This window comes from Gavia stellata, chromosome 7, assembly GCF_030936135.1.
Source record: "Gavia stellata isolate bGavSte3 chromosome 7, bGavSte3.hap2, whole genome shotgun sequence".
NCBI lineage: Eukaryota > Metazoa > Chordata > Aves > Gaviiformes > Gaviidae > Gavia > Gavia stellata.
Window position 1 is genome coordinate 50,025,298 of NC_082600.1, and position 72,089 is coordinate 50,097,386.

At 40.0% G+C, this 72,089-nt stretch overlaps 1 protein-coding gene across 1 annotated transcript; it reads right to left on the reverse strand.

Moving 5' to 3' along the window:
• Window positions 1-15,834: 15,834 nt before the first annotated feature.
• Window positions 15,835-55,235, reverse strand: CD44 (CD44 molecule (Indian blood group)). Its single transcript, XM_059819929.1, is given in 21 exon segments — window positions 15,835-17,085; window positions 20,623-20,701; window positions 22,130-22,252; window positions 25,619-25,804; window positions 26,700-26,960; window positions 28,688-28,873; window positions 29,365-29,550; window positions 30,446-30,631; window positions 32,149-32,310; window positions 34,140-34,319; window positions 36,383-36,487; window positions 38,230-38,349; window positions 39,032-39,187; window positions 40,309-40,431; window positions 41,111-41,236; window positions 44,688-44,783; window positions 46,375-46,614; window positions 47,600-47,671; window positions 49,019-49,155; window positions 52,295-52,460; window positions 55,208-55,235. Coding segments are annotated over 21 exon segments (3,135 nt in total). The 3' UTR covers window positions 15,835-16,868.
• Between the last annotated feature and the right edge of the window lie 16,854 nt (window positions 55,236-72,089).

Consider the following 72,089-nt stretch of genomic DNA (forward strand, 5'->3'; position numbering starts at 1 on the left):
CAGAGTATCCCTCATTTAAGCATTTGTTGTCGTGGAATATTTTTCTTGCCATTGTATTTTTGTCCTCACTTGCATGCCATGGCTACAATCCTAAGCAAAATGGCCAATATAATTTAACAAATATTGAACCACTGTGAATTCTGTAGGCCTCTAACATGTATTAGAGGTGGAGACCTTTTCCAGAGGCCTCCTGAAGCATCCTAAGGGTTTTTTTTTTTTTGTGAGGGATGGAATTGTAGGATATTCAGAGAAGCGGTAGGCAGGTTGTCTTCTCTTCTCTTCAGTCATTGGTATTAGCATATCCAGAGTTAACCTATAGCTAGCTGCTGCTTCTCCCAGTTTGCATTCAAAGACATTTTTACCACTGGGTTACGTGCCAGAAATGCGCCTGGGACGGTGTGTAGGTACTCGAAAATGTTCCCTGCTCTGAGGGTGCTGGCTCACATCCAGTGAAATTTGCTGTGACTTGCGTGGTAGTTGTATCCAAGCATAACAGGCAGTGTTTACCCCAGTTTATATCCAGCATTCTCGAGCTGTTCCGTGGCACAGCTCGCCCATTAATAGATGCCTTTCCATCCTCTGCACTGTAGCAGTTTCTTAAGAGCAGCCACACTGATTGCTTGCCTTGAAAGTAGCTTTAGAAAACTGGTCCATACACTTTCAGCTGTCGTTTGAAACTGTTTAGCAGTTGGAAACAAATAGGAATGCCAGCAACATGTGACTAGGCAGCTCCACAAAATTACATATTGAGAAACGCTTAGAATGTGCTTACGCTTATCCACTTGGGACGTATTGTCCTTTGAAGAGTGCTTCTTTGGATGGAGACTAGGGGAGGAAGGAATGAGATGCTAGAGAAACCCCACCCACACAAGGGAGAATAAATTTGGGTCTTTTCATAGGACTAGAATAGCAGACTGTGATTTTAAAATAGTAATTCTGTAGGTACAGTAACTCAGGGACGTTTCACAAGATAATTACGATGGTATTTCTCTATTTAAATGTGGATGTGGGAGAAGGAGATATGTTGGTTTTGGTATACTCCTCTGCTTTTAGCCTGACTGAGTGTTTAATATAGCGTTACTCCAGCGCAGCGCTTTATTTAACCATCAAAAAGCTTTCCATTTCTCCGGGAAAATGTAACTCACTCCTGGCTTGCGTTTCTCGGTTTGCTCATTCCACATGAGGCTGGGTTGCTACTTAACTAAATAAACAGAAAATCACCCAGGGACCGGCCACTTCAGCTAATACCAGGTTCACGCTTCAGCAGGCAGTGCTGGTTTCTGGCCAGTCTTTTTTAGTTTCACTGAGAGTGTTGATGCATTAATTTGCATCTGGCAAACCTCTTGTATTTGTTCGCAGTGCAGGGGTGGCAAAGTTAAAGGAAAAGCACAGTGGAAAGTGATTTGTTTCTGTGTAGTTCCTAAACAAATTAACATTTCTTTCTACATTCATCTCGTTTGCTGCTCTGTCAGCGCCCCCCCCCCCCCCCAGGCCCTTGTCTGTGCAACTGTGATATCCTTTGCTCTTGAGATTGCTGACAGCACACTGGCACATGGAGAAGTCTAGAGCAGGCAAAGACTCAGTTGATTGCATGCTTGATGAAGTACACGCTTGTGCATTTGCTTTATGCATTTACTGCTGAAGCTAGGTCGGCATTCTCTTAATATCTGTTCATTGAAACTAAAGCACGCTCCACATTAAAGCTACAGAAGAGGTGGAGCACTTTGCTACTGAATTTGTTTCTTCATTGCTTCCCTTAGAAGACAAAGGCTGCACCAGCACTGTAAGAAACACGCGTGGGTCTTACACAGGGTAGGGAATAAGCCATTCAAACCATATTATGGGATGTGCTCCTTCCATTTGAATCGGTGAGAAACTCAGTAAGTCTTTGAAAAACTGTGTTTGCTGTAGTAAAACCTGTGCCTGCAATGCTCTGGCTACAGGAAAGCCCCACTGAAATCTGTGGGAGTCACGGGCTTCCAGGAGAGGTCAAGTCCCTTCCTGTCTCCGTTAAATTACAAGACATTTCACAATCCCATCCTAGGGAATAGTCTTTGCTATTTATAATGACGTTGATTCTCACATCCAGAAGATTTCTGCCAAGATGCTTCTTTTTTGCCTAATTGTTTCTATGCTACAAGTCCAGCAATGAATTTAAAACTCAGCACAACAATAAGGATCGCTATCATTACAGTTTTTTCCATTTCTTCCCTGAGATACAGCTGATCTCCATTTCTTTCTCAAAGCACAGGGAATTCCAAACTTTGTGCCGCTTTAAAACATATGAGTAATAGAGATTTCTGACTTGTTTTCCATCACTCCCAGTGTCATTAGTTTTCCGGCAGTGGATACGCAGAAGAGCAGACTGTTCATCTGAGAAGCTGCAGCAACAGTGTTTGAACAAATTTATTCTGGAAACTGCCTGGATTTTCTTTCTTCCTCGCCTTCACTTGTGTTGTTGCAGTCTTGTTGTAGCAACGCAGCAGCAATCGCACAAAGCCCCCAAACCATAGGCAGTATTAAACCTCACCTTTGACGTTCACTTCTGTAATTATCTTTAAAAAGGCTCTGAGCTTTAGTACCGGGCTCGGAAGGATCCTTCTGTGGAGATGTAAAGGTATAACTGTTTCTCACTTCATTAAGTTCCATTTGTCTATTTTTATTGCTGCATTTGAATTAATTTACAGAAGGATAAATAAGGGCACTTTATAAAAATGTACTGTAATATTATTCTGTTATGAGCCAGAAGACTATCCTTGATTTCATTACTGTGACTTGGAAGGCCACAGTTAAGATATTTTTCGTATTAGTTATTATGATAGGTGTATAGTCCGCTGGGACAATTCACCTCAGCTATAATTCACCATATAAGACTATGTAGAAGCCCCTGCTCCCAGCAGAAAGCACTCTCGGGTAGATGAGTTATTTTCTTCTCTCCAGTTGCATTGATGACTTTGAAGGAAAAATATTTACGCAATTTCCTTTGTCCGAATAATGATATATGGAGTGTAGCTTCAAATACTGGGGGGAAAAAAAAAAGGAACTGCAATAGTGAAGCGTCAAAGAAGGCAGTCCAGCTGTAAACAAATTGTTCAGCTTCGCCATGTTATTTTTGAAAGTGTTACGTTCTTGCTCACAATTTACCTGAAACAATGTGTTTAGTGCATATTCTTTCCAAAGTCATTGATCTTTCTTCCCACGTAGACACCAAGGCTGTTTCTCTCCGTGGTCCTCAGGCAAGGACTCTGCAGTTCTGCACAGCTCAGGCAGGACTCCCGGTAAAGTCCCCAGCAGCCGTACCTGGGTACAGACTGAACAACGGGTGCCTCCCTCGTTTTTTCCTCCTGCTCATGTTTGATGTTCAGTTGAAATCCGCTGCTATGAATGAGTCAAACCATTGCTGATGCCAGGGTGCTGGTAATTCTTTTATTTCTTGTACGAGTGCGCTCCCTGGCACAAGGCTCTGAGGAACCATCCCTCACATGTGCCTGCCGTCCTGGAGACATCTCCCCCTGCTCGGGGGAAACCTGTTGACTTCCCGCTACCGGGTTGATACAAATCCTAACGGATAAGGTGGTTGTGCAGTTGTAACTATGAGTCTTATGGAAAACCAACAGTCCAAACATTGAAAAAACCTGGAGCGTATGACTGAGCCACTGAGTAGGTGTCTGCTAGTCTAGGATGGAAATAACCAACAGGCTAATGCAAGATTTGGGGAGGCAAGAAGACTTGGGAGGTTTCTCACTTCACCCAACCTTTGATCTCCTTTCAGTTCTAACTGCATGCTGCTGCAGAGCCAATGCTGATCGATGCCAGAGTGTCCAACCCTTCTAGTCTCATTTTTTTCAAAATTCGGGAGTCCTGCAGCTGTTTTTAATGATGCTCTGTGGCACACACCATCACCTGAAGGGAAGCTGTCATAGGCAGCATCCCACAACCTGGGTTGTCTGGTACCTGTATATTGCTTTGTACATAAATAGTATAGTTCGCAGGGATTTTTGTATCATTCTTTTCTATTTTTTTTTTTTACAGTTTTTCAAAGGCTGTATGCAAACTGTGTTTACAAATTGATTTTGCAGTCAGTATTGTAGATTATAGCATTTCCAGTTTGGTGTTTTGTATGGGCTTGTGAGTTCTTGTGTACTACAGGTTGTCCTTCCTTCTTAAAGATAATTGCACACGCTTCCATCCAACACATCCTGATCCTTTCTTAAATACATCGCATTCCCTATGATCTGGTGTGAACTCTAGCTTGTAGAATGCATGAGAAAAAGCTGCATATGTATTTATATTGTTAAATATTATATGCTTAATACTGATTTAGTTATTAATACAGGTTTTAGGGGTTTGTACTTGTTCTCTGGAAACTACAGTGTAGACTGAACTAAATTACCTAGTATCTGTAATTTACAGACACGCTAATATTTTCTTATAATGTTTTCTATAGACCGTATAGGGTAGGGGGATAATTCTTTAAAGGTGATCTGTACCTTAGAACAAAACCAGTTTTCTTATAATGTTTAGGATCGATGAAATATTTTTGTGTTATGTTTAGTGATCAATTATAAACAAAGCACAAAATGCAAGAAGCAAAAAGGGATTTCAAGATGTCCTTAAATGCTGCAGTTCATTATGGAACAATGTTGTAATAAGCTGAACAATCTTCTAGATTGACTGTCTTGGGGAATCGTCCCTCATTTTTGTCATTTTTCCTGGTGTTACCTTTGCCAAATCCTGCAGTTCTTTCTTAGGATCTGATCACATATAACTGACTGACTCGGAATACAGTTTATAGGAAACTGGAGATCTGGGTAGGCAGAAAAATACGTTATCAGGTACCCAGTCCACCTTGCTACAATACAGTGTATATGAGTTCAGCTGGGGAAAGAGTTCATGATTTGGCCACCTACCTTTGCCTTCTTGAAAAGGGACCAACAGAACCACCATGGGACCAACGTAATTGGGTAGCATCTGTACAAATACCTCCTGCTTTCTTATGTATTTTAAAGAGAACAACCACTATATTTTTTGACCAGGACATGTGAGAGTTGCTTCTCTATTATGGTCATCTGTTTCCATTAGGCAAATACCTGTTGACATTAAGGCTGTGGCTATAATAATTTCTGTTTAATTAACAAGGAACTGTTTTTAGAGGAATCAAAATAAATTAATATAAATATTCATATAAATTACATCACAAAAAATATTTTATGGCCTACTAGCTCTTTGACTGTGATTCAAAACAAAGAAAACATTGAATAGCAAGTACTGCTGTCCCAGTGTGACCGATACTGGGTATCTCTTCAACTATTCAGAAATCTATGGGGCCATGTTACTCTGCTGAGGTTTTGGAGACTATATTTCTAGTAGATATACATGTAGAAAGTGTGTTGATATACCCTTGTGTTTTAATCTCTTTCTTGTCTTTTAAATCAGATGTACCAGGTATTATCTTAATAGGAACCGCAGGTAGAATAGTGCTGAGTTACTAATAGCTGTAAAACCTTATTGATACCAGTTTTGACGTTTTGTTGAAGCATGATGTCCAGTGCCTCTCTGCACTTAGTGTAGATAATGTAGCTATCAACATGTAATTTCAGTGAAATGGTGTATACAGTACGCGTAGCAGTGCTTTAATTTAATTTAATTGGTTTCTGTGTTTTGAGCCGCAGTAGAAAATTAGACTGTCTTTTAAAATTTTGTTCTACTTTCTGTTTTTCATTTCTATCTGGGTTTGTTTCCTTTTGGCCATTCAACTGATTAGGTTCCACAGTTTAGTAACTGCTTTATCTGTCTATTATGGAGTATCCTGTTCTGATAACATTCAGAATCATGTATGCAGCCAACTTACTGTAAATATGTTATTTTTAGTTTTCAGCTATCTAACCAGTGTGGTATGTGTTAGTACCTGCATGTGTGTAGTTCCCCGGCAGTGAGTTAAAGTGATCTCAGCATAGATTTGCTGCCTTGTGAATGCAGTTGTTATGACATTAAGAATTAATGTTCACCTAGAATGATTAGCTTCTGTTTTGTTTTCTTCTTGTTTGCTTGAAATGTTGGGACTCTTTATCACCAGAAGTTTAGTAAGTCACTGTTTAAATGGGCACAATGAATAAGGGGAAATCCATCTAACTGCATTCCCGCTGGATGCCCTGGCTGCTTTTGATTCTGTGCACTGTGCATCATTCAGCCCTTAGTCACGTCATAGCGTCGCAGGATCCCTCTGAGTCACTTCCAGTTCCTCCTTGACCACAGATGCCGACAAACCAAGTGTGGGCACACGGCTGTGACCAGGCAAGGCTGCAGGCAGCAGCGGGCTGCCAGTTCTCTCCAGAACACCCGAGAAGTCAAAGCAGGAACCTCTGCTTCATCCCCTTGGCAGGAGCAGGCTCTGAGAAAGATGAACACACTCGTGGGCGAAGGTGCACTGTTTCTTTCATTGTTAAAAAAGGCTATTGTAGTTATTGGAAATGAAACACAAAGCGAAATGCTTCTCGAGCTACTGTGGTTGTTGTACAGACCTGTTATTTGCAAAAAGTATGTCTGATCATAAAACAGACATATGAACTATGTAGTCGGTGGCAAAAATCTTCTGAAATTAGGGCTACAGTTCAGATCTGTAAGAAAATAAGACCTTTCTGGGGCAAAACCTGAAGGTGGTTCTGAAGGAGCTTGGGACGGCAAGAAGCAGCTGGTTCCTTCCTAGATACCCTGGGCCTGGATCTCATAAATATAATCACCCCCTGTAAGCGGAAGGAGATCAAAATCAGGCCCCAAAGCACGGGAAGTATCCTGCTTGGTGAGTCCCATTACGATGCTTCGGTATGAATTGCACCCTACAGTCCCGTGCGCTGCCTATTCATCATCCCTCGCCCCCTCTTAAAAGTGACCATGCACACGCTGGAATGTTTTGGGATGTTTCATGTTAAAAGGATAAAAAGGAAGAGGGATAAGGTTGGTCTTTCCCTTACACTCAAAAAGTTCCCCAGATTTTGAAGTGACATACTGTGCAGTATCTATAGCACGGGTTGTTTAAAAACTAATGAATGCAGATGATAAAATTTCTCCCAACTCTGGGCTCTGTTCTTGTATATTGTAGTTGGAATGCCTCGTAGACTGAGTCTATTTTTGTAGTTCAGATCCTTTCCTCCTTACAACGAACGGTAGTCATTTGCTTTTAATGCTTTCTTACGGTGTGAACTGATTTCTGTAACTTTCATGTATAAAACAAACTAGACGTTCTTTCTATACTGGAAATAGTCGTGAATATAATATTTCACTAAGTGTTGTACCTCTTATGTACATATCATCAATAAATGTTGATTCATAATTTTCATGGCTTGTATCTGTGAGTTTTAATGCCAGCCTGGGCTCGATACGGGAATGCTTTGGGTAGGAGTTCAGATAAAGCAGTCTTATGTGAGAGGCTGCCTGTTGTGAACACTGCAGGCAGGGTAGAAGATGGACCTGACTTTGCCAAAATGCTAGAAATCTCACCCCTCACTGCGTCCTCCAAATATTCCAGGGTGCCGGCTGCAACTGAGCTCGTTTGCCACAAAGACCAGGACGCACTAACTACAGTTCTTCACCGTGAAGTCTAGAGAAGTGGGAGGAGATGTTAGAAGAGGAGGAGGATACAATGCGATGGTTGCAGTTGCTTTAGAAACCTACTTCCCTCCCCCAGCTGCTAGAAAATAAATCCCTTCCTCATAGCCTTTCTAAAAAAATTATAAATAAAGCCTGTGCTGAACTCCTGGAGCACTTTGTAAAGAAATCAGCTCTATTTATTACATGAATTAAGAGATGCTTATGGAGTGAACCGTGGCCCAGAGGACTGGCAGTTGCTAAGTATAGAGAGAAAGCTCTGGCATTCGTGCTCAGATCAGCACACATTACGGAAACAGCGTAACTACCGTTGTGTGATCAAGATGCATAACCGAAACCCAGGTTGTGAGGTTTAACAGTCTGCACAACCCTGGACTTACTTCTTACTAATCTAACCGAGGCCAGCATCCACTTGAGAAGTTTCCAAAGAAAATCCGGGCACGGCAGGAAGTGGCTTTGGCAGCACTTCAGTTGGCGATCTGCCCGCTGAGTCAGTAACGAACCAAGTCCTGATGCGGCGCTAGGAAGATCTTTGGGCAAGAGATAAATCTGAGGCCTCGGCTATCTGCTGCCATTTCTGTACCACGTTACCGCTTTCTGCCAGAGGCAGAAACGTCCTCATCTGGCCTCATCAACAAGCGTTGTTAGTAAATGCATGCTACTGACATAAAATTTCCCCCTGAAGTTTGTTGTGCTCAGGATTCCCCATCACTCACATATTTTATGTGCACTCTGTACGTTCAAACTCCTTCCATAAAAGGTGGTTATTCTCTTTTTACACATCATGCCAAAAAGTTTGTAATGAACGGCTCAACACCATGACCAGTGTGTGTTGTTTTTTATAAAGCAATGTTTCTGTGAGAATGACCTAAAAAAAAAACCAAGCCACTCACGAGCAAATTCTGCAGTTATATGAAGTTGTCCCTTTTGAAAATACATACCCCAAAGGCTGATTCTCTAAGCCCTTGCAAGCCCCTTGCATGCCCCTCTTTGCCATGTCCTCAGCCTTAGAGAAAAAGATGATTTCAGGAGTGTCTTTGTATCTGGAGTGTGTCCCTCTCTACAGGAAAGCATCTGCTGGAAGGTGCTGTAAAAGACAGTGAGTCATGAATCATTGACCCGTATTAAGAGATATTTCTATATCCCCTCTCAGGCATGAAAGAAAAACCGAGAGAACACTTCAGGGCTGCTAAACGTTAAACGGTCTTCTCCTTTGAATTAGATAGTAGATGTAAACAGGACAAGGATATGAAAGAAGCAGGTGGCCCCACTTCACAGTGGTTTAGAAGGAAAACATTAAAAATGACACTCAGTTGGGCTAGCAAGAATAATTTGCAGCAAGCACTTATACGATAGGACTTACATGATAGGACAAGAGGAAATGGCCTCAAGTTGCACCAGGGGAGGTTTAGATTGGATATTAGGAAAAAAATCTTCATGGAAAGGGTTATCAGACACTGAAACAGGCTGCCCAGGGAGGTGGTGGAGTCACCATCCCTGGAGGTATTTAAAAGACCTGTGGATGAGGCACTTCGGAACATGGTTTAGTGGTGGATTTAGCAGGGTTAGGTGTACGGTTGGGTTCATGATCTTAAAGGTCTTTGCCAACCTAAACGATTCTATACTGCAAGAATGTACAAACACCCCAGCAGGGTTTAGTGCCACTGCTCTGCTGCTGGAGCTCCCCGAGCTGTGCAGACCTCTGTGCGGGCGCACAAAGCTGAGGCGGTTTCACAGCCTCGGCAGGCGTCTGTCTGCTGTCGTGCATGGACAGCGCGCAACGGAAGCCCTCTTCTGCTACAGGCGCAGGAAGGAAGCTAGATTGCATTCAAGATCAGGTCTTGCGGTTGTGGCGGCGTTAGCAAGGCAGGCAGGTTCTGCGGCGATAAGCGAAATGTGTCTGCGTAGACAGATAAATTACAAAGCTGACTGCCACCCACTGAAACTTGCAGGGGTGGGATCCAGAGGAACGAGGCCTCACACTGTTTATGGCGCTTCTGTAGTACAAGGATGAGTATGTAGACAAGCAGCCTAGAGTCTGTCTTTCATAGCGTTGTGCTATTCATTCTCACTCGTGACGGAACTAAAAATATGTTTGCCTTTCCCGTAGTCCTTTGTAAGGCTGTTCCACCTCCATTTGGCTGTTTTCTTACTGGGGTGCCCGAAGGTGCTCCATGGATCGCTCTCCCGTGGTCCACGGACACCACTTGCGAAATGCTGCTGTGAAGGCATGCTAGCGAGAAAAGACAGCTGACTCCCAAGTCTGTGAAAGGGAAAGAAGAGGGCCCGGGCTAGGAAGTTCACTCAAAATTCATTCCACTGTTTCACCTAGGCTACCAGTATTACCTAAATTGCCAGGATCAAATAAGCTTTGTCAGCTTACTTTTTAGCAACGATTTTCGAAGGCACTACTCCATGTGAATGAAGATTGCCCTAAAAAAGGCTCCCTGAGGAAGACCCGCACCTTTGCAGTTAATCAGCAGCCCGCTGACCCTCTGAGCTGTCTCTGAACCTGGTTTCTCCCATTTTTGACTGGCACGTAACCATCAGGTAGGCTTTATACCTGTCTTCTACACAGGGAGGGGAAGTCACTTTTCTTGAACAAAGGGTAAGTTTGGTTTTTAAGTCACTAGCTGAACAAACAAGCACCCTTATCTAGAGTTCATTTCAGACTTTCTTTTGATGAATGAAAGAAACATTAACTAGAAAATGAACCACAAAAGAACTGCAGGGAAGTACCCGGTAACTATAAACTTGTCTCCACTCGTGAATTGCATGACCTACTGCAGCAAAACAAAACAAGATTAATTGAGTGTGTGATTGTAAAACAGTTTTACAGTAAACCAAACCCCGAGTACTTGCATGCTAGGGTCCAGATAGACAGGCAGCATTTAGACATACGTTGCCAGTGCTTGAACAAAGCCAAAGCAGTGAATAATTTGTAGATTGGAAAAGTAAAATGAACCCGACATACTTTTTCTAGAGATTTGCTGTGAGGCTTGTGTCACTGCCGGCCGTACTCCAGAGCACTCGCAGGAAGACTTTTCTCTCCCTTGTTGTGCTGTTGTCAGCTGAGATCACTGTGTCTTCGACAAGGGGCTCAGCTGTGACGGGCTCATCTTAGAAAAACTCATCCTGCAGGCTCAGGCTGAAAGCTGCTGAAAACGGTGTCTCCGAGCTCACTACGGTAAGGGTGCTGCTAGCAATCTGCAGCAGCAGCCCTGAACCAGATGCTTGTTATTAAGAGGACTAGGCTGGTAAAAAGTGGTGAATGTTAACTCAGGCTTAACATCCATCACAAGGCAAAACATACCCTGTTTAGTACTGTCTGTTCTAGGTAAAATGAAAGCGTGGAGTCTCGATTCATGCGACGAAAATGTGGTCACTGCAAATGATCTAAGCTTTTTTTTTCAGATTAAGCCGGGGGGGGTGTGGGGTGTGGAAAAAAGCCTTTTGGGTGTGTGGTGCCAGAAACTAGATGTACACCAATGACTGCAAGTAAATTTAGATTTAAAGCGAAAACTCTGCTGTAACCAAACCGTTTATACACTGCAACGTGGGACTGGCATATGGGTGTCAAAGCTGACCCCACCCTACCACGATTGCCTGAGGCAAGGCTTTCAGATGTTGGGTACAGCCTCTGGAGAAGAGGTGGAAAATGCCTTATCGCATCCTCCTCTGTCCTGGATTGCTCTGGGAGTTTGAAGGACTTCAGGACTAACTCAGCAGACCTGGAACCTGTTTGATGTGCAGAGGCTCCACTGCCTATGAGCCGTATGCTGACTTCCCACTGCCAGCCTGCACGCCCCTAACTTCGGCTGTGCCTTTGGCATCACGTACAAGGCAGCCTCTTGCCTCAGCTTCAGCACCAGAAGAAAGCTGCTGTTGAGCTAAAGTCTGAATTAGGTGGGTGTTTCAGAGTGAGGCTTTCCCCTAATATTCTAAAGAACTCTTGAGGGTTTCCCAATAGATGCACTTAAAGCTTATGTCAGATCCTATTTGACTTGACAAATCCTATTTTACTGTAAATTTACACGGACATTTTTTCCAATGGCAAATAAATTACTTGTAAGGATTTAATTTTAGTATAAAGGGAAACCTATATTATGTATTAGGCATGGTGAATCTTCCAAAAAAAAAAAGGTAATTTTGCACAGCTAGATCTTCTATCTGGGTTATCAAAACTAGCTAAAACTATGTCTAGTTCTAAAACCAAGAAATACTCATCTTCTCATTTGACAGTCTTTGTGGACTTGTTTTGATTCAAAACGTCATCATTTTAATAGTTTTCTTTTTTTCTGAAAGAAAACACAAAACTAATGACATTCGCATGAATGTTCAATGCACGGATTTGTGTGGCAGCGAATGTATGAAAATGGCTTTCATCCATCCACTTGTCCACCCAAAACCCTTTTCCCTATAGAGTAACAAGTTTTAATAAAAAGTTTGCGACTCTTTGAAGCTGTTGCTCAGGCAAAACCTTTCTAAAGCTTGGCTGGAGCCAAGCCTTATTGAAAGAAGGCTGTGTTTAAAGCCTATGTAAAGCTTTCACTGCTTCTGCTTTACCTGCGCTTTAACAATAATCAGCTCCCCTGAGGTCAGGAAGGCTTCTTTGATGATGGCTTCGCTTCTTCGGTTTAAACTTTTCAAAAAAACTGTGCAGCAGCACATTTGACCTATGTGAAGATCCATGCAAGTCTCGTACTTTAAAAACAGGAAGATGAGCAAGAAGAGAAATGTTCTCGAAATCTTGCCATTGCTAACCTTACTCCAAATGGGTGAGACAGGGAAGACAGACAGTACAGTCCGTGTGCTGTACAAGAGACACCGTTACTCATCTTTGCTAAATTTGCGCCTTGCCTCTCATTTCTCATCGTCACAGCTGCTTGCTCTCAGCACGGTGTTGGGGGATGCCGCATGCAGCGTGGTAGAGTAATAACGAGAAATAAGCTACTGGGGGAAAATTATTCAAAATCAGTTTGCAAATGAGGTGGTGAATGTAGAGGGTGACTTGGAGGTGGGGGGTTCACAGGAAAAGGCCAATTCTTTTTTCCTTCTCGGAGCTGTGAAACACTCAAGTGCCAAATTCCTGAGGGTGTTGAAGGGACTTTCCCAGTAGTAGCATAGAAATTGCACTCTCCCATTACTTCCTCTCCCAGAGACTGCGTCCTCCCTCCGTCCCCAGTCCCCCAGTGCTCCCACCCCGCAAAACACCTTTGCACAATTCTTACCCTCATAAGCAATGAGACTTTTGTCACCCACTCCCACAGAGCTGGAACTGCACCCCAAGGAACAGCCCAGCGCAGCGCTTCTCCTGCCGCCTTTTCCTCCTTTTCCCCTCCACAGAGGAAAACTAGTCAGTACCTGTGGTTACCCAAAGGGTTTGCGTTTCACCAATCAAATCTCTTGCAACCAGAGAAGTCGGAACCTTGAATTGTTTAGTAAGGCTAAGAAATAATTATTGGCTAATGGCCTAATATAGCATAAAATAAACCCGTTATCTGCTGGCTTACAAAATATCCTGGCGTCTGTGTATGCTGAGGCAGAACACAGTTGTCAGAGGATTTAATTTCTTTCCTTCATCTACAGATAGAGTAATTAGGACCAGCCCTAACCAGGATGATATACTGACCTCTGTCCCTGCCCACTGTTGTTTCTACGTGCTAAAGAGACACTTGGTAACTGTCTCCTAATAATATTCCAGACAACATGCTTCAAACTACTTAGTACAGAGGCTGTTGTCGTTGTTGACAAAGGACACACAGAAGACATCCCTATCACGTGAAAAACATTGTGCAGAAATATAATTTGGGAACGGATGTTGTGGAAAGGGTTTACATCTACAGGTAGACGTGACGGCCACATATTCTCTCTCTGCTTTTATCAAACATTCCTGGTAAGATCTTCAAGAAAATACAAGTGAAACAATCACCCCGGATCGTTTGGTGACAATATGACATTCTTATAAAACATACAATCCCTCTCTTAAATATGCTTACTGCTGTAGACAGTATTTCCATGAGAGAGGTGGTCTGGATTACCTTTATTTAAAAGTGTTCAAGACGAAGGAGTAACACAAGCTGATCACGGGGTCTGTTCTAGGTCCAGCCTGGTCTCCTCAGCATTTTTAGGAGAGATCCTCATTCTTCCCAGGCACCAAGGGTAGACCAAGACCCAACTTGTCTGTCAGCACCCCAAAGGAAGGGCTGGATCTTGCTGGGCACTGCGTTCTCCCAAATGCCCTTGGTTTGGTGAGCCAGGAATAGTCGTCAAGATCTTACTGGGTTGATCTTTAATTGGACCAAATTGTCTGCTTCTAGGGGGAAGCTGAGTTAATCGCTAACTCCCAGAGCATCTGGGGAGCCTATGGGAGGCTGGCAGAACAGATGAGGTCAGACAGCATTCAGCTGAGCCTGCCTTAGATTTTGCAAGCAGAAAAAATGACCCCTGGCTCACCAATACTAAACGCGACTATCTGGCTGATTACTTCTCTCCCACTAATAATGCCGGTCTTACTTTTTATCCTCAATGTGGAATCAAGTTTATTTTTGGAAGCTTATTTTACAGTGCAATGTGTTTTTAGCAATACTATTTCTAGTTACAATTTAGAGATATTTTCTTTCATTCTGATTAATCTGTTAAATAAATATGCAAATATATCAAGTGCTCTCTGTAAAAAATACATACACACAAAAAAAATCCCTCAATAATAAAACCAAGATTAATAAAAATTTGTACTATATTACACATATGAAATGGCCATCTAGTTTTGAAACTATAATGAAACTTAATTACACATGAATCACATGACATAATCTAAAAAGAATCAGCATACATAAAATAATGGCATTGCCTCTGTAAAGAGAACTTGAGCATCTCCCTATTGAAAAATATAAAAAGAAGCCAACCAGTGTTGTCCATGCATTTATAGCTACTGAACATTAGATAAATTAGGAAGGAGTTTTTTGATTTCTCCATCAAACATTTGGATAGGGAGATGAATAACATTCACAGCCTTTTTCTTTTTTTTAAAGAACAATTTAGCCTTCAAGGCCATGAAATATCTCCTTTTGATTGAGACCTATATTCAATTAGGATTTAAAGAGAGGAATAATTCTTACTCTGGAGCTCCATACCTAGTGAAATGAGTACAAAACACGGATTTAAACACAGCCTTCAACAGATCATTTTGATTTATAATGACAAATAGAAAAGCTTGCTTAAAAACATTACAGGAATTAAACAAAAAATCAATGCATAGAGTCAACAGACTTCCCACTACACAGTTCAGTATTAAAATATGTGAAAGGACTGAGGAGTTTGACAGTGGACCACACGTACTGATAATGTAAATCACCTTGACCCCATTAGCTTCAGCTTGTTTGAACACCTTTGGACCACGAGCCGTGTGACTGTTCATAGATGAAACATGCTGACCTACATAAAGTCAGAAAACATCCTACGTGTACTTTAAAATCACACCTCGTCTTGGGACCTTTGGCCCAGGTGTAAATTGCCCTGAGGAGATCTGCCTGCAGATATCCGGGCACTGGGCAACTCAATGAAACACATGGGAAACTGCTGGAGGGCTGTGACTGAGAAATATAATCAACAGTCTTGCGCTTTATGTTCCAGCGAAGATCAGTGCTAGCTAATGTATTTAGCCAGCTGAATACTCATCCTCCAAATTGCTTCAGACAGAGAACATAAAATAGCCTGCTTTAGCAGAACCGTGGCAAAGACAGGCGCTACGGGCAGTGAACGGGAGCACTTGAATAACCCTGCTACAGGACATTCCCCATCCCACAACTGACAGAGACCACTGGTTGCAATTACCTTAGATTGGTTTTAGTCGCGGTTTTTTGGGGCAACCCCATGAGAAGTTGCCATTCTCCCTCCATTCCAATACGCTTTCTTAAAAATGGCACAGACCACTGGTAGTAAATAATTTTCTTTCTGACAATTCATATCAATATAATGCACAGCATCATAGCTTAATACAAATACTTTACATAACAGACACATAAGGACAAAACAAAAGCATGTAACAATGCAGCTGCAGCTACTTTACTATATTACATGGCTGGGAGAGTTTCCTTTCATTTTCTTTGATCTTTCTGTAGAATTTGAACTTCTGGTACCAAGAAGCAAGCAATGTTTCTTTTGGTATTTTTAAAAAGCAGAGGGAAAAACGTGGATGAAATAGAATTCAGAGGAAGTGAGCGAGATCATAGAAAGGCCACTTTTAAAATATCAGCAAACTGGTGTAACATAACGGTTATAGGGGAAACAAGTTTTACTAGGCTCAGCATCTCCTAAGTAAAATGGAGCAGAAGAAGAGAGAGACCTATTCTTCAGGAATAAAATACTGTCATCTTCCCTAATGATCTCCAATTGCTTGATTTGTGCATGTGTGATAGAGCTGGGGTCATTCTGTTTTATTCATTAGCCTAACTAACAGACTCATTGAAAACATGCACAAACTGTGAGCAATGAAGGAGGGAGTGGGAAGAGCAAGGAACACCTCAAGAACTCAAGGATAACTGTACAGATTGTTAGGATAATAAGGTATAGAAGTTTATTATGTATCAGCTCATGTTTTCCTCTCTTTATTCGCCCTCCCAAGAAGACTTGCTGTATGCCCATAGACATTTAAAAATAGAGATAAATAAATTTTGTCCTTCTGGGTTTCCCTCATTGCAGACCAAGCCATAAATCATTATAAAATGCGACTTTTCATTTATACTGGCAGACTCTGAATGCACCTACTGCTCTTCCTGGCTGGAAGGCATTTCTGAAGGAGTCTGATGTTTTAGACATGGTTTAGGAGACCTTTTTGGTTTAAACTTGATTTTTGCTCTTGACATTTGTTCCTCACTTACTCTTGTACCATGGCAAGTTTAGTACCTTAAATGCTGGTAAGATGGAGTGACTGGATACTTCTGCAGCTCCGCACAGCGAAGACCCTCCATCTGGGGAACAATGACGTAGACTTGTATCCCTCCTAACACCCAGGACACAGTGAGTGTCCTCTGTGGAGGAACTGGGAACTGAAAACATTATGCAACTCTTGGGGGCTTATTTCAGAAAGCAAATGTCAATTTTGTAACTCAGACACCATTTTAAAGTGACTAAAAATGGATAAAACTTATGTTTAATTATGTTCAAAAGACATCAGTAGCACAGTGCATCTGTGAATTCCTGTCCAAGTTCCACGTGATTTTGATTTCCCCAGCTCTGATCTACTTGGCAACTCGGTACCATTACACTCCACTCTTCATGTCAAGCTCCTGATGATTTTGTGTTTCATTAATGGTCAGGAATTCGTCACATGCTCCTGTTCGGTCATTTGACTGTTCTTTATGAACCAAGTGCACCATTTCTTGTGATTTGCTGGCATCTCCATTTAATCCACTTGTCTTCCTGTCCTCCACTGCCCCTTTGCCATTGTTAATCACCAGCTTTTTCTTCTGCCCACATCTAGAAAGAAATAAAAAGAAAGTAAGTACTATAATGGAGACTAACAGAAATAAGAAAAAAATGGAAAGTCAAGCTTTAGGAAAAGGTGCTTGGAAATGAAGCTTGTGTCTGCCAGTGCAGACTTGTACAATGCGAAATGGAAAGTTTCTCCATATTGCATATTTTATTTTTGAAAGCATACACCATTATATGCATAAAATTTGGCAGGAGCTCACTTATTGGATGTGTATCTATCATTACTACAGATAGGAATAACATCCATTACTGAAAGCTAGAAAAGATTTTCTAACATTTGGATATATCCACATTTATGAACTTTGTATATATCCCACTATAAGGACAGGGTCATTCTAAATCCAGACTTAGGACCACATCTTTGAAAATACTCAAGTTCTTGAAAGCGCAGAAAATTTGGATCAAGCTCTCACCTCATTATACAAGATAACTTCTTCCTTCTTTGTATTAGCATGTCAGGCCTAGAAGCCCACCAACAGCAAGGAAATACAGAGAACTACTCTTTCTACTATCAACAGCATAGCTCCTTATGATATTAAGGTAGAAAACAGCTACTGTGCTTTTAAGGTTACACTCCCTGCAGTGCTGCCAAATAAACTCTATATCTAGCTCTAAATGAACACACACACACACACACACTCTTTTAAAAAGTCACCAGTCCGAAACTGATGTATGCTAGTCAACGTGGGCTGCGGAGTCTTCAGGGTAGTAAAAAAATACCAGTTACACAGCTGTCAGGTTTGCCCCAGACTGTTCTCTGGCTACACAGTGCTGAACAACCTACTTGTCCTCCAACAGCCTTGTGGAAACTGAATATACAAAGCACAGCTCTCTTAAGAGGGACAATGTCTCTGCGAAGTTGTACTTTAAAGTGTTTTCTTCTTGAATGAAGCATATTTTGCCTGAATGACTGATTTGGCAGTTCAATTATACTATTCTCCTCCCAAAATACTACTTTTTTTCATGCCTACTGACCGAAAGATGAGGGTTATTTTAGCTGAAGTAGCTCCGCTCACTGTGCTAATGTTACACAGACCCTTGGGAATGATTCGCTCTGCAGCCACGAAATGCTGAAAGAGGCCAGCAAGGAGCTGTGGAGCTCCACAGCCTCTCGAAAGAGCAGCTCAGATTCGTTCCTGACGTGATGGTCAGGCTGGGCAGCATCTTCTGCTGGACCCTAGAAGGAGATCCTAACACTTTTTACAACAGGCACCAGACAGAGGCAGTCTCCTTTGCAACAAGAGGAATAACGAACTAACTAGGACAACACTGAACCTTGGCCGTTTTGGTTTTTGGTTAAGACAACTTATGACAACGCCAATTTAAAAAAAAAAAAAAAGGAAATACTATAGCCAAGTAATTTGCTATGTACTGAGAAGACCCAGTTGCTTGTTTGAAATGTTTGAAATCTCTGCTGTACTGACCTCCTAACTAGAAAGGCTAAATCTATTGATTTCTGAATTAGGAAGTTAACTCCGTCGGAACTAAGAGCCACACTTCATCAGGCTTTTTCAGACAACCCGAAGGAGACTGAAACTGGAGATGCTGCAGTTAGCAATCATTTAAAAAATGGTGTAACTGACAGCATTACACAAATAAAAACACAGCTCGTTCTCATTTTTTAAATAAATTAAAGCTTGAAACGTTCTCAACTTACTGCTCAACTAACACTGAAATGCTCAATCCTCCTCTCTCAGCTACCCAGTTTTCTCACCGCACTGCTGCACTCTTAGTTTCAAATTAGTTGGCATTCGCGCGCAGTATGCTCACTGCACAGCAGCTACCTCACTATGAATTTTCAGCGTATTAGCACTTATCAGAATAGATGAAGAAAGGATTCTTGACTTCTTCATGTTATCATTTGGATCCTGCTAAAGTGAAAGAAAAAAATTCCACTTGTTTCAAGCATACCAGAGCACATCCCTGCTTCAAAAAGTTTCCCTCACCGTGATTGACACACACGACTAGGGTCCAATCCACGCATCCGTACACGTAAGTGGCCCCACATGCACTTTCTCTCTTTGTGACTCGCTCCCAGCTGTATGGAAGCTCTAAGTTAGAGATGGTTTCCATTAACGGTATCTAGGGTATAATTTACAGCTCTGAGATTGTTTCATTTCTTGTCACATGCAATCTATAATTAGCCATTGTGGCCCTGTGTGTCTGTTCCTATGGTGACTCTGGGTTAACAGGGAGAAAACAATGGCAGCTTCTACTTTTAAAGGCATAACAAACTAACATAGCAATCAATAAGCCATGCCGTTCAGGCTGTGTAACTCCAGAATCACTTCACAGAAAGAAAGTTGCAGAGTTTTCTGTCTCACCATATGCTTGATAGCTTTCTTGTTTCAACAGGTCTCTAATAATACTGTCAGAGAAGCACTGATATTGTGGATAAAGTCATAGGGCAAACATGCCAGGTGGCATCTCACTACTGACTTCAGCAAAACACTATCAGTTTACTCTGACTGACAATTTGGCATTTGGTTTGCGCTATTTTGTCTCATAGAAGCCTTCTGCATTACGGGCAGGGACTGCCTGGGTTGCTCCCTCACCACGGTGGCAGTGCTTTATTCTAGCACCCACGCCATGCTTTGGAGGACCTTGACACTAGTTCACAGGAGCATTATCATCTGCTTTCCTGCAACCAGCAGACTAGGAATAAATTTTCTCACTGCTTCCTGAACAGAAATCTCCACATGTTATATGGTTACTCTGATAAAAAAAAAGTTCAAATTCAACATTCAAGTAGAAAATAGTTACTCTGTTAAAGGGTTCAACTTTAATATTCAAGCAGCAAAAAGCGGTTTAAGACAATTGAGAAGTAACCTCAGAACAGCCCCCAGAGAAAAGAAAGAGTTAAGAACATTGTAGCCTATCCTTTAGGCTAGAGTTTTTTCAAATTTCCTGGCTAGCTTTGCACAGATCACTGCAACTTTCTACTCCTCAGCTTCTTCGTCTGTGAAGTGGAGTAAAGAAAGCTATTGAGTGCTCTGAGAGCCCTGTTAGAATAGATCCCTGTGACTGCCAGCTGTCATACGGCCTTTTGTTTGGAAGGAACAAATTAATCCTGTGACAGCGATTGTCTAGTACAGCCCTTCGCACTGTACACAGACAACACTGTTAACGGTGGAGGATCAAACTCAGCTCATGCTGTGGTTGCTACTGTCTATGTCCATCTCACATAGTTTTCCCTCTCAGTGGACAGGATTTTCCTATTAATAAGTAATAGGTAGAGAATAATTAATTCTCTGTCATCTATATACAGTTAGTTTCCATCTACAAGTAGACCAAAGGGTCTATACAGCTACTGACTTCACACGGTTCCATGTGAGTGTGAAGGCTGATGTGTGACCTGTGCAGGACACGGTGACCTGGGCCCTCACACCCCAAGTCACAGAGCTTCGCGGAGGAAGCTCTTTCCTGTGTTACGCTAGTCTGCTCTTTCACGAAGCTTTGATGCCTCTCGATGAAGAAAATAGCAAGGCAGTGAGTTTTGAAAAAGTAAAGGGGCTACCTTACCTTCTCCGACTGTTAACAGCAATGCACACTGCCAGAATCAATGCAAGTGCCACGAGAGCAGCAACTATGATCAGCCAGTCTGTGGAGAGAGTTGATGGAGGGGAGGAGAGCACGTTAACATAGCTCACGTACTTTTGCTGTTTCACCAAACTGCAAGAACACAAGCTCTTTTACATTCCTTAAACTGCCAGACTTTTTTCCTAGCTTGCATGAATGTTTGTTTGCTTTACAAAGTGCGTCTGCACAAATTGAATACTTTTTCATCCTTCAGCTATATCCAGGCCAACTCAGATGAAATACCCCATGACTGTTAGCACCTACACGCACTGTAGTTTGATGGGCATAGGTGAAGAGGAGTTGTATCACTGATTTACTCCAAGAGCAAAAGAAAAGGCTTAGCAATCATACACCTGCGATCCCAGGCACAAAAGCAGGATGACTTTCAGGTAGAGCAAAATGTTCATTTTTTCATTTAAAATCTTACTTCAAGGGGTATTTTGCAGGCAAACTCTAAAAAAAAAGGAACTACAAAACTGGAAGGGACCCTAAGAGGTCACATCAGCTACATTTCAGTCCAGTGAAACAGAGTCAATAAGAAGATCGTTGAGGAATATTCCATTTGCTCTTAACATTTTTAGTAAAGGAGATTTAACAACCTTCCCAGTAGCCTATTCTTGATGCTGTACTGCCATTATAGACAGAGATCCTCTCCTAAGAGCTAACTCCTTTATTTTGTTTGTTTGAAACAAGTCTCCCTTGTTTAACAAGTCTCCTACATTTCATTTGAAAAAAATTACGTCTTCTAATTATTTAATTATTATTACCCATGGTGAAAAACTGATAAGCATTCTTTTTGTAGCATACTCCTCTCATATCTCTCTTCAGTTTTCTTTGAAAATGATGAGTTCTTCAAAAGGTTCTTCAAAGGTTACCTTTCCAAAATTTTGTGTTCTTCTCCATTTTTTTTCTATGTGATTAATGCAATGCCTTGAACTGAACACAGAGCTTCAGCTCTGGACTTGCTAGGCCTAAGTAGAGTGGGATAATTACTTTCTCTTTTTTAAAAATTACTTTACTGTTAATACGTCCCAGAATATATTTGCATTCTTTTGCAATTGTATCATGGTGTTGGCTTCTTTCTATTCCATTTTAATCTGCAAGCCCTATTCTGCAACACTCATCTCAGCTAATATTTTCACCGAACGTTCTCATGGATATGATACTTTGCATATATCTTTACGGAATTTTGCCTGACTTCATATCAATGTATAAAGGTTACTTGGATCTTAATCCCATTGTCCAAATGCATGATTTCTCTCATCTTGATATTGCTGGAAAATTATATGAGTTACAATATGCTCCATTTCTCAGACTGCTGGTGAAAATGCTGAATATTATCTGATTGAGAACAAAGCCTGAACAACTGCACTTGACCTACATCTTCACCTCTTACTTCAGTCCATATTAATACAATTCTGTGTTAAAACATATGACTTCAAAAACCTACCTGGTACCTGGGCCGACCTTGGTTGTGAAACTATTTTTGTTGTTGTGGTCTCTCCAGGGAAAGTAGTGGATTCATAATGTCCCTTGTGTGGTCCTTGATTACCATATATACTGGAGGTAGGTCCTAAAGAACAAAACTATCCGTTAGGCCAAATATGCTTAGTGAATATTTAACAGCGAGGTACAAAAACTATGACTTTCACAATTAAAAAAACATATTCTAGAAAGTTCATTCTGAGGTCATTAAAAAGTATTTATACTGAAAACTACTACATAGAACTATAATCATCGTACTCATCTGAACTATGGCTAGCTTTAGTATTTTGAATAACAAAACTCATGGGGTTTCCCTCTTGTCTCTGTCATATGTTTCAGTTTTGATTACACTATACTTCCGTGAACCAAAATGCAATTACAATTGTCTAGAAATTTTCTGGAGCAAATGTAAAGACATGTGAATGTTGGCAACTTTTTGAAGAGGTTTTTCTCATACAAGTCAAACATCTTGTCTGTTCCATGGGGAAAAGAGGGTGAGAAAAGAAGAGAGAGAGAGAGAGAGAGAGAGAAAGAACTTCACCTTTTTATTTAAACCTAAAATGACCAATATGGAGAAATTTTGAAACTTTTAATTTTATTCCTATACAGGAATTTCTAAATTGAAACTGAATTTCTCATAAAAACTGAATTTCTAAAACTAATGATTTCATAAAATGGAAGGATAGTTCTCTGAAAGGTTTTACATTCGATAGCTTTGTATAATGTGGGACTTGAAAAATTAAAAATATTTTTCCTAACAGCAAAAATGCTCTCTGTAAACTTAGAGGTGGATCCCCTTGGCCTTTTTAGCAAGTTGTCTAATTTGGGTCTAAGACGGTATTAGATCTAAATCAAAATGCATACTTCCAGTCTCAAGTATTTGCTATGCTGGCCGTACTGCTTGAACTTTTATGCAATTACATTTCTGGCCCATGCTGTTGCCATATGGATATCCCAAATTTAAAATTATCAGCAGACTATAGATACAGTGATTTCATTTGGGACTACTACTCCATTATCACTACAAAAAAGATTATTACAGATCTCCACCTCTCTGAATTCTTCCAGATTCTAATAGAGCAAATTAAGGGCTTACTCTAATCAGCTGTAAAGTTCTTTTTCTTTAACACACATTGCAACTCATTTCTAGCCAGCATTTCTGATCTAATCAGGGCTGGCAAATACAAAACTGAGAAGCACGTTTTTTCCCTCTGTTAAGCTTAGCCAGCAAGTAGTTCATGAATCTTCCAGATGTTTTCATTATTTTTATTAACAAGAATCTTACTGACTGGTGAGTTGGTTTGTGCTATCTCACCACAAAGGACAGAGCACTAATTCAGCAACTAAGACTCCTGATCCGGTCTCCAGGAAAGCTGACCAAGAGGAACATACTCGCTTGTCTACCCCACATCTCAGCAGATTATTCTTTTTTAAGGTGCTTTATATCATCTTTGAGAAATGCCAGAGCTTTGCCACCACAAAGCCCCTTAGAAAGACACGCAGACATTTATTAAAATTCTTGTGCTCAGCAAACTGCTACATTTGCCCTCCCCTCCCCTGAGCACTGGGAAGGCAAAGCAGGATTCAGTCATGTTCCCTGCTGTTCTGGCTCTGGGGAGGTGCTCGCAAGTGGCAGGGAGGGATCCTCAAAAGCTCGCCACTTTTTATTCTGGTGACATACTAAATTTTTTTCTTCTTGACAGTTATTTTGTGGGTTTCTTCAGTGGACTGATTTGTTATTCCATGGACACTTGGACAACAGATCAGTCATTAGTGTGATGTCAGACCACAGCTTAAACGTTGCTGTAGAGAAAAAGCAAGGGAAAGAAAGTAGTGTTGTACCTCCAGCCATTCATTTGTTCAGAGAAAGCCTTTAACTATAGGCTTCATGAATCTTTTCCATTCCATTACAGCTATATGGGGCAACATTACAAATTAATGAACCCTTCAGTAAATAAACTTTTTTTTATGATGATGGCAGTGCCCTCGTAATTCCCTTGTATTGTGTTTTTAAAAAGCACCAAGAGAAGATAAATGAAAAAAGGAAGAGTTTTGGCAATATGGCCTTATGAGCCTTTGCCGGGGCACCGACAATGCAAAGATTCGATGCAGACGTTCACCTTGGAAATGATCTTCAAACCAGTTCTTACAGGTTTTATGTGCTCAAAACAGAAAGGTAGCAAACATTCTTTCGTAGTGTGTAATGTCTGCACATAAAATTAAGGAGGCAGCTTGGATTAATTAAGTGAATAGGGTAACAAAAGTCAAAAAATTAGTTTGTTGTAGTAGGAAACCACTATTAAAAATAGATTTATCTTTCCAATAAAATTCTATCAAATACATATTTTGCATTTATATTGTTGCACCTATGTCAAAATACTATAACTCAGGCAATTTTAATAGGGTTGATTTTACTGCGTTTATAAAAAATTCTGAAAAAAAAAAAAGTAGGCCAAATTCTACCTGACGATGTATGAATTAACATTAATTAATTAATTAATAACAGAGTTATCTTTAAAGCGTTTGCTGTATAATGTTATAAAAACATAGGTACATAATCTTGCTTATGTGCAAAAATGTCCCCAGAGCATTGGCCAAAATCTACCCTGGGATGGTTCCACTAACTTCTGAGAAAGTGCATGAAAATAGTATTTGGATTAGTGTGCATGAGAAGTAGCATTTGGAAAAAAACCTTACTGTTTGGAAAAAAACCTAACTTTGATTAGTTGTATGGAAACTGCATTTGGGAATAAGGAAAAGTCCCTTCATTTCCCGTACTATTAGCATGTGATCACACACACAAAAAAAGAAAGGCTATATGTAGTGTAATAAGTAAACACTGTTGCTGTTAACTGCACTACCTCTATCAGAAGAATAACCCTTTAAAAAACCGTTGTTCACAAATGAAATGTCAGTTACAGCCCCGTAACATAGCTATAATTAAACACTGGCAAGATACCAACAGCAAATACACCTAGAAAAAAAGGTTTCACAGAGAATTACCTTTCTTTTGATACACATTCAACTAATGCCGAGGGAATACAGAGGGGGAAAAAGTGACAGACAGTTAAGTGTTACATAGCTATCGTTTGTGCCCAGCAAAAAAGACAGACAAAATGCTATCACATATGCATGGGCATGAGGAGAAAGTTTACACTTGTTCACCTTAATAGTTCTGTTACCACATACAGACAACGGACTGTAAGACAAGGTTATTTGCAAAACACTATTTTCAGCCTTTTAGCAAATGTCCTCTACTTTGCCCAGGAAGAGGTTCCCTTTAACGACATCTTATAAGCAGGTCATAAACAAAAATAAAAACCAAAAAGGAAATCATAATATGTCAATAATTTACAACTATGATTAGTACACATGTTTTGGGACGATCGCCATTGTCCAAAATAATAACTGACTTGATGGATAAATGAAAATGCTTCTAATTGGTAGTTCTTACTAGTAGGAAGAGGTGTCTGCAATCGGTTAAGATGATCGTCAAAGTCTGGAAAAACTCCAGGTATCCAGTTGACGTGGGAACCCTCCGTGGTGTTTGCTTGTTCACTTCCACGTCCAGGTGGAGTGCCGGGTGCCAGCGGCTCCTCGGTTGCTTCCTCTCGGTTAACATCATGCGCGGACTCTGTGACTGCCATGACGACGGCACGATCAGCTTTAAAAGTGAGCACTCACAAAACCACCACCCACATTATTTCCCCCTTCCCTGTACCACACCAAGCCAGAAAGCTCATCCATCTTCTTCATTCAAAGCACAGAAGGAGAGAAGACATGAAGGCCTCCCCTTCTTCTTCCACACTGTCACTCGCTTCCGAGAGACCCTTAAGCACCACGCACACGCCCACCGTGTTGGAGGGAGACGTTGGCTACATATCCAGATGCCAGTGACAGATGGAGAGGGAAGACCCTCAGAAGAAGAGACCACAGCAGCAACAACCTGACCCTGTAACTCAGGAGTGAGCGGCCATGCTGCAGCCAGATGTGTGGTGGTCTTGCCTGGCAATCCACCGCTGAGGAGGAGTGAGGAATCGAAGGCAGAATTTGTGGGATGTAATTCTTCGACGATTGCCCTGCCCTCACCACCGGCACAGCACGCCCCGGTGATGGTGCTGCTGCTGAGTCACAGGAGCGACCATTTGGTAACCCACCAGAACACCTCCACCACACCAGTCACGTGCCAAAGCATATCAAGCCTGATGCCACTGATGCGCAAGAAAGGAAGATGGGGCTGGGGATTCAGAATCACCAAAGCGCGTGTCTTGCAGAACAGTCGGGAGGCCACCCAGAAACGTGCTTCAGCAAACAACAGAAACCACCAAGTGTACCAGCAAGGAGTCCCTTACGCCTTGTCCAGAAGGTAATTCTATCGACAGCACAGACCCCACCACAGATTTTTGCACTGCAAGTCCGCACCAAGAATGTAGACGCCCAGGATGAGAAAGATAGGGAAAGCAGGAAATCTCAGAAAGACATCATGTCTCATTTCGCACCAGGCATGAGAAATGAGTATGATCCATTATTCTTACTGGTACCCATCAGAGGAGAGTCATCACCAGCTTTGCTCGTACTGGCTGTGGTCCTGTGCAGGACCTCATCCCCAGGGGCGTCTGTGGGATGCGTGATGACTTCAGGGCCCTGTCCTGGTTCATCATCTGAAGGCAGAGGTGGCTGAGTTGGGTCTTCGTGGTGGGCACCGTCAGGAGAGGCAACAGCTGTTACCACGATGTGGGGTGCCCACGCTTCCTGGGTTATATCTTCTGGTTTCAGAACATCAGTGGAGGCTGTGACTGTTGTGATGATGGCTAAGTTAACTTCAAAGATGTTTACAAAACCCCACCTTATTTATTTTTCCCTCTTTATTTTTCTTAACAAGCTCTACCTTTTTCTTTTTCAGCCTATGTAGAATATATAGTGAGAAAAAAAACCACAAGCAAACAAGATCTTCTGTATATGTCACATTATTTTTGGTTTGTCTGTTCCTTCAGTAATACTCTATTGATCATTTTAATAGTTGATTATTCATTTCCTAAATTTCAGTGTGGATTAAAGCAGATAAAGACTTTCCAAAGAGTCAGTAGCAGCCACTTAGACCTGACTATTTGAGATTGACAATATCATCACGTTAAAAAATATCTTTTTAAGTTTATTTAGGCATCTCTCTTTTTCCATGAGATGATTATAAGAATGTATGCTGGTGTCCCAAGAGAAGAATTTAAAATTATTTCAAATGGAAAATTAAAAAATAAAATTTTTTAATGAATATCCTTCACACATCATCTGGCAGTGCTGCTGATGTGAAAGAGTAAGGATGTCACAAAAGCATGCTAGGAAATAGGCATAGCTTAACTAAATGCACTTTCAGAATTTCAAGTGCTCCAAAATACTAACTGAATAATAAAGGTTAATATTCATTCAAAATTACACTACTGCAAGTTAATAACACTAAGCAAAATGAGAAACCAAAAGATGCATTTCCAAACAGCGGTAGCCCAAAGTGTTAGTTTTGAAAGTACCCAGTAGTGACTATTGAGAAGGGAGAAATAAATAATATTATTTTCAGAATAAAACAAGTATAAGAATTCTTACATAGGAATAAGATTAGAATGACTTGATTGAAAACATTTGAATAAAGTGCAAAATCGTACTTGGGTTTTCATATTTGCAATTGATCTGTCAAACCACATAAAGCTTAACAGGCTGATGACAATGAACTGTGAAGCTTTACAGGATCTCTTCCGTATTTAGAAAACAGGAGTAGGGAGTAGAGGAAAGAACTGTATTTTAATCCACACAATCCTTGGTTTTCATAGCTCTCTGGCAAACCCTAAATGTTGCGGATTAAATAACCCTGACAAAAATGGATTTTAAAGAAGAAAAGGGAAAGCATAAATGCTAATTTTGCCTTAGAATTTTTTTTTTTTTTTTAGAAAATGCAAGAAAGATGCAAACAGTTCCAAAGCACTATGATGTCACAAAAATCCACTATTAAACAATAGAAATAGTAGAATAAAAAAAGCAATATTTTGATTGGGGATCATTTTAATTGGATAACATGCAGAGCTTAGGAATCAAAGCTAGAACCTTGCATAACTAGATAAACAAACTGCAGCATGTTATTTTGAAGTTTACAGTATTAAGAGTATCTGTGGCAACGCCAAGACCAGGAACTATCAGACATGAAAGCCTGTTTTTAAGTCTATGATTCATTTACACCACCCGCCACCACCACAAAGCAATTGCTTTCTCAGTACCCCCTTCTACTATAAATAAACCTGAGAAAAGCTGGGGAACAGAAGAAACAGGGGACCTAGGCTAAAAATATCCTTAACAGATAGCAATTCGTGTTGGGGTGTTCACATGGCAACAAAATCATAGAAATGTTTCCACTGCAAGTTCACAACAAGAATGTAGACCCCCCCAAGATAAGAAAGATAGGGAAAGGACTCGATTGCAGAAAAAATCATGTCTCATTTTGCACAGGGCACGGGAAATGAGCATGATCCATTATTCTTACTGGTACCCGCCAGAGGAGAGTCATCACCAGCTTTGCTCGTACTGGCTGTGGTCCTGTGCAGGACCTCAACCCCAGGGGCGTCTGTGGAATGCGTGATGACTTCAGGGCCCTGTCCTGGTTCATCATCTGAAGGCAGAGGTGGCTGAGTTGGGTCTTCGTGGTGGGCACCGTCAGGAGAGGCAACAGCTGTTACCACGATGAGTGAATAGGCTGTGAATCCCATGTGTGTGCTGCCCTGCCCCTCCCATTCCCACCACATTCAAGTCTCCTGTTCACTTGAAACCACTGCTACCCTTTTCTCACCACAAAAGGGGAAGAGAAGGGAGACCTTCCCTCCTCTCGTACATCATCACTGCTCTCTCAATGTACTCATCAGATATTTTCATTTGCTATTCTCATCCACTTTTTTACTTAATCCAAAAGATTCCCAAGGACAATGGACACAGGGGAAGGACATAGAGACAGCAGTCAGGAGAATTCCCTGACCTGCATCTCAGGTTGACCACAGATCCTCAGCTTCAGGGACACTGTCAAGTGCCGCTACAGTGTGCTTTACATTATGGATGTCAGTACCAACAGTAAAGACCCCTTTCTACAGGCATTGATTTCCCTTTGTTGCTCAAGACTCTGTGAGTGTTGACAAGTTACAGGAAATGCTCATAATTTGTAGTTCTTACTAGTAGGAAGAGGTGTCTGCAATCGGTTAAGATGATCGTCAAAGTCTGGAAAAACTCCAGGTATCCAGTTGACGTGGGAACCCTCCGTGGTGTTTGCTTGTTCACTTCCACGTCCAGGTGGAGTGCCAGGTGCCAGCGGCTCCTCGGTTGCTTCCTCTCGGTTAACATCATGCGCGGACTCTGTGACTGCCATGACGACGGCACGATCAGCTTTAAAAGTGAGCACTCACAAAACCACCACCCACATTATTTCCCCCTTCCCTGTACCACACCAAGCCAGAAAGCTCATCCATCTTCTTCATTCAAAGCACAGAAGGAGAGAAGACATGAAGGCCTCCCCTTCTTCTTCCACACTGTCACTCGCTTCCGAGAGACCCTTAAGCACCACGCACACGCCCACCGTGTTGGAGGGAGACGTTGGCTACATATCCAGATGCCAGTGACAGATGGAGAGGGAAGACCCTCAGAATAAGAGACCACAGCAGCAACAACCTGACCCTGTAACTCAGGAGTGAGCGGCCATGCTGCAGCCAGATGTGTGGTGGTCTTGCCTGGCAATCCACCGCTGAGGAGGAGTGAGGAATCGAAGGCAGAATTTGTGGGATGTAATTCTTCGACGATTGCCCTGCCCTCACCACCGGCACAGCACGCCCCGGTGATGGTGCTGCTGCTGAGTCACAGGAGCGACCATTTGGTAACCCACCAGAACACCTCCACCACACCAGTCACGTGCCAAAGCATATCAAGCCTGATGCCACTGATGCGCAAGAAAGGAAGATGGGGCTGGGGATTCAGAATCACCAAAGCGCGTGTCTTGCAGAACAGTCGGGAGGCCACCCAGAAACGTGCTTCAGCAAACAACAGAAACCACCAAGTGTACCAGCAAGGAGTCCCTTACGCCTTGTCCAGAAGGTAATTCTATCGACAGCACAGACCCCACCACAGATTTTTGCACTGCAAGTCCGCACCAAGAATGTAGACGCCCAGGATGAGAAAGATAGGGAAAGCAGGAAATCTCAGAAAGACATCATGTCTCATTTCGCACCAGGCATGAGAAATGAGTATGATCCATTATTCTTACTGGTACCCATCAGAGGAGAGTCATCACCAGCTTTGCTCGTACTGGCTGTGGTCCTGTGCAGGACCTCAACCCCAGGGCTGTCTGTGGAATGCGTGATGACTTCAGGGCCCTGTCCTGGTTCATCATCTGAAGGCAGAGGTGGCTGAGTTGGGTCTTCGTGGTGGGCACCGTCAGGAGAGGCAACAGCTGTTACCACGATGAGTGAATAGGCTGTGAATCCCATGTGTGTGCTGCCCTGCCCCTCCCATTCCCACCACATTCAAGTCTCCTGTTCACTTGAAACCACTGCTACCCTTTTCTCACCACAAAAGGGGAAGAGAAGGGAGACCTTCCCTCCTCCCGTACATCATCACTGCTCTCTCAATGTACTCATCAGACATTTTCATTTGCTATTCTCATCCACTTTTTTACTTAATCCAAAAGATTCCCAAGGACAGTGGACACAGGGAAAGGACATATAGACAGCAGTCAGGAGAATTCCCTGACCTGCATCTCAGGTTGACCACAGATCCTCAGCTTCAGGGACACTGTCAAGTGCCGCTACAGTGTGCTTTACATTATGGATGTCAGTACCAACAGTAAAGACCCCTTTCTACAGGCATTGATTTCCCTTTGTTGCTCAAGACTCTGTGAGTGTTGACAAGTTACAGGAAATGGTTCTAAGTCATTGTTCTGCTGATGGTAGTCATTAGACTAGTTTTCCTTCCATAATCAGCTTCAAATTTTGGCCTTGCTGAAGGATTTTACCTATAAGAATTACCTTGTGGTGTGGTGTTACTGAACCCACCACCCACGCTGTTCTTCTCTTCCTTATATACAGAATAGATTTTATGGTTTTTTTTCTAACTGGATCATAAAGAAGAAAAGGAAACAGGCTTTTCTATTTATTTTCATTGTCAGCAGCTTTCCAGTTTCCTATCCTAAGCTGTCCTGCTTTTTCAGAATAGCTGGCTAATGCTGTAAAATGGCAAGAGCAATGAGACAGAAGAGATGCCATCAGAGGAACCCACAGCAACCATGAAAGAAATTTAACTAGTTGTCACAAAATCAAAAATGGTTCTGAGCATTGTCTGTTTAAGAAAGGATTAAAGTTACCTTTCATTTCATTTCAGGAATAAGTCATGTGTTTCTCATATCATGTTTTTAGAACATGGTTTTGATGGTATAAATGGTATGTGTTATATGAGGCTGCCTCATGGTGTTGTGTCATGCCAGTTTTGTAAATTCCTTTCTCTCACCATTCTATGAACCAGAGGGACAAATGTTTCGATAAAATCTATGAAAAGAACACTCTTTCCCCAAATAAATATTCACAAATTAAAAGCATTAAGCTGTTGTTGTACAAATATACGTAAGTATGAATTCAACTTTATGGCAAAGACAATTCAGCAACACCAAATAATATAACTTATGTAATGAGTTGGACGCAATTCGCAGTCATGCTTCACTAAGGAACAGAAAGCACTAAAAGTGGTGTTGGTACGTAAAAAAGAAATGTTTTATAAAGCACTAAATTGAAATCTTCTATGTCATCACCATCCAGGCAGAGCACAGTGAAAATTAATCACTCTACAATTTGTATCATTGTCTTAAAGAGATCCGTAAGTTACTCCTCTCTACAAGTTCATGCAATATCTTTCCAAGACAGGCCATCTGAGAGACAGAAGTGATGAAATACACATAATTGACATTATTACTAGTACCTGTAGTGGAAGACTCTTTTTCATAATTATTCTTTCTGGAAGGACTAATTCTATCCATTATAGCAGGTTGTGTGGCATAATCCTCTCCCTTGTCCCAACCTGGATACACCAACGGGTCTTGCGCTGAGTCGTTCTGTTTGGCCCCATGGTTGGAGGCCATAGCTGTTATGATGATGGTGAAGCAATTATGAACTCAGTATATAAAGATCCATTTCTCATATTATTCTCCTCTTCGGTTCTTGTCTCTATGACAGGCCTTGCTCACATGTCTACTACATTTAATGGCAAAGAGAAGTAAAGCAGATTTGCTTCTCATTCTGGTTTATGTTTAGAAAAGCTGCCTACTGTCACCAATAGGACTGACTTCTTCCTCAAACTGAGCATATGCTTTTCAGAATCAAGATATCTCATTGGTTTTCAAAAGTATTTCCCTGAAACATGCTGTTGACTTTGTATTGGTTGAATATCAAACCAATATCCACTGATGCAGAATTAAGAGCAGCAAAGGCAGAAATAACTGCAAGAATATGACCCATCAGTAAGATTTTAATCACAGAATTTGAGTGTATTGGCTATATCCAATTTTTCCCCTCAAAATTCACTGGTTTAGTAGTTGCAGCATGTCTAGGAAATAGAGAAGGAAGTCTGACAGAGGGGAAGGCAAGCACATGCTGCAGATTCGTGAATGGTGCACACAATAAATACGACAGCATTCAACTGGAGAATATTTGAGATTGCAGTTATTTTGAAAAATATTATATCGTCCATATCGACCAATCCGTAGCTTTTATTAGACAGTCACAGCAAAAGAGGAGCCAAATCTTATAAGTAGCATAACCCTCCTTAACACCCCCCCAACCCAACAAAAACATCCCAAGAAAATTGCTACAGCATGCTAAAATTTTAATTGCAACTAGGCCAAATTATATTGCTATAGTAGTATAGTGTAGCGTAGCGTAGCGTAGCGTAGCGTAGCGTAGTGTAGTGTAGTATTTATATACATCAGTAATACATTGTACTGCATTCCCAAATTTTTAAAGGATGTTGATAAAACACCCGGGGTTGGTATCTTAGAGGAATGTGGGCTTAGGGACTGCTGAAGCGGTGAGCTACACAAAACTTTTGCTAATAAGATTACATTTAGATTAGTAAGAAGGAATACATCCATATTATACAGCATCTCAAACAATGGGTATGATATGCTTGTCTTCAGTGGCCTGTATTTGATAATCTGCAAGAGCAGATGATGAGTGTGTTAAATTCACTGTTGGCAGTGCTTAGTACAGCACACCAGTCATTAACTAGTAAACTTAGTACACTCACAGGAACAGAAACTAATACATGCCAATTATCAGTTACTAGCTTTATAGTATAATTTGATCTTTTACGTTCCAATTGCTTCGACTGATGGAAGAGGGAAGCCTCTCTTTTATGCTATACTATGCCTTGTTTTCTTCCTTTCATCACCAGTATCATCTTGTCATAGTTCAAAAGTGGGGTGACTAGATATTTTAGACAAAAATTTTTAGATATAATTACCATATTAACAAAAACTGAAAAAAAAATGCCAGGTCCAATAATGACTTGCAACAGCGGAGTGAACACTGCTCCCAAATATGTGAAAAATACAATAGACGTGATTCTTTTTCTATTTAAACATTCACTGTTTCCTACAGATATAACCCTGGTAGATAGCCTGTTAAAACCTTGTGACTGCCTGACACAGAACACAAAACGTAGGAGACAGTTAGGGAATTAATCTACTATAGGTCTTGACACGCAATCCAAATAGGAGAGAAAACAAACCTCCAGGAACAGGTCTGAAGAATAGAATAATTAAAAAAAAAAATAAATAAAACATCAGAATTGCTCAGGTTTATTCACAGAACCTCTCTTATGGCATCAGAATGCAAAATTGTTAGTTAAAAAATCCTAAAACTAAAACTTTAGTAAACCCTGATAATTTACTAAAATGTGACCTGTAATATTACCTGTATGAGAAGATTCCTTTTCAATATCATTTTCACCTGCAACAGTAAATTCATGTTGTTCAGTACTCCCAGTGGTACTTGCAGGATTTTGTTCTTGACTGATCCATCCGGAATGAACACTGTGTAATAGTGGATGTTGGGTTGGTCCTTGACGTTTTTCATTTTCACTTGTAACTAGTGCTGATAAGATGATGATTGAATCAATAATGATCAAAATACCCAACACCAGTCATATTACTCTCATCTTCACGGACTACACAACAAGGGTGCTTGACTTTTGTGTTTTGGCTTTTTCTTTTCGTTATTGCATTTGATGTGAAATGAAAGATGAAAGAAAACAGAAGTCCTTTGGAAACCCTATCACACAAAAGCATCACCAGGATCGGAAGAAGATTTAAGTGTGCTAGAAAGTATCCCAATGACCAACGGCAGAGAAAAGTTATAGGAGAAGCAGGGGAAGAATACATAGAAACAACAGCTTGCATCTCTAGTTGATATTTATTAATACTAACTTAACTGTTGAGCCTGTGTATTCTGGGTTTTTAAAAGTGAAAAAGATGCTGAACTTTCTCTTTTGAGTTAATATCTCAATTTCACAATTACAAGGCTGGCTCCAAGGAAATTGTCATCTCTTCTGGGACTGAAGATGAATGAAATAAGTAGGTTCATATATTTGAAGTTGAAAAGCATACTTGTTTTGAACTCAGTAATAATTAAAGCTCTTACTGATAAAATAAACTCATTGCTCACTCTTTAATTTGCTGTTATTTACATAGCAGAAGATGCAGTCAGAAATCACCTGAAGTACCACCACCATAAGAGATTTTCTAAGGAACGTTAAAAGACTTAGAAAAGATACACCAGAAAAAAAAGAATACCTATAACACTAAGATGAGCGTTAGAACTCTGTTTGAAATATATTTGCTTTAGGTATCAAACGTTTCCATGAGTGATATATTAAAGGTAAAGCCAAGGTCCTTACTCAGAGCATGCAGAGAATGAGCTGGACCAGTGACATATGCCATAAGTCACCAGCCAGAGAAACCTACACTATCTCCCCAAAAGAGCAAAACTGGAGGAATAGTTGTTTTCACATTCAGGCAATGAGATGTTCATAAAGAGGGAACTCATACAAATGTAATTCATTATTTTTGTAATTAAAGCCAATATATATAGATTATCTTGTAAAAAAAAAAAAGTTAAAATTAACTAATGTATGAATACAACTGATCTAACAGTACTTCAGAGCTAAAAGAAAGTTATCAAGAAATTATTTCTGGGTGGTTATAGCACCTGTTCTGATGCCAATTTTATAAACTTTCACTGTTCAAACCAATCTTGGAACAGGAAAGACAGCTATCTAGCTATTGGAGGCAGATGGTATAAATCCAAAGAACTACCACAGATGTAGAAAATGGTTGTTTGTACAGAGGGATAAGAAGGCTTTTCACAAGTCCCAGCAAAATGTATTTCTTTTCAGCACAAACTAATTTTATGCAATTACAAGGCTGGCCCCCAATCCAGCTGTGTATAGCTGTGCCTCCTGCTACTCAGTTTTGCACCTCTCCTCAACAGGGTAAAGCTGTTCATTATAGCCAAAACATCCTAAAAACGAAGCTCATATCCAGCTATGCTTTTCAAAAAATTTTAACTGGAAACTATTTAGGTACACAGCAAAATTAGCTGGAGAATGCACTCTGTACGCCTTTGCCTACAGAGGTTTTTAGGCTTGAAGAACATGAGCACACTTCCAGTATCTCAGTTGGCTACTGGCACTAATACTGGTAGCAAAATGTTCACATTCATCTGGAGGTAGTATATTATTCTTTGTAGCGCAGTTTCGTGTATTTGAATTACTAGCTCCCTTTTTTGTCTTTTGTCTTCAGATTTTACAATAGAAATTTTGAAATGGAAAAAAGGGATTTTTTTTCTCACCAAGGTGGGTCACCAAGTGTTACAATCTCCTCAGTTTTATTACACTACTGGCAGTGCAAGTTTAAAAATCCCAGAGACATGAGGAAAAGTGGCAAGTAATGAAGACTAGATGCAAAAGGTAGACTTGGAATAACAGATGAATGTTATAGATGCCACCTCTGAGGGCTCTAGTACAAATAATATGAAGGTATTGTACTGAACTGAAGCTAATGGTATGGGAATTACAACCAGCTGCACCATAACAGTGTTATACTTTGCTGAATTATGTCACAAATCTGAATATTATCTGAAATGCTTAATTGCTTTACCCCTGCCAGCAGAGCTAGGAAACTGCTCCTCTTCATCTGTATAGGCAGGGTTCCAACGATCTTGTGTGGAGATTTCCAGAAGTGTTTCATGTTGTGAGTCCACAGCTGTTAGGACAATGGAGGATTCAATGCTGACCATGCTCTACATCTACCACTATTACTCTACTGTTAGTGTGTGCCATAAAGGTGATGGAAAATGGAAATTCATGCATAGCTTAACTGTAGTCTCTCTACTCTTCTTATCAAAGCCCTTTACATCAAACCAGTCATTCTTTTCTTTGCATTGGACAGATGCACAGTTTCCCAAGAATGGGGGAATCAAGCAATAGAAGAATAACATATAGTAGAAGTAGTGCAAAACCATTATGGCAGTTACAGACATTTAAAATCAAGTTTGAAGAATAATGCTGGACCTACAGAATATGGTAGATGTCTGAATACATGTAAAACATGCTTGCTAAGTACTCAAGAAGTACTTAGATTCATGTTAGAGTATCCACCGCTGAGCTCAAAAGCTACCGTCAGCAACAAAAAGAAAGCACCTTGACAGCCACCAGGAAGTCAGTATTAGTCAAGAAAGTTATAATACCATTGAACAGATAAAATAAAACTTCCACAAGAGTCTATGATCAGAGACTGTACACATTTTCACCCATGGAGCATGCAGACACCACTAGGCCATAGAAAGTAGTTGGAATGCAATACGCCATGTGGAATAAGTCACCAATGCAGAGTCTCAGAGATAAATAAATAAACACCAGAAACACCCAAAACTTAGGCAAAAGAATAAAAAAAAATCCCAAAGCAAGATGACTTGCTTATTCTGCATTTTCTTCTAAAAAGGAAGACCACTGCTGGAAAAAAACAAATACTCCACTATCTTCAGAAAAAATATTACAATGCTTATAAACAGTGATTTATAAACACTACTGAGTAAATAAGTGCACAGACAAAAGACACATTAAGATGTGCTCAAATTACATTGAATTAAATTACAAAAAAGGAACAGATTATTATCTTTGTACAAATAAGAGCATTAGAGTATAGTTATTAATGGCAACATCTATACTGAAAAAAAAAACCCAGGGCTGGGTCCATTCCCTGGTCATAAGGCCAAGTAGCAGACTGTGTGTTTCAGTGACACACAGCATTTGGCTTTGATTCTCATATGTGTTGGTTTTCTGGTTTTGAGACAAAATGGTTTTAGATATGGATGGCTTTTTTAGATAAAAAAGAGCTATCAGATGATCACTGTGGGACTATTCATATCAGGAAAACAGGATTATGTATTAAAATATCTGAGTTGCAGTATTGGGTCATGCCTAAACGTCTGAGGTCACAACACAAATGAGATGATGTTAGAAGACTGCATGGGAAGAGTGTGGATGGTAGCAAATACGAGACCGTTTTGCTGACACTTCCCAATGAAAAGGGCACTTGGGGTTTGGCCTCTCCAAATTGTGCCTGAACATCTTCTTCCACAGACAAGGAGTCTACTATTGTACAGATGTAGATTATAAATAACATGAACCGGAATTATTTTTTCCCAAAAAAGAAAAAAAATGAAAAAAAGATGAACATTTTTTTCTTGGAAAATCGTGAGTGAATGATAGCTGAAATAGGCATGAAACTGAAAAGTAATTTTAAGTAGTGATAAAAGAGATATTCATTCTATCGATATGGACCGCATATGATTTTTCCAATCGCAAAAGAGACATTTCTGAAGTAACAGGTGATGAGAAGAGCATAGAGTTTTCACACAATATATGTGTGCAAAGGAGGAGGAACATCGAGTAGGACAGGAAAAAGAAGAAGGAAACCATCCAAAGAGAAAGGAAGTGCCTTACTAGTACTTGGAGCATACTCATCCTTGGCCACATTCCTGTCCCAGCCTGGAAACACTGTTGGGTAAATCGCCTCCTCTGAAGAGTCTTCATCATCTGAACCATTGCCACTTGAGGTCACATCTGCTGTGATGATGTTAAATCTGCCATGAAGCCGTAACCCGCACGGTCTTCTGCTGACAGCAGTTATGCTTTCCTGTCTCCCCTACATGCAGCCTTACAATCAGAGTGGAGTGTGTACAGCACTGTGCTTCCCACGGGCCGTATCTCCTCCTGGTTCTTCCGCCCACAAGGGATTCATCACTCTGCCATGGCCCTTCTGAAGCTGCCCCAACATGGCTCTTTGTTACATTTTGGTGCCCTACGCATGCTCGCAGCACTAACTGCACTCTGTCCTCTTCTAGCAGAGTGAGCACAGTGTCCTGGCTTGAAAACATTTTCTTCCTTTCTCCCACAAATCCTTCTTATTGGAATAGTCTACTTCTAAATTGCCTCCAAAGAGGAAAAAAGAAAAACCCAAGTGCATCCTTCATAAAATGACTCACATACTCATCCCTTTCAGACATGCAGAATACCTCTGCAGTACGTGAACAATGTGAACAACTGCTCTATGGCTACCAAATGTACAGTCAGTGAGAGATAGCCCAGCGCTTTGCTTTTCCCACTTCAAACACATGGGAACGAAAAGCAGGGACATGTACCACACATTCAACCCCCCTCCGCTTAATGCTTCGGAAGCTCGCTGCCCTGGTGCTCTGGTTATTCAGCCCCTAATCAAGCACCCTCCTAGCATGACATTCTTTACCCTTGGCTGCTTGCGTGGGTTCTTGCGTCTTCTCTCCAGGATTTGACCACCACCAGTGGTTTGAGAATGGATTCCACCGAGCTTGGGTGGTGGCTTTCTCCAGGTTGTCATGATGAGGCCCTGGAGATGTTAGGACATGGTTCGTTCAACCAAGATCTTGTTATTATTTCTTGAGAAGCACTTTTCCTCCAGCAAAGTCAAGTCCACCAGCACCGACACCCTGAGCATGCTCATGCCGCTGAGATGGATGTGAATGCAAGGCGAATGTATGAACCCATGGTATCATTACATTCCTCAAACACTTAGCCAGATGCAAGCACTAGTGGTAGTCCCAAGAAAGAACATGTTCCCTTGAGAGGAGTCATAAAAAAGCCCTGTTGGTCTTTGCTAGCCCTTCACATTCAACAAGGTTAATGAGTTCCTCATAGTCTTTGCCAGCAGGAGAGAGGAGATAGCCTTAAATAGACTCCATAATGAGGAACATCCACCAAGACAACATAAAATCACGTACAAAAGGTGAAAGAGGTATCCATGATGGGCACAAAGGACACCCAGATATAAGCACACCCATTAGTTTAGCCTTCTTTTCTACTGACAACCCCATGAAGCCAATGCTGCCAAGGACCTGGACTCAGAACTACAGCCATTCCACTTGAAAGACACATGCACTCCCCTTGGCGTGATGCTGTCAGCAAAATCCACACCAGAAACACTTTCCAGTTAGGCATCAGCATAGCATGGAGAGAGAGGCGCAGCTTTGCTCCTATCACATTACCAATGCACAATATTTTCTCAGAATATAGCATTTCAAATAGTAACGTTCCATAGGTTTGTGACAGTCATTTAAGGATGGAAAGAGATTTTTGTTTAGAAAAATTACAGGAATCTACAGCCTTTTCGTGCACTGTGCTAGGCAAGTCAAATAGGTATTGGCATGCAAACAGAAATAATTGTGCCACTTGTATAGAGGCTGGAAGCTCCTCCAAAGAGGAATTATTCCTTGAAACACAACATGCCACAAGGGAAGCCCACAAATCAGATATGAATGGAGACAAGACATCAATTCTAGAAGCAATGGAAGATGGTGCTTCTAAGGATACAGACCTCACAGGATCTAAATAGGTTTTTCTTGTGGCACGGACAATGTGTTTGAAACAAGAGATGATTGGGAGAACATCCAATTTTCACACAATATATGTGTGGCAAAGGAGGAGGAACATCGAGTAGGACAGGAAAAAGAAGAAGGAAACCATCCAAAGAGAAAGGAAGTGCCTTACTAGTACTTGGAGCATACTCATCCTTGGCCACACTCCTGTCCCAGCCTGGAAACACTGTTGGGTAAATCGCCTCCTCTGAAGAGTCTTCGTCATCTGAACCATTGCCACTTGAGGTCACATCTGCTGTGATGATGTTAAATCTGCCATGAAGCCGTAACCCGCACGGTCTTCTGCTGACAGCAGTTACGCTTTCCTGTCTCCCCTACATGCAGCCTTACAATCAGAGAGGAGTGTGTACAGCACTGTGCTTCCCACGGGCCGTATCTCCTCCTGGTTCTTCCGCCCACAAGGGATTCATCACTCTGCCATGGCCCTTCTGAAGCTGCCCCAACATGGCTCTTTGTTACATTTTGGTGCCCTATGCATGCTCGCAGCACTAACCGCACTCTGTCCTCTTCTAGCAGAGTGAGCACAGTGTCCTGGCTTGAAAACATTTTCTTCCTTTCTCCCACAAGTCCTTCTTATTGGAATAGTCTACTTCTAAATTGCCTCCAAAGAGGAAAAAAGAAAAACCCAAGTGCATCCTTCATAAAATGACTCACATACTCATCCCTTTCAGACATGCAGAATACCTCTGCAGTACGTGAACAATGTGAACAACTGCTCTATGGCTACCAAATGTACAGTCAGTGAGAGATAGCCCAGCGCTTTGCTTTTCCCACTTCAAACACATGGGAACGAAAAGCAGGGACATGTACCACACATTCAACCCCCCTCCGCTTAATGCTTCGGAAGCTCGCTGCCCTGGTGCTCTGGTTATTCAGCCCCTAATCAAGCACCCTCCTAGCATGACATTCTTTACCCTTGGCTGCTTGCGTGGGTTCTTGCGTCTTCTCTCCAGGATTTGACCACCACCAGTGGTTTGAGAATGGATTCCACCGAGCTTGGGTGGTGGCTTTCTCCAGGTTGTCATGATGAGGCCCTGGAGATGTTAGGACATGGTTCGTTCAACCAAGATCTTGTTATTATTTCTTGAGAAGCACTTTTCCTCCAGCAAAGTCAAGTCCACCAGCACCGACACCCTGAGCATGCTCATGCCGCTGAGATGGATGTGAATGCAAGGCGAATGTATGAACCCATGGTATCATTACATTCCTCCAAGAGCAAAAATATCCAATGCTTTTAGTGTAAGTGAAGTTTGAAATATTCTACTAAAGTATAAGATTGTGTTACCAGTTCTGAAAGTCCAGGAAAGTCAATGAATTCTGCATAGCATTTTTAGGTGTGACAGATCAAAATATGTACTGTATGTGAAATACACCCCAATATTTTGAGAAAAAGCATTCAAAGCTAACAGAAGCATGCACACCATAGAAACTGAAATCCCTCAAGGAAGCCAGCTGGTAGTTTAACCTTTCTTTCTGCTAAGAAAGTTATTCATCAATAAACTGAGAAGCAGAGTTTGCAAGAAAGAGCCGCGCTTCAAGTCATACACATATTCACCAAAAGAAAGCAAAATCTACTTCAAAATGTTTCTCTGGAAATATTTTTATTCTGGCAATTCTTCACAAGCATTATTTTTATCAGCATTTAGAACATCTTACTTCTATATCTTGAAGATGAACAAGAGATATCATGTACTCTTTTTCATTCAGAAAAATATCTTTTAAATAATTAATTTAGAAAAATACCTTGAAGACTAACATCAAAGACACTAGTTGTGATCAATTTTTGTGCAATATATAAAAGCATTGGAAAATGCAAGACCTAGGAATCAAAGTTTTAATGACCAAACAGGATAAACTGATATTCTGCAGTCTGCAGTAGTTATGTTTTGCTTATCTGTAAACTGCAAAATATACAAAGCATATGGACTTAAACTGAGAAATGCACTTTTTCAAGGTGTAGCTATTTTGGGAGTAAAACCTAACAGATTTTGCCTTTCTGAAAAGCTGTCCTTCACTGAATAAACGTTGTCTCTTCTCACAGTCACTAATTGCTCCCTAAACTTAGTACTACTAGTACCACTCTGACACTGGTGTCAGAAAAAGGGAAACATGGGCATTCAAAATCTGATCTCTGAGCGATAGGCCATCAAAACACAGGTGGTCTCAGATTTGGAGCCTTGGGATGGAACTGTGAACAAAATGATAATGCCAAGAAACTGCTTAACAAGAAAATAACTGAAAACTAAATAATTGCCATCTGACTTGTTGTAATCACAGCAAAATTCTCACCTCTACCTGCTTTCCACAACAAGTCTTAGGACAAGTCTTTTCTTAAGTGATGAGTATGTATTCATGGCTTCCTTCCACATACAAAATACTAATGCAGATGTTTTCTTGCCAGATCAGCCAAAGTATGGACAAAAGACTGTTTTCATTGATGAGATTTTTTCAGGGAACACTCCAAATCAAATAAAAGCAAAATCCACCAGAGCGTAAAAATGTCTATTATAGATGGATGAACAAAATCAGTTGCAGTTACTGTTTGAGTAACTAGCTCTGATAACTTAGGGAAGTATCTCATCAATCAGCAATGGAATTTTGTGACATCTGATCCATGGCACATCTACAGGTGAATCGCAACTTGTTAATAATGAAGAAAAAACCTTGTTTCAGCCAGGAGAGAAAGTCAATGGCAAAGTGCTGGCAGTGTATTAATCTGGACCGTGAACTTGATGGAGAACATCACCAATAATGTCCAAAGCCAGTGCAATAATGAAAGGGGATCATCTGAAGAATAAGGAGCTGTGGCAATTGCCCACTTCAAACCCATAGCAAAGAAGTGTTTTGATCAAGCTAGACACCTTTTCACCAAACTTGAAGTTCACAAATGGTGTGTAGCATAGATGGAGAGCCACCAGTTTCGTGTCTCACTTTCACACACTATAGAATTAGATAGATACATTTTTAGCCATGTATCTGAAGATATATGCTGAATAGTTTTCTTCACTTATTTCTTAATTTTCTACTTCCCTGACTGTGGGATTTTTTTTTTCTGGGAAATTAAATTATGGTTGGGATATTCCAATGAGCCTGCACTGTTGCACAATGTAAACAGCAGACATTGGGGCCTGGCTTTATCTTCTTTTTTGTTTGTTTTCCATGTAACTTTCTCCTATGCTACTGAATATCTGATGACTTCTCATGAAGATGCTTATACTTAACTTCTGAAAGGAGTGCTAAATTACTCATTCGTTTGTAATGCAGTAAAATTAAATGAAATGAGTCTGTTTGGCTTTGAAGTGATGTTGCTGAGTAATAGCTAAAGCTATCAGAAAAGCCCAGGTTAAGACCTTCGTAATCTTTTTTTCCAGAGAATCAATCTGTCAACTCTAAACCAATAAGCAATCATGCCAATGCTATCACTTCTGTGATACACATATATCAGTATTGACATCTTTCATTACACAGCTCGAGGGCACCATCCCTCCAAGTCACATAGACCATTTGACCATCTATCAGCAGCCAACAAACAATTAAGCAAATTACTCACTATCACGGGCTTCCATGGTGGGAAAAAAAGAGTCAGCAGGAAGAAACTTTCATTTCTATCAGTTCAGTCTTTACTACAACATGCGTCTGTAGATTTCCTCTGTATAATTAAAATGTTCTCCCTTTAGGTTCACTTTATTTTCTGGGGCAAAGATCTTCTTTATCACTCTAAACTTAAGAACTAGAGTGAATATATGTACAGTTCCACTTTAAAAAGTGTAAGATGACTTTAAAAGGTTTTTATTTGCTGTAACTGCTGTGCACTACATACTTGATAAAAACATCACAAGCAGTTTTTTTCCCACTCAGTACAGCTATATAAGGACAAAGCAGAGAAAATAGCTACTGTTCTTTCGAGCCCTCAAAGCCTGTGGAGCCACCACAGGCCCCAATTTTTTCTCATCCATATTGCCAACAATAAGGACGAAATTAGTTCTTGCAGTGCACAAGTGGCTTGGCAATTGGAACTGCCACTTAAAGCACTGCATTGGTGAGCGACGCTATGGTTTTGACATGGATTGCCCACACTCACAGCCATAAATATATTAGAATCACAGACACTTTCATCACAAATTGACAAAAATGTCCTTTTCTGCCATGGAAATAAATTGACTTCAAGTGATAATTGGCTGCGCTAATTTGTTGCGTCTCATAGAGTAAATAGGCGTGATAAAAAAGCAGTGGGAAACACAAAACAAAAGTCTGTCTGAACTCATGTATAAGCGTTGAAATAAACATACAGTAAATGTTTTGCTCCCCTGGTCCCAGAGAGTGACTTTTTTTTTTTTGACTTAACCAGTCTGGAAAGTACTGTCTTTCAATGTCTTTCCAAAATTGGAGATGATGTATACTTCACTACTTACCAGAATGACCTGCTGGAAGAAGAAAGCAGTTTTAATGCAATCTATATTCAATTTAATTATTATAATACATAAATCTTACTAGTACTCGCAGGATACTGTCCACCATCTTTTTCAGGGGAATCATCAGTTGCCGTCACCAAAGAGATGTCAGGTGATACAGGAGAAACTTCATCATCTGTACGGTGATGGATTAATCATTACTATTTCATTAGCTGAGTTGCAACTCAGTACTCACAGCTACTTCAACTATTCTATACTGCAAGCTTGATTCTATACTGCAGGCTTCCTTCCTTCATTTATTGGTCCAAGAGAGAAGAAAGATTCAGACTAGGTTTTTCATATAATTCAACCCCAAATAGCCTTACTTTACTAACATAGCAAGGATATCACCAAAACAGATTATTTCACGAGGAGTATGTATTACAGGGATAATGAACATTCTGGCAATGATCTGTTCAAGTGATTCAAGCTCTGATTGTATCTGTATACCATCTGGACAGGGATTCTAGAGCAATGACTGAAGTTACTTGTATTGCGCTCTTTACTGAGATACATTCTGAGATTTAGTCCAAAAATCTAAACTCTGCATGTAAGCGGGGTTGATAAGACTTGTCATGGCAAGCAGTTGAAATACATGGCAGACACCTTGGAGGATGGCTGTGATCCTAGTTCCTTCGGAAGAGAATGTTAGGATTTACCTTTCATGATGCTAACTACATGAAAAAACAAGCATAACATGTCGTGAGTATAATACTACTAGTGAAAAGTAATTTTACAATCCGAATGCTTCAACTCAATTTTTTTTTTTTTTTAATTTCAGTATTTATTGAGGATAATTATGCAAACTACTGGCATCCTTCACTGGTAAGTTATTGGTGATTCGATAAAAAGCCTGTAGTCAGAGGTCACACAGTAAACTTTACTGTCCTTAGAGGATGAATGATATTTGTATCCCTTAGGTTCAATGGGAGCTAGTCTTTCAGACCTCTGATAATTTCAGCCACACAAGCGACATAAAAGATGAAATAAAATACATGCCACTTTCACAAGAAAGCAAGACACAGGCAAGGCTCTCTAATTCACCAATTTGCCACCCTGCAGAATGCCCTAGAAAAGAGTATGGCATTTGTATTTGGTAGGGCTTCATGGAAACAGAATTTGGCTTTACCACCCAAAGGAAGAAGATATTAATAACATTTTAATTTGACATTTTTATCTCTCGGTGCATTCTGTAATATGTTGTAGTAAGAAGATGTCCTAAAAAACCCCATGTATTTGTACAAAGCGAAATCACTTGTACTGTAAACTCCTTTTTCTTATCAGTTTTCTTATCAATTCATCCTTTTAGAGACTAGATAAGAGTGTTATCCTTATCTCTATATACCCATACCCTCAGCCTCACTAACCTCTCTGTGTTCACTGCTAGATATGCTAGATATTAAAGGCTTAAAAAGCCTTTAATGAAAAAAATATTTATTAAGAACAGGACAAAATTCTTAGAACCATCTCTTCTCAACATCCTGGGAAGGTTTATGTGGGTAACTATGCTGATGTGTGGCTGCTTTGTCTTCCTGTGCTATCAAAAAAAATGCTTAGAAATTCAGAATGCTTCTGTTTTCTTTCAAAGACACACATTCTGCTTTTACTTCTCCAGGATACAAATTAGAGACGGTGCTTCTCATTCCCTCATGATATCCTTTAACTAACAAAGTAATCCTTCACTCAGTTATTTTAAAGGGGATATAGTGGCAACCTACTGTCCTTACCAGAATCTTTTCTAGGAATTTCTTTTTCACCCCCTCCAGAAGAATGATCTGGCAGCTGTGAGACGGGAGTAGCACTTCCATAATATGAGGGGCTGGATCTCCTGATGGAGGTATCCATGGGAGTTGTGTCATGTGTTGATCCACTACCTACATTTTCATCATCCGCACCTGAGGTTGAGGATTCCCCGCTGTGACGTGTGCCATCTGCATTATAACGTGAGCCATCTGCATTGTCAATGACTGTTGGAAAGAGGAAATTAAGCAGCTGATTAATAGCAAGGAGCTACATATCTATATTTCAGTAATGCTAAACAGTTTAAGTCCTATAAGAAAAAAATAAACAGTTGTCAATTAATATCTGTTCATCCATTTTTGCCATCCTATCTAACCTGTCTAGAGCATACTTTACTAAACTAAGTCTAACGTATATATGCTAATGTATTTATTTGTCAAACATACAGGACCTACTCTGTATCAAATATTTTGTTATGATGATCAAACAGTTTGATTTTGAACATAAAATCTTGGCCTCTGTAAAGTCAATCAGAATTTTAGAACTGGGACAAATAATTTATTAAGAGAGTTTTCTTCCACTTCCAGCTGCTTTTCTAACCAGCAGCTCAAATGAGATGTAGAAAGGTTGCTGTCTTAAGCAAAGACCTATATGTCAAAGAAACATTAGCAGTTCTGAGGTGCTATATATTCTTTTGCCTTACTTTGATGCTAACTGGATGTCTTATATTCAGAAAAGTTGAACACCCAATAGTCTTCCCAGTTGACTCAGCCCTGGGCTACATCTATGAAGACACATTATCAATGTTGTCCATAGGAAGTAGAATGTCTTCTAGCAATGGTACACGATATGCAAACAACTGGCACTTAGGGACATGGTTTAGTGGTGGACTTGGCAGCATTATGTTTATGGTTGGACTCGATGATCTTAAAGGTCTTTTCCAACCTAAATTATTATATGGGTCTTATTATATGAGCTAAAAAGTGTCAAATACCTATGTAAAAAATGCTTGGTAGCATCTTGAGACAAACCAAGCTCCATAGAATTTAGGGGAAGAGAAGTGACTAATTGCTTTAATTGCTGTTGAACATCTCTTGATTTCTTTTTCTTATGTTTGGCTTGATTTTTAATATTCACAATTGTTTATGTAAAAAAACATAACCAGAGCCTAAAAATGAAACAAGTGGCAGGACCTTCTAGTCAATACAGTACCTATGTCACCCTGATTATTGAGGAAAGAAGCATCTAGCTTTTCAATCGGCTCACACCCTTTGTCCCTTGTTTCTGTAAAAGAAGGAAAATAGAAAATGTTAATTTGAGAAAATTGAGAAAAAAGTCACATGTATACCCATATTAATTGTACATCATCACAAAACATCAGCTTCAGATGTGGACAATTGAAAACAAATTTCCGAACCAAACGTTATTCACTGATCTGCCTACGTTCCCTTTTTGCTCCTTCCCAGGTGGGGCACTTCAAGATTGTTCTGTCAGCCATGGAGGAGACTCTCCATTTCCATAACCATTCCCGAAAATGGTTGCAATCAACGTCAGTTAAAATAGTCTTACAGACCCAGTTTCAATGCAGACAGCCCCACTGTTGTGGCTGCAGTGGCAGCTCTAATCCTTTTTAGCTGGAGGTGTCGTAAGGGAATAAGACTCGGGAGAAGTTATAAAGCTCCGGTGGGGATTGACATCGCTGTAGCAGAAGAGTCATCCGTGGGTGACAGAGGATGGCAGCTCACCTGATACTATGCCAATGCAAAGATGATTTTTAATGATATGACCACCAAGAACAAAATCAAAAAATGTCACTGCCATTCGAATCATCAATGAATTTTGCCTACAGCTTTCTGTAAGATCTGTCTGTTTCCGCTGTGAATGTAATAATCTGCTGAAATCGAAGACACTTGAAGTTAGACCAGATTTTATCTTCGAATACTGTGTTCAGCATCTGTCACAAGATTATCTACATTTTCCTAATAATTTAGTAAAATATTGCCAACCATTAAGAAGCTCAAAACCTTAGAAGCAAGAGGTCTGCATCTGACCCGCATCGCTATCTGCCTAATGTCTGAATGGAGATGTGCCTGAGAGCAAATACTGGATGAACCTGCAAACAGGAGAGCAGCAGCCACGTCCGTAGGCCTGGGATGGCCACCCCGGACCTTGGAGCTGCTGCAGGTGACAGCCATTCCTGGCATCCCTTAACACAAATAACTTGTTTGCTATAGAAGTTCACGTGTGCATGAACAGAAGAGCTGTGCGCCAACGCCTACAACAGTTACGTCTTTTAGATTCACTGCTGCAGTGGTTCACTGCACTAAGCCATTATAATGAACCCTTCTGAAGCTACTAAGTTAGTCCCAAGGGTAGAAAATGGTTTAGTTCAAAACACACTAATGAGAAAACGGGTCAAATCCATTGCTGGCATTACAGATGGACTTCTAGGAGCTGACAAAACGTATTTCTTCTCAGCTGAAAACTAGACAATATCTAATACAGAGGCCCTTATTCCAGTACCTTTAATAGGAGATTGCATATGTTATTGTTAGTTTATCTATATCTATATCTAAAATACATCTATATCTATATCTATATCTAAAATACATCATAAAAGCATATACATACCTGTCGCATTATAACAGTATGCATCATACCGACCAGTTGTGTTTGCTGAAAGTTTGTAAATGCCAGTATGATTTGCTGCACAAAGATGATAGGGATTGATTCGTGGGATAACAATATGTCCCACTACAAAACCATACCTGTGAAGAACAGGAAAATACACCATATTTCATATTATAGCAGGTGGTATAAATGTTCTAGATATCTCAAACATGAAGAAACTATGAAGAAGCCATTATTTTCATCTTATATTTTTTTTAAAAAGTGCATATGTTTATGCATACTTTTTGTATATGAAGGGTGTTCGTTTCTCACATGTAGCTACATCAGTCTCCGGACACTCAACACCATTTTGTGTGTAATTTCTAGAGCTAAACCCATTTTAATTAAGTGGGCATCTTATTAGCTAGGACGATCGGTTCCAGAGCAAGGCAGTGAAAGTGAAGGACTGGGACGCAACTGCACTTTTAATTCAGTGTGAGGATGTATTACCTGACAGTAAAGACTGGTTTCTTTTTTCTTCAGGGAGTCACAATTTCATTGTTTTGAGCATAACATACTGCTCAGTAACATTTCTCACAGAAATGTTGGGGGCTCAATTTATAGTACCTGAGCAAATTTAGAGAATGATTGTAAGACGCGTCACTTTCTGCAAAAGCTGACAGCTTTTCATCCACATTCATGACTCATTCATCCACAAATTCTTACTGTATCTTTCAGTCAAACAATGTGGCTATTGTGTACACAGCTCACATATTTCAGGGAAGACTGTGGTTAACAAAGCTACACAATGCACAATGCGTTACTACTATTTTGCAATCCTGTAACACCTGATTAACTCCAGTGTGTTTAGCTGGGAGGTGTGATAGAATGGTAATGAGAACTGGGGTTTGGTTTGGGTTTTGTTTCACTTCTTGAGAGGTACAATTTATCAGGGAGGAGTAAATTTCATAGCTTTGCAGTTTTTTACCTGCGAGCCCCATTCCAGTTACATATCTAATGTGCAGATACTTGCAATGCTGAAACTCTCTTGTAGGTGGAATAATAAACTGCTTTACTCACACTTCCAACTGAGCCTACGATGCCGACACTTTATATTCCATTAATCACCTACTTGTGTTATGGTCTGTTATGTATATCCACATGTATCTTGATGATTATATGCAGTATATTTTTTCTCTCCTACTCAAGCTTGATAAGAGCTTAGCCTTACTGAGCAGAACTTCTAGCACAGGATCAACAAATGAAACTGAGTGGGATGGCTGGCCAGAAGGAAGGAGGACGGAATCCTGTCTATATGCCTTACATGTCCAAAGCTGTCCTCTGGCAAACTATGAATTAGGGAGAACGGTAACATAATGAAAAACTACCGCTCCCCACTGCAAAAAACATTTCCCTCTACTCCTTTCAATTACCTTTATATTTTAACTTCAGCAAAGACTTTCCACATTGCAGAATACTCATAACTGCTAGCACTAGAAACCTCTACACCTAGGCATTTGGTTAGGATTTGATCCTTAGTACCTACATATTGTGTAGTGCTGGACAATTCAGAATGCTAAGTATGTTCGTATGCTAATGTTAGAGAAAGAACATGCCTACTATGTTACGAAAGACTTTTCCCTCCAAGTAAAGAATTGTCTCTAGTCTTTATGTGGTACTATTTTAAGTGACATTCCCAATTCTCACAGAAGAATCTTCTACGAGTTTTCTGTCTGTTGTTCCCTGGCACTATTGTCCACCTCTTTCACCACCGTGCAGGGCACAATGCTTGTGAAAATGAACGTGCCATATGCTGTCATCAACAGCAGTGCATGATATTTATATGTATAAGAATGTTTTCAAGGCACTGCACATGTATCTGTCCACGATTACAAGTTACTTCGTACGGATACTATTAATTTGAAAGGAGCTTTATTGAATTCTGATGGGCTTGCAAGCCAGTGGGAAAGAACATTCATGCATTAGGCGTTAAAAAAGTAAAGCACCACTGATTAAACTGAAACGAAATAATTCACAGGAAACAATTGCAAGCAGTATTGATGCTAATACTATTTCTCATGGTACCAGAATGAAAGTCTTAAAATTTTGGAGAGATGTCCACTGAACTTTTCTACTCCAGTCAGTTAGAAGATAAATTCCATTTCTCCATACTTGCTCTTTATTTTAGATTGTAATAAAGTTGAAAACCTACTGAAATTTATTTCAACTCTATAATGGTTTACCAAGATGAATCTATGTTATCTGATTTTAAAAAAAAAAAAAAAAACAAACTTCAAATTTACATCTCCTGAGTTCAATCTCTTTTCTGCATATGAATGTTTAGGATGACTTGCGGAAAAAGTGTACTATGTATTTTGTAAAGCAAGATAACATGATCATCTAGTCTGACATATTTACAGACCATAGGACTGTCCCAACTTGATTACTATTTGAACAGAGGGCATCCTTGGGGAAAATACTTCATCTTGTGACAAAGAATCTACTACAACCCTTGTAAATTGTTTCAGCCAATAATTATTATCCATATTTTGTTGTATTAGTTCTCACACAATATTTTTAATTCAAAATTTTCTGTGAGTATCTTTCAGTCTCTTGGTCTAGTTATTTTTTGCTAAACTGAATAGTCTGTATTATCTGCATTTGTTGCCCTATACATCATTAATTACAGAGGGTAATTAAGTCACTGGACAACATGGGTTTGGGTTTTTTAATCATTTTTATGGCTGTCTTCTGAAATTTCTCTATTCACAGATTATAAGAATGCACTAATACTGTGGCCATTTTTTCACTGGGATGTCAGATGTTCAACCCTCACAGTACCACTTACTGCTTTTTACTGTTTCTTGACAAGACAGAGTTCCCTACACTGTATATACCATCTTCAGTCTTTGACCTTACATCAGGTCATTAAAATTCATAAATACTTTTCACCTACTTATCTTACCAATTAGTCAGTGATACAGTATGATCTAAACATCTTCCTAATTAGTTTATTACACTGTCAATCTTTCGTTATCTTTAGATTTTATCTGCAAGAGGTTATGATTTTTTAAAGATAATTCATAAAAAGTATATGCAGTCAAGGACTTATTTATTACTGGACCCAGAGCAAACATACACATTTCCAAAGATGTTTTGTTCATCACAGAAAAAACTTGCTTGAGGACTGATATGGACATCTAATTAACAGCTACATGAAGTCAACTGTCATTATTACACTATAGCATGGATGGATGGACTTGTCATGATATATAATTTGTTCAATAATTTCTTTACCTGCAAGTTTCAAATCCAAGTTCATGAGCTTTCTTCAACTGGTCTAGTGTTGCCAAGGTAGCATTGAGAGCTCTGCAGAGTTCGACGGCTTCAGGTCGCGTGAGACTGTAGCGACCGTTTTTCTCAACATGAAAAACTCCTCCATATCTGCAACTTACATTGAATTCTGTTATCGAAAGAAAAGAAAAAAAAGAATTACAAATTGTTGGACTTAATGATTCACTGAAGACCTGGAAATTATTTATTTGCAAGTATAGTGCTTTCAATGCAAACCAGCAACAAGTAGCAGCTATCAATTCCTTCAGAAAGAGAGCCAGCACTTTCAGTCACCTTCTTCATACTTCCCTTCTTTGGACTGAGACAAAAGCCAAATCTTCAGCCTTTCCAAAAACAGCAATACAACATGTTTTTGTGTGGTATCTAGCACTTTTAACATACCATTAACAATAACATGCAGAAGATGTAAATACGTTGTGAAAGTCTTGGAAGCCACATTACTGCAAAACTAACTGAATATTTAAATGTATTTGGAAACAAAATATTTCATTCACAACAGAATTTTTTAAAGATGAAATGGTGTATAATCAGAGCCTTTATGATCATAAGGTTCCTTAATTATCTCACTGTGATCCCTTCACAGTCAATCCTTTTAACTGAATATATACATCAATCCCCTGTTTCAGAACTAGTTCAAGCAACGTGTTCCTATTATTAGCTAGACAAAAGCAGAAAGCTTGCACTGGTTTGATGTTGCATGATCTACCTGAGACAAAAACAAAGTGAGCTGCACAGATATTCTGAACCAGAACAACATTACGCTGTTAAATACTCCCTGAAAGATAATCTTTAAGCTCTTCTTATTCAGACTGCTGGAGCAGATAGAGAAGCGTCAAATGCACATTATTTAAGAGTTTACATGAACGAACCTCTCGCTCCCTGTTCATTCATCTTGACAGTATTTCCCTCCATTTTGAAAGGCTTCCTCTTGCTGAGCTCACGCTCACATAAAAACATCTTACTGCCAACTCATGTCAGAGTTTCAATATGTACTGCAGTAAGCTTATTTAATGTTAAAGGGTGGACTTATACTTTTGACTAGGACTTTGACTGACTAATACTGTAAAGGTTTGCACATGGAAGTAATTTTCAATGGCAAGCAGTATGAGGATAAAAATGACTAAAATAAAAAAAAAAAAATTAGGTGCGATAGTTATGTTGTGCAATTTGTTTTCCGGCCTTCAGCCTGGGAACCCTGAGCAAGCAGTACGTGCAAAGCCTACAGGAGGGGAGCGCCTCATACAGTTCACTACAGACACTGAACAAAAGGCAGAAGGGCAAGAGGCTCTGAGGACATCACACTCCGTTCATCTTTCTTTAAGTTGGAAAGATACTGCCTACACAATGCAACAGGTACAGTGGGAAAAAGGTATAATCCAAGGAAAGTCTGTGACTGAGTAAAATGAGAGGAAAAATAAACATTTGTTTATAATCTTTTTTTAACAGGAACAGCTAAGAAAGAGTTAATAATAATAGTAATAATAATAATAATACAAATAAGAATAATCATGTGAGTGGAGAAAACAGGGAAAGATCAGGATGCTTCAAAGCAATGTGAATTAACTTTGTTCCTGCCCCACCTTTCCCTCAAGAGAAAAAAGTGGTTGCAACTCCAGACTAGAATGACAACTGCAAAGCACACTTAATTGGAGTAGCCTATTATTCCCAGTGAAGAGAGGAGCATGACTCATTTTTATCTTAATTTTAATGGGAGTTCCACGTGCAAGAAAGGGAAAAATAGACCAGTCTTCTCCAAATATTAAAAGGGGGTGTCTGTACCATCTATTGGAAATGAAAGATGCCATATAATAACTGTTTTCCTAAAAGACCTGAAATGCAATTCATGCACATTTGCATTGACACATTCTATGTGAATAACAAGCAACTTCCCTAATGTCATTTTTGCTTGACGGTCTATTTTCTTCTATAGCATAGGTGTGAAAGCAAATGATAGTAATCAAGGTGTGCACTCTTCCTTCAATTGCTTTTGTTCATGGGTAAACTGAGGTTATTCTATCTACAGTGTATCTACTCAGCGTAAACTGCAAGGAATGTGCCTTTCCACAGGTAACAGGAAACAATCAAGGAGATAAAATACCAGATTAGACCCAGATTCTATGGTGTATGAGAAGACAACCATTATTCGCAGCAGAGGTAGGAGTCCAATAGTGTTGATGACCGTCTGATGAATGTCCAAAGGAGCTCAAAAGCTGTGCATCCAATCTTAAACACTTTTACCATAGGCAACAGAATTAATCATTATGGTTACTTGGATTGCCTTTCCACAAAAAGAATGTAAAAAATATCTCTTCTCCCACCTGCCCCCGCAATTATTTAGTCTGACAAAAACATTTCATGTAGACAAATTGATATACATTGCATAGCTGTTTAACACTCTTGATGATTACAGTTCTTGATATCTTTATTATCATATGTTATGAAAAATACCAAGAGGACGTAATTTTTAGTTTTGTAAAATTTATGCAAGGCTAACATGTTTTCTCAAAATGCCTTTATTTTGACAGAGCTGTTTTCTTCCAGGGAAAAACAATTCTATTACTATTTCTCTGATGACAGCCGTGTCATGAGAGGTTTTGAAGGCAAGGAACCTGTATGGAAGAGGACACTAACAAATACATTTTTCTTTCCTGGAGGACTTCATGTCTTGCAACAGGACTGAGTTTCACAGCCTGAGGAGAAGCTAGTGGATTAACATAGAATGGCAGTCTCAGCAACTTCCCACACATGATTCTGAAATAGTTGCAGTACTTCCACAAGCGCCAAATGCAGATTTGCAAAGCGCTGGTCCTGGGGACAGCTGATGGGCTAGAGACCTTCTGTGGCCACACCCCTCACCAAACAGCACCTCATGCTCAAAAGCCATCGCCACGTGTACCTACAAGTCACAAATGTAGTCAACAGATGTTCAGGCTGCAGATCCCAATAGATGTTTTCTTAGGACAACACAACGAATAGCTACTCTGCACAGAAGGATGTGGCCCACAACTAACACTATGGGATGGAGCTGCTCTCACAGTCTCACGTGAGTGACTTCTACTTTGGCTCTGAATGTTCCATATTCAAAGCCTGACATTATTTTGGAAGTTGTCCAGTCAGTAGCTGTATTAAACATAAATGACCTAGACAGGAAAAAGGCTTCTCTTTTGTTTTTCCTTCTTGATTGTCTCTTCCCTCTAGAATAAGGCAGGCTGAAATTTGTTAATAATTAAATGCACTCTGTGAAACCCAAGGCTTAATATTAAATTTGGGGACTAGATCACAAAGATCTAGCCGATTACTTAAAAGTAACAAGCTCAGTGATTTTGGAACTAGATTTGTTTGGAACATCAACATCTCTTCCAATAACTTTAGGCTAATTTCTGAAGAACTTTCGCTATGAAGCGCAGATACCACATTGACTTGCTTTGGGTTGCATTTGAATCTCATAGCTCATCCCAGATTGACTGAAATATTAACTGAAGTTCTCTTTTGTTTGGAGCGAATTTGTTCCAGCTGTCATCAAACCTCAGCCCATTCATGGTTTTAAAACACTACAATATATGCTCCATTACCACCCGGAGATCCAGTCGTAGTCAGAATCCCACTTATTAGGCAACTAATTCCTTACACTCCAACTGTTGAAAATAAAGAGGCTTATTTACACAAATAAGCTTAATGGAACTACTTGTGGGCTACAGTTATGTGCGTGTACATTTTCCATGGAAACACTCAGCCTGGCTTTACCGCGTACAAACTGTAGGCCAGGACACTTCAGGGAAGTATCAGGCTTATTGCACATGTGCTGGCCAAGTGCCCTGCACGCACACGCAGAAGGGCCAAAGCTCCCAGGAAGCCTCGCTCATGCAGCGTGGGAGATCACGGGGGTGTCCAGGAAACCCCAGGCAAAAATGTGGCAATCCAATTCTCAAAACTGGTTTTGGGGCCATCCAATTAGTTGGCACTTTGCCCTACAGTAATGTTGAGACAGCATGCTTTGTTTTTACTTTGATGATGTCTTCTACACCTACTATTAAAAGTGTTTGTAACATGGCTGTAGTATAGACACTCTATTCGTGAAGCAGTTGAGTGTGGAAAAAGGACTACAGCAGTGCCTCAAACTCACATGACATTTCACACTCTAAGTGAATTGCATAAACCCGGCATCTCCTCTGTGAAGAAAGTAATTACCACATTTTTAAAATGGCAAAATACAGATGCAGACCACACTGCCCAGAGCGGTCAGGGAACACAGAGTTTTTACTTTATGGTCTCGTATTTTAACATCCAGACAATGGGGACCCTTAATTGAATTAATGAAATTATTTCTAGTTGTATCAATACAAAACTCATCAAAAATAAAAGATGGGGTCTAAACTAAATTAACACCTTAAATTCTTTTTTCCATGCTGAGTCTTATAGACTGATTTTGAGTTAAGGAAGAACCATGATTGCCAAATCCAAATCTAAACACATATTTCACCTTTTCCCATAGTACAGGAAGGTCAAATCCATTAATTTTATGTTGATGCTACTTAGCTGGCTTTAACACAGTTATGCAAAAGATGGATTTTTTCTGTGTTTCAAGAGACAAGGCAATGCAAAACTCATACTGTGTGCCAAACTATTACTGATCCCTTCAACCCTTTTGAAGGTTCGAAGGAGCTGATACAGAGTGGACTCACAGTGGACTCACAAACAGCACCCAAACCTTCCCTTCTGCCCCCTTTTATGGCTGGCAGGCTTTGGGGGCTGAGAGGCCATGATCTTTCCCTGACATCCACATGATTTTCTACAGCTGAAAGACAAAATTGTTTAATAATAGCTCTTAAAAAAGGCAAAAAGTACTAGGCATGCCTGATTTGTCATCATCATTAATCTCATGCAGACCATGAGGCTTGGGTGACTCAACCCAAAGCCATGGAATGCCCCTAAGCCCGCGCTGAGTTTTATGAGCATGGAGAACATTAACTTTCACACAGACCATTTGTTCCTGTCTTTCCTGGGATTTCTGGTGCCCTGTCTCAAGCAGCTGCATGGAAGCCCGTCTCTGCTATTGCCATTCACTTATCTAACCCTGGCCCACTTAATACTTTTCAGACAAAATCACTAACTCCAGTTCCACAGACAATTTGCTAGCTAGAGCCCACCGGTGTGATTGAATTGGCTGAGACAGACTAAAGAGCATTGTCCTTTCATGAAAATGCGAGTTACACCCTGATTATTAATACTAGAGGCTTGTTAGAAGCTGTCACAGTATGAAGCCAGGTGCAATCTCCACTTCCACCCTGCTTCTGCAATTCTTACGCATAATGAGTAACACTGACTCATACAAACTCTTCCCATTGGAGTCAATTTTCCATAAAGATTTTTGATCCACTGTACGGATGTTTCACGCGCTGCTCCCTGCTTTTCATTGTTTTCAAGGCAATACCTAGAGGTTTCCTTCTCAAGGTGGATGCTGTCTTATATCAAAAAACCAATGTTACTTTAACAACTGCAGAGATACACCAAAGCAAACAAAGTGGAAGATTTGCAAAAATCCTGCCCCCCTTAAACAAAACACCTGTAGAAGAATACTTAGACACAAGGTTGTTAACAGAATTCTTGGTAAAACCACAGTCTGCATTGCATGGCAACCAGGAAATGTTAGTGTGCTGCTCTCATGGGGATTTTCCTTTTCGGTTTGTGGTTCAAGATGATTGACAGGTCACCAGGATGTGATAAATTGGGGCTGAAAACAGGGACAGAACTGGGGGTTTGACGGTGCAGATAGTTTTCATTCTCTGCTTGCTTTAATAGAATATAGTTTTTACAGTTATTGTAAGAACTTTGTTCTAAATTTATTAAACAGATTTCAAGTTCCAGGCAGATATGCATAGGTAAACATTTCCTTATAATCACGGATTATTTAATCTTGTGCTGACACCTCTGAACAGGAACAACCATTAGCTTAGCACTGATATCTACATTTTGAATATTAGCACCTGCTTTAATGCATGCTGGTAATGAAATAGAGAAAAGTTACATATTGCAAACAGATTAGCATCTGTTTAAAAGAGACTCCTAGGTAACTACGGTTCCTCTCCAGCAAATCTAGAAATTGGGCCATATGAGTCCTCAGATCTGAGGGCGTCTGGACAGTTCAGATCTCGACTCTCAGTTCAGACCTCTCTCCAGTTGATGTCTGTTTTTTTTAAATGTTTCTCAGGAAAACCACATTGTGACTGAATAAGAATGCGTATTTTACTCCTGACTAGAGGAAATGCTCTCTGAATACAAAATCTCATATGGGATGGATTCATGAGACGTTTCAGGATCCAAGACATTTTGTCAAAGATATATTAAGATAGCCCAATTACTGCCATTCTGACATCTGGGAGAACTTGAATGTACAAAAATATCATTCAGTGATTACCTGATACACTACGATACACACGGGCCTGGATGGCATTACTATTTGCTGAGTATTCCACCAGTTCTTTAGGGGCTATTAGTAAAACCATTCACTAAAGCAATTCGCAGCCCAGACAACTGTAATAGGATACAGAGGCTTCCACCTTTATGTCAGAAGTTGGACTAAAGCCCAGGTCAGTAGTGATGAAAACCACTGGGTAGCTGTTTGCTAGGTTATGTAAAATGATTCATTAATCCCAGTCCCAGTCACTAATAGACACGTGTCGACATCATTAAAACACACCTATACCTGAATCCCTCAGGGCTTGATGGGGAAAGGAAAATTGTGCTGGGAAAATTGGATTCTAAACTGGGATGACTACACACTGATCAAAATTTAGAAGTCAAATTCTGCAGGATCCACGTGAGCTAAGCAAGCGTGTGTCTATGAGGCTGCAGTCGTTTACCATCACAACAAAAAAAGCGCCAAGGATCAAGCAACATATATAGTCATTTAGTGTGGCTGAGTGATGTTTTTCTGTTCTCCCAGTTATGATATTCTTGCTCTGCTAGCCACCATTCTCTACAGAAAGTAGAGAAACAAACCTGGAAATAAGCCATCTACACCATAAGCGAGGCTTCTCCAAATAGTGACAGTGAAAGTAAGTCTTTACAGATTCTTGGGAGCTGTCGGATGAAATACTTTCCTTGGGGTATGGCCAAGTTGTGAAACCTAAAATGATTTATAGGAAATACATTTCCAGATTTAGTGGGAATAAACCATATTTTCAGTTTTCGAAGTATCCCTTTTGGATACTTAAATAAAGCAAAACAAAGGGTTTGCTTTTCCGTTTGAAACTGCCTTTCATTTTGAAACTTAATTAATTAGTTTGCACAAAATAAAACAGTTTAAGAAAGTTAAGTTTAAATGTTTACACGGTTGCAATACAAGTAGATGGTTTAAGGAACCCAGTCCAAAATTTCCCTGTAGATTTTTTTAAAATTTCATATTTTCATTTCAGTTTGGCATAGGAAAATGTTCTAAGTCTTGAAAATTTACATGGGAAGGAAAAAAAACATAGTTATATCCCTAACATATTGCTGATATTCAGGGGGGAAAAAAAAAAAAATCTGTGCACACCTGGCTTTTTAAAGACAATAAAGTCCAGGAAAACACTTTAAGAGGAATTTACTTGCATGTTGCAAGGAGTGCCTGCTATAAATAGAGACAACATATTCTTAGTAGTTGGGTGTGGTGACAAGAAAGTGAAGTTGTCTCTCCATGGATCCAAAGGTATAAAATCAGACCTTTCTTTGAAGTTGTGCCAAAGCTGTTCCTACCACCCAGTTATATTTGGGTACGTAGTGATTTGGGCTGAAAAGGCAAATAGGACAGTAGCTTCCTCAGTCTCCTGTATGCTGTTAACTACATAAAAAGTCATGACATAGCCATGCTAGCCCTGTGATCCAAGTGGAGTCAAGTGGATCTCCGAAATGAAAAGGAGAGATGTGGCTGGGGATATAGACAGTAGCCAGAGAGGGATACACTGCAGCAGGAGGATCTCCTTTCTCCCCCAAATGTTAATAAGTATTCCTTACATTTCCGTGTTACTTCATTAAGTGCTCACTGGAAATGGGACGTGGGACAAAGCTCAAGCTGTTGATTTCCTTCTAAACTGTTCTTCTTACGAATCTGCCTACTGACCACCAAAGTAATTGTCTCTGTATCTGTTCACCGATGGGCAAAAATCTTCAGTCTCTTAATCAGCCACCTTCCCTGGCTACTAATTTTAAAAAGTGGGGGTGGCACTGTTAATGAATCAAGCATTCACAGAGTCACTCAAAATGCAAGTAAGTACAAGAAATACGTTTCATTCCTCAGCAGTTGCTGCGGGAAGAAAAAAGCATGCGACTGCATCTTCCAAACAGACTTTATCTGCTTGGCAACTGTTGCTCTGGTAAACATCCTGAGTGAGCCTATACAGTGTCATCACTTACGATAAACTTCCTTGCCGCTGACATTAGTAGTATTCTTTTTGTAATAGTTTCACCCAATAGTGAGTTGAAAGTTTTCAGGCTCCGCTAGAACATGGTACAGCTGTGCAGCACCTCAGTGGAAAAATTACAGGCAGTGAAATCATAGCCCTGGAATTAGACAGTTATCAGATATGCCCCCCTTGAGATGATGAAAACATAATCATCATTGCCGATACTGGGAAAGCTTCGGGCTGTACAATGAGTAGTCTAACCCCAAAGGCTGAGTAAGAGAGACTGTGAAGCGAATCAGTTGGGATCAGTTCCACGCAATCCAGGTGAAGAAACGTAAGTGAAACAAAGCTGGTGAATAATAGTTGGAGTCTGATTTTCATTGTTTGACTGAAAGCAAATCGTTTAGTCATTTGGGATAAAAGCAGGTGAGACACACTGTTGCTCAGCAGACAGATGCCCAGCCTGGAGCTCAAAGGGCCTTATGCCTCTTCCCTGCTCTGTCATTTACCCGCTGATATAACCTGGATAAGCCAATTCATCTCTTTTTACCTCAGTTTGCAACTAACCTCGGTAATAAAGCAATTTTAGATTTGCTGATAAAGAATGCTGTAAGAGCAAAGAACTATTACATTGTTATTTTATTGTGTTCTTACAGCTTTTACATTCAGCCTCCATCTAAGCTTTGACAAGTCACGGGAAGTGTGATTTAAGTTCTGTGGTTATTTAGATAAGCAATTAATACAAAATCAGACCTATGATTTACAAGTCCAATTAAACGACAGATTTTGAGTTTTAATTATTTGCAGTATGTTACTCAATAATAATACCAGGTGTGATTTGAAACTATTTTTCACATGCCATCAAAATATTTTTTCATTGTTTGGTAAACAATTTCTGAACTAAAAAAGTATGCTTTTTATATTTCCTCTGCTCCTCTGAGTTACACAGGACAATCTCTAATCAGTGTTCTCAACATTTTAAACTCGTTTGGACAATAAGCTCATTACGGAAAAGCAAGCAATGAGCAAAACTGAAAAAGATAAAAAAAAGACGTTGAATAAGAAGTAGAACATCTCTTGACTTTAACAAGGCCGCTTCACAAGAAAACAACAGAGAAAGGAACCCCAAGAATCTTTTCAAAAGCTCTGAAAGCCAGCCAGTTAAAACAAAGATAACATTAGTCTGGCAGACATACTACAAAGAAGGCGGCTGCTTAGAAAATGCCTCACAATGTAAGACATGTCAAAGGACAAATGACCCATGCAGACTTCCTAGTCACAAATAATGGTAGGAGAGGACTGCCCAAACAGGAGACGTATCAGTACTTCTTCCAAAATCAGCTTCCCCACAATGTCGATGAACTCATTCCCAGTTTCTTTCACAACCCCTCTCCATTGTTTTTCAAACGTCTGGGGAAATTAAGATGAAACCCAACCTTTTTGTAGAAGTTGCTTGTACGAATTTACAAGGAGGTACCTTACAGAACAGTACAAAGTAGCACAATATTAACCAATTAAATGAGGGATCATAGTTGTTAATTGCATATTGATTAAAGTGTTGTCCAAAAATCCATTGAATTTGGCCTGGTGGAAATCAAACTAGAGAATGGAAACCTCCAACATAATACATGATTTAATGACTCATACTAAATTCAGATTTCTCAGATTAAGAATATAGCTTTGTATGTAACTTCACAGTTTTAAACATGGATAAACCACTACTTTTGAATATTGGTGATTTTCATAAAAAAGCAGAATAAGGTATATAGTATCATCTGCATTCTGAAGGTTTCCAGAATATGAAAGAGTTCTAAGTCCTAACAAATTACTGGATGAATGATAATCAAATCAAAACCAAAAACTGAAGAAAGTTACTTATTAGAATCAATGGTTAGCAAAAAGCAGCTGACTCACTTTGTGATGTTACACTGAAACCCTGCTTTCTTTCCGCAGCATGATTTTGAGTAACTTCTGCTAACAGTGCTGTCTGGTCATTGTTATCCACAAGACCTTACAAATGGTGCGATCTGAAGAGATCAGAAATGCTGGATATGAAAGAGAAAGTAAACAATCTTGGAAGAAAGCGTTCTCCGAAGAACAGATGATGGAAGAAGTCTGAAGAACTTAATTCACAGGCAATAATGAAAGATAAAAGTTGCATATCCAGCTGTGTGTACGAGCTACTGCAGTTTCAGAGTTGGAGAGCGGGTTGATCCCAATGTGTTTCTCTCCATAAAAACCCATCCATAAGTACATTTTCAAGAGAGGGATGGCAACCATGGTGCTCTTAGGAGCATTGGGAAGCATACTACATACTATTGAAAAAAATAAAACTCATGAAATGCACATTTCATTTACACTTGCTGAAGACCTTGACATTTTACTCTGGAAATATTAGGACAGACTAAGAGTGAAAAACCCGCAAACTTAAGATTTTCATTGGCAGAAAGACTTGGCTTGGGATCTGACATAAACATGGTTCAAACAAAAAGCTACTTTAGGAAATTATCACTTTGTAAAAAACATGTAATGATTAACACAATCTACTCAATCAAATCTCATCTAGAATCTATAGGAATCAATGGGAAAGGTCTTACGCTACCTTAAATCAGTGCAAGCTTCTGATGATGGAAGAGAACACTGTCTCATCCATTACTCCCTCTGTTTTTTCCCTAATAACAGAAGGACAGGGATTCCATAGCCTGTAACCAGAATGCCTAGGCCAGCAGGCAACTTCTACTGGAACTTTTGGTGGCGAAATGTTTCCATTTTCTGGACTCTCTCACTCTATCCATCCATATACTACAGTTTCAAGAATCTTGAGATTTATACTGAAAATACCGACTAGCAAGAAACTTCCCTAAGATGCATGCAGATTATTTGTTTCCCCAGCTAGATGTTCAGTTAAATGTCTTTAATAATTCTTACAGTCTTAGTTTTGAATCTTTTGTAATCGGTTTAGTAAAAAGGTATGTTTAATAACTAGAGTTTGCAATTAAGATTAGTATGTACACAATGCTGTTGCTACCACAAATATGGTGAGAATAATGATATGCTTTGGATTTAATATATTTTTTCCCATTTTTTTAAAAAAAGTTCATTTAAACTTAACAATTCATGAGAGGCATTGAAGATTCACTCGTGTGAGGGAAGAATGGGAAAGAGGCATTGGCAGCATGGCCTCAATACTCTGTGAATTCAAATACTACATTAAATCCTACATATATTTAGGCAGTGGAGATATGTAAGGGAATGCACTGCTGTTTGCATGTAATCATCCTCAAATAGTGAAGCATCATTGTCTCCCAAAAGTGCTGGAATCATTGAGAAGCCAGTGATTTTGCTGTGATGCTCATTGATGCTAGTAATCTTCTATTTTAATGAGATATAGAAGGATTTTATGAAAAGATCCAGATTTAAATCAATGTTTGAATGGCAAATGATACAGTGACAGACCTCAATTCAGGTACTGCGAGTTTCATGACATTGGAAAGCATCATGAAGTCAGATTCACTCGGAGCAAGGGTCAATTCAAATAGCACAGCAGGAATAAGCCAACTTAATAAATAGAAAATCCTAGATACGTAGTAATTTATTATTAATAAAGCACCACAAGATTTTTTTTTCCCCCTAAGGAAATTACTTACATTCTTGAAGCAAAATTCATTGAGTTGTCTGTCAAGTACACTAGACAAAGCAAAACCCTGATCTTGTGTGACCCATTATTACCCCATGACAATGAGTACTAACAGCGAGCTATATACAGTACAAAAGATGGACTGAGACCAGTAAGCTTGTATCAGAGCTGAAAAGGAAAGCAAACCCGTAAAGGACTCTGAAATCAGAATTAAGAAGAGCTCATCCTGTACTTGCAGAAAATAAAAGCGGGAAGTTCTTTAAACAAAGCAGAGATCTCTCTTAGGAACAGCAGAAGTAGCTGACACAGCGTGGAACCACTTTTCCAGATGATCTGCTACCAGTCACTGTGTATAGATCCCATTTGTCTTTCTTGAACAGTCTGAAAGTGTGTCTTAGGCACACCTTACTATATCGATTCCTGAAACACTGCTAATTCAGCTGACTCTTAAAACTATTTTCTCTGGAAAGATAGGAGATATGGGGATATCTCCCAATATAGCAAGCAATTCAAGATACAAAACCAGTAAGTTAAAAAGCAAAAGAGAGACTTACATTAGGACTTGAACATGTTGCTATGACTATCACTGTGGATATATTTGGATCATGTCGGGGTGGAAAAAAGGTGTTAATATGCTGCCTTGCAATTGCTGTGAGTCAACAGTAATATGATTGTGACTGTGTTGATAAAGTTGGCATGACCTGAGCACTATAAGTATGAGTAATAACATCAGATAAAGTTTTTGACCGATACTGTTAAAAAAAGTATTTGACTGATTCAGTGCAGGTCTGCCAACAATGGGTTGTGAGGGTGTTTCAAAAATTAGGAAAATACTTAGCTCTTACTCGTAAAGAGTATTTCCTGACAGGGATTGTCCAGCTGAAGTAAGGATTGCATAGCCAGGCTCAATGATGGATTACCAAACAGTTAGCAACTGAAGAGAGTTTCCTGTTTTTGAGACAACAGCTTTCCAGAGAATGCCCCAGTCCTCTGTACTCTTGTTCACTTTTGCACCAGTAGAAGAATGTTTGCGCAAGGACTTTTTTCATATAAATAATAGTAATAGTAACACTTATTTCAGATGAAATAGCCCTGTATGTGAAATCATAGCTGCTTTCTGAAATTCAAGCGAGAGAGGCACTGATCTTGTTGATGGAACACCAGGCTGGGACTTAGGAGAAGATGTTCTATTTACAGCTATGTTGCTGGGTGACTTATTTTGCTTTCTCTCTGTTTCCCTACCTGTGAGGTGGGGATAAAATCACTGACTTCCAAAGGGCTACAAAAACCCCTGGTTATTATTGTCTGCTATCAGGATATTTGTCAGTTCACTTCTTTCTCACCCGCTGGGATCATCTTTACTCTGTTAAATAGAACTATATCTAGTCTTGAAATTTTAAGTTCTATGGTAATTTAACAACATTCAGCCTGATTCCAACTGTGCTGAATGTGTTGTTGAAACACACCAGATAAGACAGTAACCCTCTCTAGACCAAATGTTGTAATATTTATGTGAACTCCATGTAAGGCAAGAAAAAGAAGGACTACACAGAACAAAGTTTCGTCAGAGACACTACCTGTTTCGGAAGTGATACATTGAGAAAGCGTAAGATGTCAAATCTCTTTCAAGAAGAATTCAAGTTCTTCTTCTAAGGTACTCGGAAGAATCCAGCAGATGACAAGTGGAAGGAATACCTCTCAGACATATGTTGATGTTGAAATGTTCAAATGTTTAAGGTGCTGTAGGATATATTGAGCAGACACCGCTGCATTTTGTTACTAATGCCCACCTTGAGCTTTGAAGATGCGGATGTGTATCGTCAAGCAGATGTTATCAGCAAACTCTCTTGTAGGTTATTAATGGGTATATCCCTTGCTGGGCCCAAGGCTTTCAATGCTGTGGCTATGCTATACTTTTTAAATGGGATTGTGACAACGTAGAAGCAATTGAAGAAAATAACATTGCCTATATTTTATTTTGATGCGTAACCTAGTCAGGTAGAGACAGTTTTTTGAACTTTTCCTCCTTTGCTCAGCAAAGGAAATTAATTAAAGGATTCATTCACTTGCAAACGCAAAATTTTGGATAGAAATTCCACTGGTTTGCACTAATTTACCATAGGGCTGGCCCCCACTGACATGCATATAAATAACAGGAGTTGTTAGGAAATAGAAGAAGAAAAAAGATCTCCAGCTCCAGAAAGAAACACAAACTACTTGTTTGAACTACCTGGATAAAAATATACTCTCAACAAGCCGTTAACAGAAAACAAATTTGGATTCAGTCATTGGTCTTAACAATCTCCAAGTCACAGGATATTCCTCCTCCTGGAAAACTGTGCTTTTCTCTAATCCACAGGAACCCACAGAGACAGAAAATGCTGTCTAGTACTTATTCCTAGAGATGCTCTGAAAAAACTGAATAACTGTGCTGGTCTTACCCTTCCATGATGCTCTAAGATTGCCTCTGCTTCATTGTTTTAAAAGCCAGTTAATGCTGTGCTGTGTTCAGCGGGAACATGAACCACATCACTACTAGATAATGTGCGAGACTTGGCAGGTCAAGAAGATGTTGAGAAAATATAGCAAAACTACTGCAATCTTTTCCCAGTGAACAAGCAGCCAGGAAATACAGCCATAAGAAAAAGAGTAAATAAGACTGATCTAATAGAAATGTCAGGAGACACAAAAATCATCATACACACTCTGAGAAGAGCTCTGCAACATTTTACACCACAACAGCGAGCAAATGTATCCAGGGTTTTCTGAGGCAAGCCACAAATGCAGGAAAGAAACTTCTCTCTAGGCAGTCACCATGGGAAGATGTCTCACATGCTCACGTCGTCTGCCTGTTACTGTTTTTAATGCAAGAATTGTGAATGAGATAGCTGCCTGCCTAAAACCTCAGCTGTGCCCATTCAGTGATGAACTGGAACCACCAAGTATCTATTCTCTGTAGGCTATAAAATGATTTTGTTACATTCTGGAAAAGAGAATTTTAAGAGTTTAAAGCTCAATATGAGATTTCAAGAAAACTATTTTTCTTTTCTGTGCTAGAGAGTTTTTGCTCTTTCCAAGACGGCAAAGTGACTCTTGCTAGTGCCATACATTATTTTGTTAATATCAATCTTCTGAAGTCACTGGATGCTCCTGCCCTATTAGCCTGATGTTGAACACAATGACAGTAAGTCAGACTTGCCATCACATTAGGCCAAAATCAAAAGAAAATCATAAACAATATGAATAAGACAATTTTCTTGTCATTTGAGTCTTCTCTGAGGCCTGTCTCTTGGAAGAACTTGGTCTCTACATTTCATTTTGCCTGAGACTGACTAAGCTGCTGAGCAGAAGTTTTACTGGATCAAATGGATATAACCTTCTATCGCAGACAGAGGCTAACACGAGTCTATCAGATTTATTGGACTACTTCAGCTAGATGTCCCAGAGAGAAGGAGATGGATTAATTGGGAAAACAGTAAATAGGTGCGAGAAACACAAAAAGTTGTGCAAAAGAAGACGTGGACATTTAAAAGATATACCTGGGTACCACCTGGATACACATAGTTGCTGCACAGTGACACTCAAACTTCTCTGGACTTGTAATGTTCTGACCACATGGCCTTCTGGCATCGTAACCAGGTGGCCCACCTTTGGGTTAGAGACAGTGGGTCTATTCTTGGCTCCTCCTCTGACTTGCTGGGTCATTTTACATCTCTTGGCACTCCGCTTTCCCAGAGCAACAAGCCTTTATGTACAAATACCTCCAAGATCTCAAGAAGATAGCTGATAGTTATCACTAGGAAGTATGGCTTCAAACAGGAGAGAAACTTGACTAAATTTAAGACATAATTCTTAATTATTAAATCACTTTTAAAGTTCTCGAACCTAAAGAAGTGTTTAATTTGACAGTAGGACGAAAGATTTAAGTCATTTCTTATTTGCCAAACTGCTTCAAACATCCCTAATCCAAAAAAGGTAAGTCTTGAACAATAACTTTTTAAGAAAACTATACTTCACATTCGCTGTTTAACTGGAACCAAGTGCTACTGAACTGAAAATAGCTGCCAGTCTTCAATGTGTGTATAGATAACATACACAGAATTAAACAGAATAAACCTGTCAGAGGGACAAAGAAAAGTTTTATCTAATTTTTATAGCACTGCTACTGGAGAAATTGATTTGAACAGGATACATATTATTTCACTTCCATCTTCTAAATATTCCTGTATGTCGAATTTATGCGTAAGGAATATATAGGAACAGAGAACAAAAACCTTTATATAAATATAAAGACTCATTAGCAAAACAGGATTTTTTTCTATACTTACATGCCTGAGTGAATGATGGAAAAGGGAAAGGACATGTAAATTAATGGAGGACACCTAATCAAGTGGAGGAGGAAGAATAATAGGGAAGTGAGTGAAAGCAAAGCCTTAAGATGAGTTCAGGCCTCACCCTCAGTGTCTTCATTATTAATGAATCATGTTTCTTTATAATTGGCAAATACTACTTTCCCTTGAACCTGCCCAGTTAACTACTTCATATTCCTTGTGCAGAAGCTTCATCCAGAGCACCGTGACGGAGTTGGGAAGACCTGGCTGGCCCTAGCAGTGATGTACTCTATCACTGCCTTAGTCTCCTCATTCCGCGATAGGGATACCCCGTCTTATCTCGAAGATGTGCATCACCCGACGGCAAAGAGAAGGCAAAGGACTAATCGCTACCATCATAATCACCCCTACGGCACTGTTGAACTATTGTGTTTACATGCTGTAGGAAGAGCAGCTGCCAGCTTGCTTTCTCTGTTTTGAGCGGGCATGTGGTCTCTGCCTGCTTGCTGAAAAGGGCTGCAGTCACGCTGCTCTGGCAGGCGTGATACCAACCCCTTCCTGACCACCCTCCCTGGAGGCAAGAAATGTTCTCTCAGTGAGGCTGCCAACTTAAAGTTGGTGCTTGACTTTTAGACCCCGATCTGTATAGCAGCTTGCTTGCTGCCCGGGCAGAGCTCACTCACATCTGCCCACAGGGTCCTGGGTGCCATAGACCATACGCTGAGCTCCAGTTAACCTTTCACTTCTGTATGGGAACGCTGCAAGAAACTATTCATTACATCTACCCACACGTACCACACCCTGCTTCTTTACAGACACCTATCCATTAACAAAAATAACAATAAAAAAGCCCCCTAGGGAAATATACTTCTGAGAACCTGTTTTGCTAACATGCTGCCACTGTGAGACATATATAATCAACAAAAGCTATGTCACAGCAGATTTTTTTACTATTATACGTTCTGTCAAGGGCAGCTTCTTATTTATGAAAGCAGGTATTTAGTAAAACAGACATTAACTGTGTAGTTGGTGATGGCTGGCTAATGCTCTTTTCCTATGCAGCTGTCAGCCTGTACCCTGGCAACTTCTTTATAACCATCTCACATGGCTTTTGGAACATTAGCAGAAACAGAGACGGAAGTTTTATCACAGCTGCTGCATGTCTGATTTTTTCCTTTTTTTTTTTTTTTTTTGTTGTTGCAAAGATACAACGCAGTCTTTTAGAGCTTCCAGCTACTGAGCCTAGCTCAGTCATCAACAGAAAGAAAGAAAAAAGTGAAGCAATGTATTTTTCAAACTGCGAATGTAAGTAAAATTCAGGTCTTCACTGTGATTTTTATTTTGAATTGGTGTGGTTGTTTGAGCTTCCATGTTAGTATTGCTAAAACTGTAGATTATTCTTCAACTCCTTTCTGTCTTCGTTTTTTTTTTTTTTCTGTTTCACAACGTGAGGGTTGAAGGTTATTGTACCGAAATAAGATTGCTGCATTATATAATGCAGCCAGTGTTGTCATGTAGAGGAACTGGAAAGTCCCAAAGCCAGTGCGTACAAAAGAGAGTTCAATTATGTTCTTAATTGTAGGCACAGACTCCAAAAATGACTGCAGGTTTCGTTAGGCAGGAAACAGTCACGGAGGTTTGAACTTTAAATCGCAATTAGCTGAACTTACAGTCTGACTGAAAAGATTCTCCAAGGAAAACCCCTCGTTCTCTCAGTTGCCATTTCACATTACTGCCTGCAAACTCATTCATATGACGAGCTGCGCTGTCGTCCCTTGGGTGGGGTCAGATCCGGCAGCCGCGGCAAGGGAGAAAAATCACAGCCAGCTGCTACTGATATTACTGCCGATGCCACTGTAGGGAGGCCTGTGATTTGGCAGGGAGGAAACTGATAAACACTCAGGACTGACAATCTTCTCTGCCACCAGTATTAGCAGCAGCCATAATGGTCACTGATAATTACAGTGTCTGCTGGCTTTGAAATGATTATATCCTCTCTGGGAGTGAGAGACAACTGCCTGTTAACAGCTGATTAACTTCTGGTCTAGTCTGGAAAACGACTAGCAGCTACGCCAAACCGGCTTCACACCTACAGTTGTCGATAATCCCCAGAGAACGGTCCGAACCACCAGATATATCACAAAGAAACCCTTACAGGTAAAGGCAGAGAACAAAATAGACTGTGGATTTGGGTTTTACTTGGTAGCAATGATGATGCATTTATCAGAGACGTGTTGGTGACAAACCCAACCTCTGTCTTGCTCCTCTCACTTTGCTGGCCTTCAATTGGAAGTTTGAACTTCTCTAGCCAGTTTAGTGCTGAAAAATGAAATTTGATAAAGCATGCTATCAGCTACGAGCTGATGCTAAAATATCATGTGATTTGAACACCGTGAATTGTTCCAGTACAGTGTTTTGTTGTTCTCAAAGTAGGCAAGATTACTGTGGTGGATCATGTTTGTTTCATTATTATCTCTCTGTGAAGTTACAGTTCACAGGTAACTATTTAGCCTTGGCCCTGGAAAAAGCAATTTTCCAGGAGAGCTTGGCAGAACACCTTCCCGTGCTCTCTCGCATAGGGTTCACTTCTTAAAAAAACATAAAATCAGTATTTTGTAAATACTGGAATACATGTCATATGAAGTTCAGAATTATCATCTTCTATCTTGAGTGTATTTCCAAACACTTATCCATTAGTGCAGGAACAGAAACGTGAGGCAAAAAGACCAGAAAGCAAATGGAGGAGCCTTCTTACAGCATCTCTGGAATTCCAAAAAACTTTTAAGTTCTTGGTCCTTATACAAGAAGCTCTACATCATTTTTTCCCTGCTCCTCTACAATGTATTTGACTACCAGTCAACTACATTCAGAACTAAAATTATCCTTTTATCAAAGAAGAAACAGAGTTACCGAAGGTCTTCTACTCCGTCTTCTTCCCCAGTAGCACAATCACCAATACCCAAACTGTCCTTTAAAGGTGTTTATCTAGTCTGTCCTTATCTAATCTGCCCTTAAAAACAACGTCTCTTAGCAACCTATTTTCAAACCTAATTGCTGCTGCTGTCTAGCCACTCCCTCTGAATACCATCTCCTCTCTGGCAAGAACATTGCCATCTTGCATTGTTTGTCCTTTGCTTTTCAATTAACCCATATCCCACAGAGCTCACCAGAGCTTTTTCCTCCGCCATGTCAGCAACGCAGTTTTTACTTTTTCTAACTTTTCACATATCTATAGGCTCCACTCCTATTATACATTAACTTGATTGCTGCTGCTATCTTTTTTTATTCGTCATTTATTTTCCCCTGTTCCTGAGAGTTGCTATCCAAACTATTGGAAATGTCCGCAGAGGTTTACACTAGGTTCTTGCTTGGATACAATTCAGATTTCT